Source organism: Trichomycterus rosablanca, chromosome 25 (assembly GCF_030014385.1).
Source record: "Trichomycterus rosablanca isolate fTriRos1 chromosome 25, fTriRos1.hap1, whole genome shotgun sequence".
NCBI classification, from domain to species: Eukaryota; Metazoa; Chordata; class Actinopteri; order Siluriformes; family Trichomycteridae; genus Trichomycterus; species Trichomycterus rosablanca.
Genome location: NC_086012.1, coordinates 16,857,391 through 16,918,934, shown reverse-complemented (window position 1 = coordinate 16,918,934; position 61,544 = coordinate 16,857,391). Strand labels below are relative to the sequence as shown.

The 61,544-nt window shown below is 42.1% G+C and overlaps 2 protein-coding genes across 3 annotated transcripts; both read left to right on the top strand.

Moving 5' to 3' along the window:
* The first annotated feature begins 905 nt into the window (after window positions 1–905).
* On the top strand, window positions 906–8,534 carry LOC134302855 (transferrin receptor protein 1-like). The gene is made up of 17 exons (XM_062988094.1): window positions 906–962; window positions 1,862–2,079; window positions 2,709–2,871; window positions 2,975–3,197; window positions 3,277–3,399; window positions 3,484–3,579; window positions 3,647–3,786; window positions 3,872–4,041; window positions 4,131–4,247; window positions 5,120–5,205; window positions 5,302–5,365; window positions 5,817–5,881; window positions 5,970–6,037; window positions 6,132–6,216; window positions 6,296–6,523; window positions 7,029–7,181; window positions 7,711–8,534. The coding sequence occupies exons 2-17, from the start codon at window positions 1,893–1,895 to the stop codon at window positions 7,954–7,956; spliced, it is 2,214 nt and encodes a 737-aa protein (XP_062844164.1). The 5' UTR covers window positions 906–962; window positions 1,862–1,892; the 3' UTR covers window positions 7,957–8,534.
* A 1,401-nt stretch (window positions 8,535–9,935) lies between these two features.
* On the top strand, window positions 9,936–57,693 carry tnk2b (tyrosine kinase, non-receptor, 2b). 2 transcript variants are annotated; one of them, XM_062988067.1, is made up of 16 exons: window positions 9,936–10,152; window positions 16,304–16,470; window positions 22,617–22,758; window positions 40,962–41,139; window positions 44,746–44,816; window positions 47,101–47,313; window positions 47,414–47,566; window positions 49,481–49,758; window positions 49,846–49,972; window positions 50,215–50,456; window positions 51,683–51,877; window positions 52,395–52,486; window positions 52,894–54,236; window positions 54,430–54,525; window positions 54,694–54,821; window positions 55,211–57,693. In XM_062988067.1, exons 3-16 carry the CDS (start codon window positions 22,744–22,746, stop codon window positions 55,215–55,217), a joined length of 3,138 nt encoding a protein of 1,045 aa, XP_062844137.1. In that variant the 5' UTR covers window positions 9,936–10,152; window positions 16,304–16,470; window positions 22,617–22,743; the 3' UTR covers window positions 55,218–57,693. The 2 variants fall into 2 exon arrangements, with proteins under 2 accessions (XP_062844137.1, XP_062844136.1); XM_062988066.1 differs by lacking the exons at window positions 9,936–10,152; window positions 16,304–16,470; window positions 22,617–22,758 and adding an exon at window positions 35,030–35,891.
* Window positions 57,694–61,544: the final 3,851 nt, after the last annotated feature.

Here is a 61,544-nt window from a genome sequence, read left to right as displayed (position 1 = left end):
GTTTGTGTTTAGTGCTGTTAAATGCCTAGTGTTGATTGCAATAAATATGTACAACAGATTGAGGTGTTTTGGCTTTAATTCTAAAACAAGTTTGTTTGCTTCTTTTTTAAATGTACATTTACACTGTTTATCTGCTGATCTTATCCAGATTACCTAGCAGAAGTGCTTCCTTCCTCCCTCTAGTACAAACAGACAGCCATCTAAAAACTCAAATCTGCTGAGATAGGCCGAACAGCCTGGCTGTCGAGAGGTGCACTTGTCGTTGCGCTCTTAGTGCAGGTCTCAAGTCCGAATAGTACTAGGAAAGTTGTGTCAGGAAGGGTGTCCAGCGTATTACATCAAAATCATCAGCTCCAGACTCAAATCAGCAATAAAAATAATTTCTTAGATAAGGTCTTAACTGTAATCTAAGTCAAGAAACACATATTTTATTTCGTGATTGAGATTGAAAGTCAAAAACTTTAAACACTTCAGAGCCAATTTCTGTGTTCTTTTTATTATTAAAAACAACTTTCTGCCAGGTTTATTACACATTTTCTTTTTGATATATTTAATATTACAGTAAATGTGCCCAAACTTATGGACAGGCTGCATATCAAAACTTTGCTTGTTTGATATATGTATCTACAGCAGTGTTAACAAATATGTCTTATTAAAATATCGATCTTGTTATTAATCATTTATATCATCATGTAAAATTTTGTGCTGGTTTTGATCAGTCAAGACAATAAAGTATTAAACTCTACTAAGTAATACACTCAATAAATAAAAATATTGGACTGTAATTACTTGAAATAAAACAGTCCTGTTATGTAAAAGAAGGAAGTGTCAGAAACTTACCAGCACTTGAATATTATTTATTATTTATTTATTTTTACTGGGACTTTTATGGCTTTTACTCTGAAGTTCATAAAGCAGGAAACGATCCCAAACTCACGTGACTGTAAACTTCTTTAAACTTGGTAAGAAAACATTAAATAATTCAGTCTTTATTAAACTGGAAATTAAAATTCAACCAGAATAAAATGCACAATTATGCATAAACATACGAAATATTTAGAATTTCTAAACTGACATCAGTTGCTTGAGATATTTGCATATATTTACTTTAGATGAAAGAAATGCATTATGGTAGAAAAAATAATTTTATATTAATGTTATGATTAATAATAATGGTACACACTGCTTTTTGCACGGGTATTACATATTAATTCTGATTGTCACCACATTTAATGCTATTTAATTAGAATAGAATATTGATGTAATATTGCTGTGTACCTGCTGTGCACAAAATAATAATAACACTAATAAAAAGAACCCCTTACTGACATGGTGAGAACATGCCAAATTCCTACTAGACAGGTAATAGAGGTGAGGGGACACACTTCCTGCTGAGCCTTTGTTAGGATGCCTAGTATGAATGCACTGAAACAATAAACTAATTCACCGTCCAAAATATTTCCTTAAAATACACTTACACTCCCAGATCTTTGTGTACTTGCTTTAAATAGTGTTAATATACAGAAATATCCTGTATTTTATATTCAGGTTACTGTCAGTTCAGGCCTTGACGGTGTCTAGAAGTTTATGAAAGTGCATAATGTTTGGTTCTCTGTGTTGTAAGGTAACATATTTGAGCATGTTTATACTGGATATTGAACTAATCATCAGTAAAGTGGAACTAAATGGAGCAAAATGAACATGTTTCTAAATCCTCAGTACTTTTAATTAGTATCTTGTTGTGAATGGCCACCAAGATTCAAACTCAGTACTCTAAAGCCAATATATTCATATAAGAGACCTGACCACACTTCTCTTTGAGAACTTCTAATAATGATCAATATTTCCTGTACATCAACAGTTTCTCAGGAAGCCACGTTCCTACCAACCTAATGCACACCATGGAGTTAAACAGCAGTCAGATGGACTTGATTTCGTCCAGTCTGGACGAGGAGGGTGAGGAGAACGGAGAGAGTGTGAACCATCACGCCCGTCTGTCCTTCATCAGCAGCTTAAACCAGTACACCATCAGAAACATCTGCTTCATGGTCATTATTGGTATATTCATCTTCGCTTTAGGTATGGGACTGTCATTTACAACCAGCTTACAAGCACTTAATAAAGAACGCCTGAACATCTGCTTATTCAGGTGATTATCCAGTCAGCCATGTAGCACAGAGCCTGAAATCATACAGATATGGGTCAAAGGAATTTTGAGGGAATAAACATGTTGTTTGTCTAATTTTGACTCAGCAGATTATCAGAAATGCACGATAAACGTAACCTAACAGGCTTAAACTCGCGAGTTCAAATCTCAGCAGAGCCAGAGTGTCCATGCAAACACAATCATCTGTGTTTAAAGGAGGGAAGGACGTACACGGTTCATTCTTGCTGCTGCTGCATGATGCCTTGTGGGTAAGAAAGGGTCACATGGAGCTCAGCATGGCTCTGTACGCGATACGGCTATTTGAGGGAACCCAACACTGGCAGAGTGGACACGTGTCAGAGGGGCGGTGTGATGATCCGGCTCTACTTAGATTAGATTGAGGGTTGTGCAAGCACTGGCAGGTTCACAATCGGGAATTGGAAATGACTAGATTGGGAGATAACAGAGGGAAAATCTAGACTATCTAACATTTCTAAATAATTTTGGGTAAATAAAAATGGATTGATTTTTGTGTATTTTCTTTTATTATTACGTTTGTTAGGATCCCTGACTGGCTACGTGGCTCATAAAAAATCACCCAGCGCCTCCACAGATGTCGATTCATCGAGTGAGATGGTTGAGACAGAAGCAGAGTTAGACTGGAACGATCTTACAGCCATGTTACAGAAGAACCTCACCACAAGCAGTATTGAAAGCACTCTGAGGTAAATACACTAAAATGACAATAGACAAGGATTCAATATTTGTCTGTACACTGATGTATAAGGTGCTTTTTGCTTCATAACGTCTGCTTGTTTCTCTCTGAAGTGAATTCTCCCTGGACAGTCATCAGGCCGGATCTTCAAATGAGGATGAACTCGGCAATAAAGTGTTTCAGAAATTCCAGGGTTGTGGCATGGACCCCTGGTCTGATACTCATTATGTCAGAGTCCAGGATCGTCCAGTGAGCGGCACCAACAGAGTGACGTTCCACAATAAAACGTTTGATGAGTCCGGCTTTTTGGCCTACAGCGCAAACGGCGCAGCACAGGTAAATATTCAGGTCATTTTTTTTTATAATATATAAAAGTATATATATATTGACCAGTGAAACATTTCTGATTGTACAGGGTGCAGTTTTGTACGCACATTTTGGACGAGCATCTGACTTCAGGCAACTGCAGGAATTAAACATCAGCACCAAAGGAAGGGTCGTCTTGGTTCGAGCTGGGAAAATAAGTTTTGCTGAAAAGGTTGGGACATGTTTGTAATGTAGTTTAATTCTAATTCTAACCAGACTTTTGAGTTAATTTAATTCTTTTTAACTACAATTATAGGTTGCTACCGCTGCCAGTGTGAATGCCAGTGCAGTGCTGATCTATCCAGATCCTGCTGACTACCCCATTGATAACGAAACTGCTTTGTTTGGCCATGTAAGTATCACTCACTCTTAAAAACACTTCGACAATGACGTGATGGATAACTGATCTGTTTGTGCAGGTTCATCTCGGCTCTGGAGATCCGTACACTCCAGGTTTTTCATCTTTCAACCACACAAAGTTTCCTCCAGCTAAATCGTCAGGTCTGCCCAGCATCCCGGCGCAGACCGTCAGAGCCAGCACGGCCGCCACCATCATGAGGTACGTCCGTCTCGTTATCGGGTCAAGCTTCCATCCACCCTTCAACATGTACAGCGTTGCTAATCCTTGAAATTGCTCTGTCCAGAGAGATGGGAGGTCAGAGTTCACCTGACGGATGGGCTGACGGGGGTCTCCGAACTGGAAATTACAGGCTAGGTGGTGATAATGACATTATTTCTTTGGAGGTGAACAACGTTCTCAATGAGACTGTGATCAATAATGTGTTCGGTGTCATCAAAGGATTAATAGATCCAGGTAACACATCAGTGTATACCATCACTGACATCAAATAGACCCACGTGCTTCCATCTCTAATCTTAATCCTGGTTTAATCTCTGGTTTAGATCGTTATGTGGTTATCGGAGCTCAGAGAGACGCCTGGGGGCCCGGATACGCTCAGTCCACCGTTGGTACTAGTCTGCTGGTTGAGTTAGCCAGAGTTATTAGTGGCATGCACAAAGGTGAGTTAAAGTCACCTGATCCACTGCTAATTCTAATGTTAATGATAAAAAATCAGCTAAATGTACCTGCATTGAGGAATTTTATATAAAAACGAGAGGGTCAAGCATTAGATTCATCACACTTTACACTGAAACTAGTGCTACTACACATCTAATTTAGAGTTGATCACTCAGACTTATCACGCAGTTATCCATGCTGTTAAAAATCTGACCGACTATCATCCCTACCCACCTCCCCAAATGTGTGAACGAACAATATTGCTAAAAATACTAAATAAATAAAGCAGATAAAGTGCGCTTGTGTAAGCTTAACACTCAGTGTCTTTAATTGCTGGAGCAGCATCAGTTTTGTCAAAATTAATTCAGTTTATTATTATTTGACATTTATTCTTTGTTCGTGAGTATTTAAGTGTAATTACAATCATGTCATTCAACCTGCTTAATTCATATATAATTTGTCACATGGATCAAAATATGGCTTAATAAAAATCTCAGCGGTGCTATTGGCCTGCTGGGCATCCACTCAGACATGATTGGGGGTCCTGTTTCCCAGTATAGCCGTAGCCGCCACAACAGTATACCAGTATAAAGCATTTAATGAAAATTATGATTGTTTGAAATTTATTCTAAGCTTTTATACCATAATATTTTAATACTAAAATATTTATAATGTGAATAAAATGTGAAGAAGAAAAGGAACTGGCTGACATGATTCATCTGTAGAGAGATGTTCTATATAGAATATGTCTATAAGTCTGTATTCTCCAGTATTACTGTTGTTATTATTATACTGTATATTTAAACACAGTTTATGTGTATTTTCTTAAAACAAATAGTATCACAGAAGTAAGTCTATAAAACTTTTTATTTAGATGGATTCAGACCCAGAAGGAGCATCGTGTTTGCAAGCTGGAGTGCTGGAGAATACGGATCTGTCGGTGCCACAGAGTGGCTGGAGGTCAAAAAAGCATTCTGTCTGTGTCATATATTCAAACTATATAATATATAATCATTAATACACTGTTGATTAAATTAGTTGTTTTTGCTGGTACAGGATTTTCTGCCTTCACTAAATTTGAAAGCTTTCTCCTACATCAGCCTGGATGGAGTCGTCACAGGTCTGTAAGCAACTGTTTTAATAAAGAAAATGTAAAACTACGGCCACACTGCCTAGGAAAGTCACACAGTAAAACTGAATCAATGCTGGGATGCTCTCATAGGAAGCCAATTCCAAAAAAAGTTGGTACAGTAAGGAAATAGGGTAAAATTAAAACAGACAGCAATAATTAGCACATCATTTGTACCTGTATTTAATTAAAACAGAATAAAGACAAACTGTTTTAGCTAATACATTGTTTTCGATGCAACAAGATGTTGCTCCCACCTAGTGGTGATTGGAGACAATAACACCCAAAGAGTTTTGGAGATGTAATTGCTCTTGTAGCGATCTCTAATTATTTATTCTTTCTGTGTGGCCCGGTGCTTGGGGACCACTGCTTCAGCATACATGTCTATTCCAAGTGTACGCAAACCTTTGACTTTAATTAGCTTTGTAATTTTTTTTTACAGGATCCTCGTTTAAAGCCAGTGCAAGTCCACTGATGCATGACTTAATAGAGAGCACATTACATGAGGTCAGCTTTTTTCTTTATAGCATTGATTTTATGATTTAAAAATTATTAATATTGTGGTGATCTGGCCTTTCTGTCTTTTCTCCTGTAGGTTTTCTCACCCAGTGACTCCAGTAAGAGTTTGTATTCGTTGTTTGGAAACAACTGGGAGAGCACCGTGTATGTGTTTCTCATAGTTTCAATATTTTAATTCAGTTTCTTAACTAGGTGTATAATATTTTAGAGTTGTCATCATGTACGTGTTTTTCAACAGCATGGAGCCACTGAGGTTGGGCGACTCTGCGTATCCGTTCCAGACTTTCTCCGGCGTCCCGTCCGTCTCTTTTCGTTTCACTGATGTAAGTAAAAGTTCTGGTGATGTTGTGACATGGAGCTTTGACATAGCTGTAGCTTGAGCTAACTGTGATGATTGTTTAGAGGAATAAACCCTACCCGTACTTCGGCACCAAGCTGGACACCAGGAAGAACCTGGGCGCTTTCGTTCCGAACGTGCTGGGCTTAGTAAAGGCGGCGGGCGAGTTTGCGGGTCAGATGGCTCTCCGGCTGGTTCATGACCACCTGCTCAGACTGCACACACAGAAATACCTCAACGTCCTGAGACAAAGTGTGTTTCAGATCAATAAGGAAGTGACCCGGCTGCAAAAGGTAAATTTTCCAAGCTCTTTTTTACTTTTATTTATGATAAAATACTGTACTGAACTTAAAGATCACATCGATTACAGGCTCCTAGAGGGTCATGGTGGTCTTGTTATTATTTGTACTAGCCATGGAGCTGTATTCACACATTTTACTTTCTGATCAGCCGATGGTTAACCAACTCAAGATGAAATAAGTACCTCTATTTTCTTATTTTTCCTTGACACAAGCTATAAAACAGCAAAATCATTCTTATATTAAAATGCTGACTTTATTTTAGTATATGTATATAATGTCACACATTGCTGTATGTTTAACCAGAAAAACAGTGGTACTAGGCCCCAGTAATGTTTTCTAGACCAGTTTTTTTTTAATCCACAAAGAAATATACTTATTTAATAAGTATATTTATTTTATTTAATTGAAAATGGCCATTTTTATCTATTTTGTGGCTCAGGTTTTTAAAAGAAAAACATTCTTGACATTAATGCACTGCGTCTTTGCTACTTTTCAGTCTATCCAGCTTTCAGAGCCCCTACAGGTCCACTGGCTGTCAGCAGCTATAAATTCATACAGTCGAGCCGCCAGTAAACTCATTCATGAGAGTGAGAACAGTGATCTTGAGGACCAGAAGCAGTGCCGCATCATCAATGACCGAATCATGGCGGTAAATCAGATTTTCTTTCGATTGCATCTGTATGATTTGCTGTTAGCTGCTTTGTGTTATTGTTCTATTTATTTATGCTGGTCGTCTGTGATCTGTGATTGATTTGACATTCTAAATAAATGTATTTCTACAGTATGTATTAAAATACACTTTATGGGCCAAAGATAGTTGGACACATGATGATGATTTTCCTCTAATCATGCTGTCACCTTAACCAGGTAGTTGGTGTGACTAAAGTAGCAGCAACAAAGTGATACCCCTGCCTTCACTCTCTTAGACACGGCCAGTTGTGTCAGTAGAGCACCTCCTTGAGACCTGAACCCAGGTCTCATTGTTGGTGGGTTTGTGTCAAACACTGCTGTGCCATCTAATCGCCAATATGGGCATTTGTTGGTGGCCGACAAGTTGATGGTGGTCTCTTGCCTGAACTGTGCCCCACACACCACAGCAGAGTTACTACTGCACATAAGACAGCTATAATATATGAGTTTACTTTGCTTATGTGGGCGTCTTGTGTTTGTTTGTACAGGTTGAGAGGAATCTGCTCTCTGCCTACGTTTCTCCTCTAGAGTTTCCGTTCAGACACATAGTGTTCGGTTCAGGTTCACACACTCTGGGAGCTTTACACACACACCTGTCTGCAATAAAGAACGGCTCAACCGGCGCTGACATCGACCTGCTGAGGAATCGGTTGACTCTGGCAGCCAGGACCATCCAGGGCTGTGCCGACGCGCTCGCCGGGAACGTGTGGGACACGGACAACCAAACTGACTAGAAATGACACGGTTGCACTGTTACTACTTGTGAAAGTGAGACATTTTTGCATACACATGTACAGTAGTTATAAAATGCACAAAATAACTACTGTGAACTAAATCTTTAATGGTTACTCTTATCCACTAATTCATCTCTTTAAACTGTTACACTGGACAGTATTTTAACCCAAAGCTACATTCTAGCTAGACATGATGTTTAATTTTTTTTTAAATAAGAGGAAGCTGCTGAGGAAGGCTGCGTTTTTTGCTTTCCAGAGATGAAGACGTTTATTTGGATGGCTGGATTATGACACCTCTGAAATTATGAAACATTTATTATAAAAAAATTGTGCATGTTTATGTTTTGTTTATGGTTGGATCATAAGTACTTTTCTATTTTTTTATATTGCATCAATGTACAATTGTGTATGTGTGTGTTCTGTCCCTATGAAGTTTTAGAAATCTGTACAATGCACTGTAATTTTGATGATTTACACTATATGGCCAAATGTATTTTTGTATATATGGCCCCTTGGGTCAAGCCACTGTGTGATTGTATGATATCCTGTTATGGATAAACGCCATGTCTATGTTTAAATGTTGGCTCCTGGCTCACCGCGACTCTTTTTAATAATCAGGTCTGTCTCACATTTGGCCGCTACGTGGCGCCAGAGAGCAGTGCAGAATCACAACAGTCTGGAATTCTAGCCAGTTATTTTCCGATACCAGTATTTTCAGATACTGTACTGAAAATCTTATTTTAACCCAATTTTAGTTTTTTTTTTTTTTTTTTATTATATTCAAACTATTTGAAAGTAAACGCAATAGAATTTAGGTTTTATTTAGGTCACATTTAGATTTGTTTACATTTACAACTCATTTAAAGAGATAATCGTAGTAGTGGAAACGGGACATAATTATAAAAAAAACAACATAATATATTTAAAACATAATTGATCCAAATTAACATAAATGTACAATTAAAAATAGGTAAAAATCATGTTTAAATACGTTTTTTTTTAAACAATATATAATGTGAGTCTAATTCAGGTGTGTCTCCTTTAAGAGTGGGTTTGGTCAAAATGCAACAAACTGGAACACGTTACTAAATCAAATAATACCATTATGTTGAGAAATTTTATTTTGGCTGCTTATAGCTTAATAACTCGTTATAGTTCTTACGATGTATGGTGCATTTGGAAAATTAACTACATTAATTTTTTTCATAAGCACTTTAAATTGCAATCTTGCAATATTGCACTGTAAGATAACACGTGGACAAGCTTTTTTTTTGCCATTTTAAACGTTTCAGAATACATGCATAGAGCAATTTAGATTGTCAATTATAATGCCATTGAACTTGTGGTGTGTCCTCTTACTATCCTGTTAGAATGTCTCAGCAGGTTGTGTTTAAAGATAGACCTGGACCTGTTTGTTGGTGGTCCTTGGATTAGTTGTGACCATTTTCTCTTAGTGTAAAGTAACATTTTAGGTTTTAGTCTCAACCTTGGCTGGATAAAGCTGTTCAGAAATGTGGGAATGTGTATTGTGGGAAGTGGTAAACCTTAACCTTCAGTTACTTGCATTGTGTTTGGTAGGAACTGCAAGTCATTTTGGATAACACGTTTGACAAATGAAATAAATGAATATTTAACCTAGTGTATGTTCAGAAAACCCACAATACTATGGAAAATTGCCTTAAATTTATAATTTGTTTGTGTTTGAAGTACTGTATGTCGCTACAATGAAAGAACAGTTCCAAGACTGTCATAAGATATACGTCCCTTAAAGTGTATGTAATTGTATTTAAAGAATTTTTATATGATTTGTAGTGTGAAAAACAAACAAACAAAGTGTGAAATTCGAGACAAAGGCTTAAATGAACCATTTTACTTGTGGTCCAAGACTTCTGTCTCTCACTGTTGGGATAGATTTTATACCAATCTGGCAACCCGGTCACCCATAAAGGCATCTGTTCACAAATCCAGTAGGACGGAGCTCTGAGGCTGCTGAAGTGATTTTGAAACATGGATAAAACTTCACATTATTAACAATCAGTTCTTTATAAAGACGTCACTGGTACACAGGTGTAACTTTATTCAAACTTAAATCAGATTAGAATCCAATGTGGAATGAAACGAAGTCGTGTTCAGAAGTTAGTAAAGTTCCTGTAAGAGACGCCGCCGCCGCCGCCGCCGCGTTGGATGAACTGACAGGTAGGAATCAGTGTGATCAGTGTGGATGTCTGACAGCAGTTTAAATCGAAATGTTTAAGATGAAACTGAATTAAAACATCGAGTTTATTGAGCTGAGTTTTAACTTGTTGATGTTTTGGTTGTGACAGAAATGCCTCAGGCCAACTGTCAAAACACAAACCGCCAACGTTCACGCGGTCGCTATGGCTACATTCCAATCTGCGTACTACTGTACTAACTAGTGCGTAAAAGTAGCACGCGTGTGCGCGCCTGACCTACTGTTTAGTATAGTAGTACGCGTGTGCGCGCCTGACCTACTGTTTAGTATAGTAGTACGCGTGTGCGCGCCTGTTGTACTGTTTAGTATAATAGTACTACTATACTAAACAGCACCACAGGCGCGCACACGTGTACTACTATACTAAACAGTATATATGACGTGTGCGCGCCTGTTGTGCTGTTTAGTGGGTAGTACACGTGTGCGCGCCTGACCTACTGTTTAGTATAGTAGTACACGCATTGGAACGTCGCCTGATTTCACCTGCAATTGAAATGGCGTATTCAATCACTGACTGTACAGTTAATGTCCAAAGATTACACAGAATTGTAAAAAAAAATAAAAACCCTCTATGTTTTTGCAATCCATGATTTAGTAACTCTTCCTTTTCTGTGACCAAATGAGGAAAATTTATTGCAATTTTCTGAATATGTGATGAAATCTTCCGGGTCAAAAATAAACGTATAAAGCGCCGAGATTCTGAACTCCTCGGTTCGGAACTCGAAGTTGCCACAGGTCAGCTGGGCGCCATCTAGCGGGCACGATTGGCAGTGCCTGGAGCAGACACGTATCTGCTAGGGCGGGATGACCGGACTATGTGGGTGGGGTCCTCAAATGCCGTGGAAGGTACTCTGATTAGCAGATAGAGGTCCAGAACAGTCCACATGTTCTGTGAATTCGCGCACCAAGGTCCTTACACAGCGTCGAAGACCCCACCCACATTCGTCTGGTCTTTTACCCTCCCGGCAGACTTTAAATGACCAATTTTGTCTGCTGCAGGCATTGCCAATTATGCCCGCTAGAGGGCGCCCAGCTGCCCGGTAGCAGAGCTGACGTTCGGGTTAAGGCTATATTTTCAGATCAAGTTCTCTTCTATTGTAACCGATCTACCCCATGGTTGGATGTGTGCATTTTTTTCACCAGTGGCTATTAAAGTTACTAGCCTTCCTATTAGACCTAAACCAGTAAAACTTCTCAGCTGGTCGGACCGTTTTCCTCTGACCTCTCTTATTAACAAATCAGTCCTTATTACCTGAATAAGCAGGTTCCGATGTGTTCCTAATAAAATAACCACAGTATACATGTGCATACATAAGGATCCAGGATTTATCAAGGCTTTTAAATTCTCTGCAACTACTTAAATGTGAAGTAAATGTCTGAAAGCGTTTGGTTTAGTGTTTCTGTAATGTCTGTCTGTTGCGTGTGATGAGAAATTGCCTGTAGTTGTGTACTATTATTACTATACATGAATGCTTTGCCCCCAGCTATTAATGGCAAAAGGTTTTTTAATCACAGCAGTAAATTAATCAAAGGAGTAAATTAGTTGCTTAATACTTGGCATAAAACGTGTCCACACTGCCAGTCCCTGCCTGCGTGCTGTACGCCTGTACCGCATACAACTCGTTATTGGTGTGCAGGTAAGGCTGTGTGATAATGCACGTGCGCCTGAAATGAAATATACCCGAAATCGAAAGGGACGGTGGAACTGACATTTCGGACGAGTCTACGGCAGGTCAGAATAAAACCGCGCCTCTCGATCCCGTGTATGTAAGAAGAGACGCGGTTGTTTAGTAACCGATGCCTCGAGGCTTTTGTATCTCGGTTTGAGGTGCGATAAGCGGCCCTGCATGTAAAGGCACGCAACGCGATGAAGCCGAACTACAAACTTGATTCCAAAAAATGTTGGGACAGTGAGAAAAATGCAAATGAAAGCACAAGGAAGATATATCAGATGCTTTGCTTTAGCAGGTTTAATGTCAGTTCCAGATTTGATGCCTTTAATCCAGAATAAAATGGAACGGGGGGGTCGTAAGACTACAAACCAAACGGTTGATACTTTAAATCAAGAGCTAAAAGTGCAGATATTTAAAATCAGTGTCAGTAAAGGAGAAAATAAAAGTTGTGCTAAAATTTGTATTGGCACACGGTCATTTGTGCCTGTATAGTGCTTGACCAGGCCGAGGGAACCGTCTTATGTAAACTCTTTTTATAAAATCTCAAAGTTTTAAAGCACTTGAGCACGAAAGCCGGTGCAGAGCCTTAAAAAGAATTGTGTTGCAGTGACTTCATTCATTGGTCGTGATGCCATTGCATAATGATTTGGCAAGCCTGTTATGTTTACCAATGGTGGAGTTGTACAAAGTTAATGGCTTATGGGGAGGAAAAACATGTATTTTTTCCAGTATGACTAAGTAAGTGTGATTTAGAAAAAAAATACAGAACAGAGTTTGACTGTGTGTATGTGTATGTGTATATACACCAATGAGGCATAACATTATGACCACCTTCCTAATATTGTGTTGGTCCCCCTTTTGCTGCCAAAACAGCCCTGCAACTGTGATGCTCTGTGTATTCTGACACCTTTCTATCAGAACCAGCATGAACTAGCTACAGTCGCTCCCCACGTGCATCAATGAGCCTTGGTCGCCCATGACCCTGTCGCCGGTTTACCACTGTTCCTTCCTCGGACCGTTTTTGATAGATACTGACCACTGCAGACCAGTTTTGGAGATGCTCTGACTCGCTCAAATCCTCACGCTTGATCTGTATCCCCCCCACTAACAGGTGCCGTGATGAAGAGATACTCAGTGTTATTCACTTCACCTGTCAGTGCTCATAATGTTACTACTTCTGATTCTAATTAGTTAGCTATATATGATATTTTTGATGTTATAGGCTAGATTTAATGGTAAAGCTGTGTGGTAAAGTTACCATTACCCGTGCTGAACTCACACACGCCGATGAAAGACATTATCGTACACAAACCCCCGTATGAGTCAGTGGCCATTATTCATGTCAGGTGTGTAATGTTTGGATACTAAGCCCTTAAAATATGTTTTTTTCCTCCGATACGCCACTCTGCCCTGTTAAAATGGCTAGCAACACACGCGATCGATTCCCTTTTATTCTCAGTAAGGCAAAAGATAGCTGCTTTCACGTCGTGTTTACTGAAGGGATGTGGATTAATGACAGACGCTTGTTTGTTCAGGGATAATAGCGCTCAGTCACCTCCCAACACCTTACTAGGCACCAGCCGTACGGTTTCATAAGAATTCCTTTGTGAAATCATCGATCTGCATGCATGACTAATGAAGCTCTGAGCGCTGAATAAATCACGTCATTAAAAGCAAGACACTGATCTGATTCTCTGATGAAGGTAGAGTATGAAGGTTTCGACCACATCACAGAGTAGATCAGGTACTTGGTGTTCTTAGTTTAAAGGCAAACATTATGTGGCTGTTTCTTGTTCACTTGAGCATTAAGTATTTAGACACCTTAACTTTTTGTGCACTGTGTATTGTGGATTGGATTTTAAATAGATATAAGTGTCATTTTATCCATCAGTCTAGACTGAATCACCCTTAATGACAAAAGTGTTTTGGAGTTTTGGAAACTGATTTTTGCTTTGATTTGGCACTCAAATGTGTGATCAGGTGTGACCTGTTTATTTAATTTTATTGAGACGTGTCTAGAACTCTGGTTCTATAAGTTGGAGTCCACCTGACACAGTTCTATTGTTCCACCCTGTCCTTTAGTGCTCTGGGGATAGTTTACATGCTTTTGTCATTTTCAGTTTCAGCTTTTGTGTCTCGATGTTCTTGGGTGGCAGCTAGTTTAAAATACAGCCGAATGTCACTGGAATGAGAATACAAAATTAATACAGAAAATACTACTAATTAATAATAAAAAAATGTGGCGCGTTTTATTCAGAGAATGCCCTTAACGCCACGCGCCATTCAAAGTTTGTATGCCTAGTTTTACAATTTAAACATAAAACGTGGCTGCTTTAGGTGGCGCAGCGGTAAACTACGCTAGCACACCAGAGCTGGGATTTGGAATACATCATGTCGAATCTCAGCCCTGCCACATGAACAACGTTTGGCCGTTGTTCATCCAGGAAGGGGGCCGGACATCGTAACTCATAACCGATGCAATTACGACCTCTGCTGGCTGATTGATGGTGTCTGCACAGAGGTGGCGTGGCTCTCCGCGCACGAGGCTCACCGGCGTATGAACTCGCCTCGCGCAGGTGAAAAGATGCAGTCGGCTACTGCGCACGTGTCGGAGGGGCCGTGTGTCAGTTCGCTCTCCTCAATCGGGGCGTGGGTCAGTACCAGTAGAGAGCGCTAAAAATCGAAATGGGAGAAAAATGCATGGAAAAAAAAACAAAGGTACAAGGGAAATAACTTAGCCAGTGAGAAATACATTTTACACCTTACATGAGTATTGTTACACCTTCCTAATGATTACTTGCTGTGGTAACTGTGGGTTTACTGTATATATAAGTGTTACCTGATACCTGATGATACCATACTCCAGTCACATTTATCTCATAATGCAAAACTTACTATCATGTAATTTGATTGTTTATTGTGCTTTCTGTCTATGTATGTTATTATATAAATACTTATTATTAATTCAGTCTCTACATATATACTGGTGCTGGTTTCATTAGTTGTCAGTTATAATCATCAACATTAAAAGAAATAAACATTTGAAATATATCAGTCTGTGTGTAATGAATGAATATAATATATCAAGTTCCACTTTTTGAATGGAATTACTGAAATAAATCAACTTTTTCATGATATTCTATTTTATGACCAGCACCAGTATGTATGTATACTGTATATATATATAGTATACATTGAACAACATTGGAAACAAATAAACAATGCATTATTATTATTATTATTATTATTATTATTTGCTCATGCATGGTTGTTGTACAGAAAGGTAAGTCTGTAAGTAAGGCCTTGTCGAGCACCACATGCGCACTTCAGTAATAACCTGTAAACTATAAAGAAGGTAAAGTAGCTGCTCCAGTAAATACTCTCTTGTTCCTGATGGGAGACGGAGGAGGTTTTATGAACAACAGGGAAACTGTTTGATGGTGAAACACTGCTCAGCATTATATTTCCAGTCACAGATCTGTGAGGAGTGGGTGACGCAGGCTGGGTACACACGGTGTAGTCATACATCTGACATCATTAGAAAAGCAAATAGACTGGGTGTTTCTCATTGGGTAAACACATGCTTAATGACTGTCCGTCCGAAACATGTCCGGTAAACCACTGACCATTGGGGGAAAAATGAGACATCTATGTTTTTCTCTGAACATTTATATTTTCTTATTTTGAGAAGCCTTGCTACGGTGGTAGGATGTCGGTTTACGGCGACATCTGTAATAAGCACACACAGAATGTCTAAAGTGTCAAGAGCATGTGAAATAACTTGTTCGGACGACCAACCAGGTCAGTAGCGTCGCCCAGGAACTCGGTGGTGGCTAACGCATTAGACTGATGCGCTATCCCAAGCGCACATATAATATTTTACTCATGATGAAGATTGGGTAAACATGAACCTTAAGGTCCTTAGAATATATAGAATAAATCAGGGCCGCTCAGGTGGCGCAGCGCTGGAACCAGTGCTGGGATCTCGAATACATCGTATCGAATCTCAGCTCTGTCTGCCGGCCAGGCTGAGCGGCCACATGAACAACGATCGGCCTGTTGTTCGGATATGGGCGAGATTAATGCAATTACGAGCTCTGCTGGCTGATTGATGGCACCCGCACGGAGATGAGAAAAGAGCGCTCTCAGGGTGCGTCTCTCCGTTCACAGCGCCGAGCTGCACCGCACTCGTCAAAGTGGAGGTGATAAGATGCATACGGCTGGTGCCCACGTGTCGGAGGGGGCGTGGGTTAGCTTCGTTCTCCTCAATCAGAGCGGGGATCGGCATTTGTGGAGAGGAAGCGTGACGTAAACGGGCAGTTGGACGCGCTAAAAGGGAGAAAATGCATAAACAAAATATATATATGTATATATATTAAAGAATATATAGGATAAATCCTCAATACATTTAAAAAATGATTATGTGCATATATATTTGTAGATGTCGATGTAATGGCGAGGCTCTGATGAAGCTTACTTGATGTGTACTGCTTATAAACTATGGACCGGACCCATGTGTGAATTCTTCGCTGGGTCACACACACGTGCACCAGGACTTCCAGTCGTGCCCACTGACCGAAGTGACCAGGAGCTACGGAGCAGCAGCTGGTAAGGATTTACTTCTATATTCCGTACTGAAGCCGATTTATTAGACTCTACATACGTGTGCATGTTCACATTTGTAAGTTCAGGTATCCATGACATGCACACGCCACGCTCCCCTTCTTCGCATTGTCGGTCATTAGTCCGGCGGTTTTGCCGAGGCAGGAATGTGGTATGAAGGTTCTGCGTGCCCCGTTCCCGTTGTGCCTGGCGTGCCGTTATCCGAGCCCGCACCTCGTTACCGTCTGCATCTCCGTCCGTTCACTCAGCTCCTCTTTTCTCATTTCGCGTCCGCTGGAGTCCTCCGTGATGAAAACGCCGCTATTATCCGGTACGCGTCGGACGTTGCCATAGACACTGGCACACTAGGTAGCAGGTGTGTGGTGGCACAAACACGCCCCCTCTGTGGCTGCATTTCCCTTCAGAAACGGGACACATACGCGTGTGAGAGACTTGTGTTAAAATGCTGCACCGGACGTGCACGGTGATCTGTGGTAACACCAGGGTAAGTAGGCATGTTGTCTGAAAGTGTGTGGTTGGCTGCGGAAAAGGAAGTTGTGTAGACGAAAGCAAACAGGTGTGTGTGTGTGTGTGTGTGTGTGTGAGTGCTTGTGTAAGCGTGTAAGTGTCAGTATTTGAAACAGAAATGACCCAGTTTGTTTATCTAACTTTTGCATTCTGGTTAACCGCTCTATAATGATCACACAGCCTTTAATATCCTGATTACCGGCTCACCGATAATAGGCTGTTGCTGCTGGCCCATAACGAACGATCAGTAATGCAAATGACATCTGTGGACGTCTATGGTCCCAATTTCTTTATCTGATTACATTTGTACTGGCAGTGAGAGTCGTTTATGAGAAAATCAGCATCGGTTCAGAACTAACACATAATCTGCCCTCATGATGAGTACACCGAGGTTATTCGGCATCGAGAGCGATCTCAGTGTGAGAATGCTGCTCATAACAGAGAGTGCAGCTTACAGAAGAAGGGGTGCAGTGCCAGGGGGAAGTGCAGCTATTTTTACCTGTGTGTGTGTGTGTGTGTGTGTGTGTGTGTGTGTGTGTGTAACTCAGAAATAGCACCCAGTGGCACAGCGAAGGCCGAGACCGACCACTTTGTCGTCTGTATAAGTCGTCTCTCTCTTTCTCTCTCTCACCGCCTACACCTTTTCTCCCTTTATCTGTAGATCACTTTCCATCCATCTGTTTCTTTTTCTTCCTAACAGACCCGAAACATACATCACAGTGAATTAAATGTATTTACTTGTTTATTTAGGGTTTGCCTAATATAGGTTTAGTCTTAAATAGAAGCAAAACTGGGTTGGAGGTCTCAGAATCTGATCCCATACAGGACATCCCTACATGTAAACGAATATTCTCCGTGTCTGTGTGTTTCTCTTTTTCTCTCGGTCCTCTCACCACCTCTCACTTCACACCAGGATCGATTTACTCTGTACCGTGGAGGCTGGGTGTCGGTAATGGAATTGCCACTGAGTCTTCATGACCTGTTGTTATTTTTTTTCAGTTCAGGGTTGTTTAGAGCGAGAGATTTGTCTTTCACTAGCTCACGTAGGTCAGCCTTCATCACTGCTGTCAGAGAGCCAGGGCAAAGCCGTCACGTTAGAAAAGAGATGCTTTATGTGAGGTGGACGGTTCTGTAATCTTCCAATGAGGATTTTCAGCAAAAGAAGCATCATGTTTTATCTGTTTGGTTTATACGTTGTAGTCTAGTTTTATGTCATTATGATTCACTATGGTATTTGTTAATGTTTCTGCTCTTGCTTGTTATCACACTGTATAAATTTGATGCCATAATAGTGTATAGTTCTGTCACACTAATAAAACAGTCCCTGCCGTGCCCCCTTAACAGTTAAACACTTACTGACCGAATGTATGAGATACTACAAAGTAGGGCTGGGCGGTATGATGGTATATTCGGTATACCGTCTTCGATTCCTCATACCGTATGGATTTTTAAATGCTGCCATACCATAGTACAGTTAATACAACAGCTGTAAGCATCAGTAGGCAGCAAAGCAATAAAAAAAATAATATTCCTCTATAGACATTTAGGAAAAAAGCTTTCAGAGCAATAGTTAAAATACTGAGCGAAAATACTTCAGGTATGTTACTAAACCAACGTTATAAGCAACGTTTAAAGCGACAGATTCGAAAACCCTGATCCAGATCACAGGGCAGAATAAGAACCAGATTAGTGTTCTGGAATAGAGTGATGCAGACTCATCGGTACCGCTTCCTGCCATCGGAATGACCCATGGATTACCATGCCATTAAAAAAAAAAACATCCAGCCAGCCATCCATCATTCACTGGAGGATGTAACTTGCTTAAAGTGTTCATGATTCATTAGAAACGAATCATAGTGGGACAAAAACAAACAAATTCAACATCAGGCTGCGTCATTAATGTCATTGGTGTATAATTTTGAACTCTGCATGTATAGCAAGAAGGTCCTGGGTTCTATTCCCAGGTGGAGTTTGCATGTTCTTCCCGGTCTGTGTGGGTTTCCTCCGGGAGCTCCGGTTTCCTCCCACAGTCCAAAGACGTGCAAGTGAGGTGAACTGGAGACACTAAATTGGCCATGACTGTGTTTAATATTTAAAAAAACAGTAACTACCTGTCCTGTCATGAATGTAACCAAAGTGTGTAAAACATGACGTTAAAATCGATCTAAACGTATTTGTGTCCTTTCACACAATTCAGCCTGATAATTATATTATATTATATAAAATATATAAAGAAAAAGTTCAGGTGTGAACGCATCTTATCGATATATATTTATCGCTGTAGGCGGAAAGAGGAAGTGTGTTAAAGATTGACGAGGCCGTCACCTCGGCACAATGGGTGATGCAATAGCCAACAGAGAGCTCTGTTCATTCAAGTACACACCCACGCACGCACTTATTAACTCGTGTGTATTGTAGTGCGTATGGGATATCTGCCTACACAGTCAGAAATCTGTACCGACTCACTTCTGACCAACTGCTGATGCAAAAAAAACTGCCGGAAGTGCCTTTATGATCAGATCATTCAAGTCTAAACCCGTGGTGGATTGTTAAACCATTCAAATGGGTTTTTTCTTTATAAAGAAGGATAATAGACAAACTGGGAATGAAGTATTTCTTTGTATGGGTATAAAATCTCAAAAGTCTCTCAGGTATCACATTAACATTCGCAAAGAGGCAACAGTCTAAGAGCAAATTAATAATTTCAATACTTAATAAAGCGATGAGTCTTTAGTCATTTTTTTAAAAACTGCAAGAGACTCAGCTGTTCAAACAGTTTAGAATACACCGATGAGGCATAACATTATGACCACCTTCCTATTATTGTATTGGTCCCCCATAACCAACAAACTGTGCTGCTCTGTGTATCCTGACACCTTTCTATCAGAACCAGCATGAACTTCTTCAGCAATCTGAGCTACAGGAGCCCGTCTGTTGGATCGGACCACACGGGCCAGCCGTCGCTCCAGACGTGCATCAATGAGCCTTGGCCGCCCATGACCCCGTCCCCGGTTTACCACTTTTGATAGATACTGACCACTGCAGACCGGGACACACCCCACAAGAGCTGCAGTTTCGGAGATGCTCTGACCCAGTCGTGTCAAACTGGCTCGGATCCTCACGCTCGCCCATTTTTTCTGCTTCTAACATCAACTTTGAGGATAAAATGTTCACTCGCTGCCTAATATACCCCCCCCCCCACTAACAGGTGCCGTGATGAAGAGATAATCAGTGTTATTCACTTCACCTGTCAGTGGTCATAATGTTATGCCTCGTCGGTGTACATGTTACAAAGTAGAAACGAGTAGCCCAGCACGTAAGTGGCTTATTATTACCACTGTACGATTAGAGAATGGTTTCTTATTTTAACATTTCTAATGCCATGGTAGTACTGACTTCAACCGTCTCAGTGTTTGTACTTTAAGGCTTTAGGTCTGAGTTTATTGAAATAATCACTGTATTTAAATGCACATAATATCCACACTCTTAATCTGTAGTAGATTATATCTGTTGTGTGTGAAAGATTTGTAGTTCTGTGTTTAATTCAGAAACATTATTATACAGCCCTAAGTGTTGCGATCTTCCCACCACTCGAATTTAATCGCAGTTGTGTCTCCGAGACCAATATGGGTTACGTATAAATAAACAGACATTTTGAAGCTCCACGAAACGTGACGTGCGTCCAGGCCGGTCACAACCTCATGCACATTGTGTTTGACGTAACGCTGGACGGATGACCAGCAGATTTGTACAGCTGAGCTCACACAGTGCATCTACTCACCAGCTCGAATGTACAGTCACGCTCAGTTGTGTTGGTGTCCGTAGGAGCAAAACAAGCCATCATTCATTCTTTATTCTCTTCCTGAAACAAAACTGCATTCAGACTCTGTTCTGGCCTCAAAAAGAGGCAGTCTTGTGACTGGTTATAGAGTAAAAGTCTTCGGTATTAAAGATTTTGTTTAGGGAGTTTGTAAAAGCTGTTGCTTTTTATTTACTTGTATAGAATTTGTGTCAGAAATGGAGAAATCGGTTTCATAGGCACCAGGGATAAGCGTGTTTTGTGTCTGGGCTGTCGGTTTTTGTTGGTGTGGAATAAAAATGTCCAAATCAAGGTTCCTTGAGCTTAAAGATTTGCAGCTGTAATTGCTGCCAAAGTATAAACGATCCTACTTCATTTTTAAAAAGGTGATTAAGTGTAGACTGATGGGGAAATTGTGATTATATCCATTCAAAATTAAATCCACAACTTAAGAATTAGGTTTCTTAATTCAGCACTATGATTACTTTTGGAATCCACTTGGGATGCTTATCCTGTTCCAGACATGTAGTTCCTCCATTGCCATATAATGCATTCTTGGAATATTCAGAATATACGTATATACATTCACTAATAATAAATGACTGTTCCAAGGACCTTGTTTCTTTGTATGTATTGACTCCCAGGTTTATAATTCTTAAGCCAGAGTCAAATCTAAACCCCAAAATAAAACTGGAATCAAAAAAGGTCCTAGACTTCTGACATTCCTGCTGACATCCAGGACCCTCATGCATTCTCTACCCCTGTACTGCCCCTAGTGGTCGTCCTGTTCACAGCACCAACCTGAATCCTGCGCGTGCATCTCACTTGCAGCTGCGCCGCGTTGAAACACGACGTGAAAGCTGAAGGGGGAGGTAACGCCGGCCACAGCCGTGCATGTCCGTGAAGGTCGGCCATGTGTGACGGAGCGCGCACACGCGTGCCACTTATCAGTCCGCTTCCGAAAAGATACGAGGCGGAAAGAACACGCACCTTAGACCTGTGCACCGGTTCCTCCTGTGCCGCCGTGCACACAAACAAAGCCCGTAGGAAGTGTGAGAGAGCAGAATCCTGCCTGTGGGGTTTAGGATAGAAACTATTGATGCCAGTCGATGTTTTCTGCCACATTTGATTTCACCCACATATTTGGCGCATTGGAATTAATATGCATTGTTAATTGTTTACCCACAAAGCAGTGGGACATTCTGTTGTCTGGGAAAGGAACACGTTCAAGCCACCTTAAGTAGGAATGCTGTTATGCTGTGTGTCTTTATTAGGCTGACTTTATGTCAAGTGCACCAGTGTATTATTAACGTATAGAATTACATGATTCTTATGATACACCTCATACACCGATCAGGCATAACATTATGACCATTTTCCTAATATTGTGTTGATCCCCTTTTGCTGCCAAAACAACCCTGGAGTCTGACACCTTTCTATCAGAACCAGCATGAACTTCTTCAGCAGTTTGAGCTGCAGTAGCTCGTCTGTTGGATCGGACCACACGGCCCAGCCTTCGCTCCCCACGTGCATCAGCGAGCCTTGGCCGCCCATGACCCCGTCGCCGGTTTACCACTTTTGATAGATACTGACCACTGCAGACCGGGAGCTGCAGTTCTGGAGATGCTCTGACCCAGTCGTCTAGCCATCACAATCTGGCCCTCGTCAAACCGGCTCGGATCCTCACGCTCGTCCATTTTTCTGCTTCTAACATCAACTTTGAGGATAAAATGTTCACTCGCTGCCTAATAATAATATTTCTGTAAGGATCTGAAGTCATGCTTAAGTTACCTTATCACCTCTCCCCTTTGTTCCCCTTTCATAGATCCATAATCCTGTTGCCATCCCCCATCCTGATGCACCTGTTCACACACCCACACACACACACACACACACACAATGATCTCCAGCACCAACATAGCTAACCTGGCTGCCTCAGGATACCTGTAAAGATGACACAGAAGTGTGTAAGTGTGTGTGTGTGTGTGTGTGTGTGTAAGTGTAGGTGTGTATTTTTGATTTAAGCTCTGCTGGTATTCGTAGATCTTTCGGGGAAGTACAGATCATAGAGCGTGATCCTGTAGGAGGATTCTTCTCTTGTTTAATCTCTTATGATGATCATGACGATGATGATGATGATGATGATGAAAGAACAGATCAGTACAGTAAAGCTAGATTAGTCTGACTCTTAACCTAGCCTGTATTTAGAAGCTGAAATCGGTGCACCATTGCTTTTTCAAAACACCCTGTTGATATGTAAGCACCTCAAATACAGAAAATGACTTAATATAGAAAGGTTTATAAGAATAAGTCTACGTTTAAGCAATAGAACACGAGAGGTCGTGTGTTATCGCGAATAACATCACGGCTGTGATGATCTACTCGCCTTCGGCTCACAGCCGTGATGTTATTCGCGATAACACACGACCTCGAGTGTTCTATTGCTTTTATACGACAGTTTTTACAAAATAAAGAAAGAAAAAAGCCCTGAATTTCATATTAAATTTGCTTTAATATTGACAATACCGTCCGCCAAAAAGTAGTTCCACAACGAATATAAAGTTTAACACTACAAAGTAGACATCCCAAGTTGCAAAAACTCATTTTAGGGAGGTAAGAAGAACAAGAAGAAGAAAGCAAGAACTTCCGAAGGGGAAAAAAAGAAATAAAACCCAAAGGATTATGGGTGATAACAGAACTTCTAGGAGCTGCTAACTGGGCTATTAAGCTAACTGTTCGCGTTACAAACACATTAATGTTCCCTACATAGTGCACTAGATTGTGTATCATATATGTTCCCTACATAGTGCACTAGATTGTGTATCAGATCACTATGTTCCCTACATAGTGCACTAGATTGTGTATCAGATCACTATGTTCCCTACATAGTGCACTAGATTGTGTATCAGATATGTTCCCTACATAGTGCACTAGATTGTGTATCAGATATGTTCCCTACATAGTGCACTAGATTGTGTATCAGATCACTATGTTCCCTACATAGTGCACTAGATTGTGTATCATATATGTTCCCTACATAGTGCACTAGATTGTGTATCAGATCACTATGTTCCCTACATAGTGCACTAGATTGTGTATCAGATATGTTCCCTACATAGTGCACTAGATTGTGTATCAGATATGTTCCCTACATAGTGCACTAGATTGTGTATCAGATCACTATGTTCCCTACATAGTGCACTAGATTGTGTATCATATATGTTCCCTACATAGTGCACTAGATTGTGTATCAGATCACTATGTTCCCTACATAGTGCACTAGATTGTGTATCAGATCACTATGTTCCCTACATAGTGCACTAGATTGTGTATCATATATGTTCCCTACATAGTGCACTAGATTGTGTATCAGATCACTATGTTCCCTACATAGTGCACTAGATTGTGTATCAGATCACTATGTTCCCTACATAGTGCACTAGATTGTGTATCAGATCACTGTTCCCTACATAGTGCACTAGATTGTATATCAGATCACTGTTCCCTACATAGTGCACTAGATTGTATATCAGATCACTATGTTCCCTACATAGTGCACTAGATTGTATATCAGATCACTGTTCCCTACATAGTGCACTAGATTGTGTATCAGATCACTGTTCCCTACATAGTGCACTAGATTGTATATCAGATCACTATGTTCCCTACATAGTGCACTAGATTGTGTATCATATATGTTCCCTACATAGTGCACTAGATTGTGTATCAGATCACTATGTTCCCTACATAGTGCACTAGATTGTGTATCAGATCACTATGTTCCCTACATAGTGCACTAGATAGTGAATTAGACAATTGATTTATGTTCCCCACACAGTGCGCTAGCTTGTGTATCAGATAACGGATTTAAAACGAGATCGGGAATAAAGTGTGTGTTATAAATCGGGAATAAAGTGGCTGCGTGCGCGTTTGTGTTTGTCGTTAATGGCAACGCGTCAGCGGAGTAATACAGTTGTGGTGTGAAAACACCGTGCTAAACGCTTCTCAACCAATCAGATTGTAAGGTCGGAACTAACTGTTGTATAATGATACATACAATTCAAACAGGTGGTCCAAGTTTCGGTGATTGCTTCACTTTTAAACAGTATTGTAGTTACCGAATGTGCACATCATCGTCCTCTCAGACTTAAGTTGAAGGAGAACGGAACGTAGGAACGATGCCAAACGTCCACTCACGGCCTCCTCCAAATCTGAGCGGTCGATCGTCCTGGGAGCTCCCCACCGCGTGTGTGTGTGGGTGCGTTAGCGTGGATAGCCTTTGTGCACGGACGCCTATAGTTCAGAGACCATGGAAAATGTATTTCATGTTAGAAATAAAAGCTGCATATTTCTTTAAGTACGCAGCCCAAGCTACAGGATCTAGATGCGTTTACCAAACCTGCGACCTGCTGGAGTGTGTGCAGGGTTGTATGGGATGTTCTATAGTTCCATATAAACGTAGTGTAGCTTCGACTGCTCATCACAGACTTCTCACAAGCAGCTTGACGTATTTGAATTGCCTGAATGTAAACTGTGGAATGACCATAAAAGTGTGGTTAAAATATAAATGACCTTTTGTTTGAAGCATCTATTTTTTTATGCATTTTCTCCTCATTTTCCTCCCGATTTATTGCACTCATCTTGTCTTCCGCTGCTGAGAGATACCCGATTGCATCCGAGGAGAGCACGTCGCTGTACACGCCTCTTCTCGCCCCTGCATTCTGCACAGGCGTCTACGTAGACCCACCCACACATAGTCCGGTCCCCACCCTGCAGATACGGTGGCCAATTAGTATCTGCTGCAGGCACTGCCAATCATGCCCACCAGATGGCGCCCAACTGACCGGTGGCAACACCGAGTTTCAAACCGAGGAGTTCAGAATCTCAGCGCTGGTGTGCTAGCGGAATATCTGTTTTAATCGCATACGTCTAAAAAGCTCACTGAATCGATAGGATGCCACTGTTTAAACTAGATATTCCATGATCAACTGTAAGTGCTACTATTGAAAAGTGGAAGGTTTTAGGAACAACAGCAGCTCATGTGAAGTTACAGACCCGGGTTGTTGAATGCTGACGCACATAGTGCATAAAAGTTTAGTTTAGCAACTGACCTTGGCATGAAACTACTGTTCCACATACATGTTATTTAGTGTGCTGTGAAAATATGTTTTATATGGCCACAGAGAAGTTCTCCGCTCGTAATCACTAACAAGAAATTAGGAGGCCAAAGTTTTATTCCACTTGATCTAGTGGATTTTCACTGACCTTGGCATGAAACTACTGTTCCACGTACATCTTAATTAGTGTGGCGTGAAAGCATGTTTTTATATGACCACAGAGAAGTCAGCTGTAGTCAGTCATAATCACTACAAGAAAAGGAAGCCACCTAATCTAGCTGATTTTTACTGACCTTGGCATGAAACTACTGTTCCACATAATTTTTTTTTGTGTGCCGTAAAAAGATGTTTTTATATGACCACAGAGAAGTCAATCATAATTACTTACAAGAAATTAGGAGGCCGAAGTTTTATTACACTTGATTTCGCAGATTTTCACTGACCTTGTCATGAAACTACTGTTCCACATGCATTTTATTTAGTGTGCTGTAAAAATATGTTTTATATGGGTACAGAGAAGCTGTCCGCTGTAGTCGATCGTAATCACTAACAAGAAAAAGAGACCAAAGTCTTACACCACTTGATCTAGCTGATTTTTACTGACCTTGGCATGAAACTACTGTTCCACGTACATCTTATTTAGTGTGGCGTGAAAGGATGCTTTTATATGACCACAGAGAAGTCAGCTGTAGTCAGTCATAATCACTACAAGAAAAGGAAGCAAATGTCTTACACCACCTAATCTAGCTGATTTTTACTGACCTTGGCATGAAACTACTGTTCCACATACATCTTATTTAGTGTGCTGTGAAAATGTTGTATATGGCCACAGAGAAGTTTTGAGCTGTAGTCAATCATAAACACTAACAAGGAATTAGGAGGCCAAAGTTTTATTACACTTGATTTTGCATATTTTTACTGACCTTGGCATGAAACTACTGTTCCACATACATCTTAATTAGTGTGGCGTGAAAATATGTTTTATACGGGCACAGAGAAGCTGTCCGCTGTAGTCAGTCATAATCACTACAAGAAAAGGAAGCCAATGTCTTACACCACCTAATCTAGCTGATTTTTACTGACCTTGGCATGAAGCTACTGTTCCACATGCATTTTATTTAGTGTGCTGTGAAAATATGTTTTATACGGGCACAGAGAAGCTGTCCGCTGTAGTCAGTCATAATCACTAACAAGAAAAGGAAGCCAATGTCCACCTGATCAAGCAGATTTTCAGAAAACCCTTAATGCACTTAAAAAGTTTAAAGTTTCTATTTTTAAATAGTGTTGGGGAAGACAAAGACGTTTTAGGTACAAAATCACAAATCAGAAATGAGGATGAGACAAACAGCCTCCCAACACCTCTCACCCCCCCTATATTCACCCATCTATCCAGATGTCTCCTCCCAGATGGACCAGAGCATCCCTCAATCCAACTCTCTCCTGCTCGCCGGATTAAATCCGCTCATTAACGAGAGCCTCTTGTACGATTCCCCTCCCTTCTCGCTCCTGATTGGTCCGTGGCTCCGTGCCCTCTGCTCACTGGCGAGTGCCGCAGCCGTGTTGTTGGGGGGGGGGAACCGCTCACCACGAGCAGCTCAGCCTGGAATAAAGGAAAACAGGGTGAAAGAGGAATACAAGGGAGAGTGAGGAACAAAACAATAACAAGAGATTGAGGTCGGGATTTAGCTGGGAAATAAATACAGAACGAACCGGCCAGCAAACACACAGCTGGTCAGGACCGGACGAGTGGATCAGCCGGAGGATGTGAAGTGGATATAGCGCATATCAGCATCCGACTCATCATCAGGACACAGCGAATGGAGGTCTGGAGGAAGAGAGTCCACAATAGACGTTTTTAATGAATGGCTAAAGGTGCAGCCTGGGAGCATCAAGCTATGCACCAGGACTGGCACACACACACGTATGGACACACCAAGGGCTGAATGGGTAGAGCAGTTTACTGTGTATTTAGTGAAGTCTGATCACACCCGTTTAAGCGCGACCGAAGGGCTCAGAGAATCTTGTTTAACCTCAGCATGGCAGAAACGGCGGAGTACCAACGGCTGGCCAGCGAACGCGTCGAGGACGAGGTACTCTATCCTCCAAGCGCTCTAGTTTGTGCTGAACTGTCGTATTAAAACGGGTGGTAATACAGTGTATAGTTAAACTTCTGTGTTATCTGTTCATGGAGAAGATTAGAAACTATTTATTATAGGTAGTAATGAATATACTTGGTTACTCAGTGTGTTGTTTATTAATGTATATAATAATGCGACCTTTGCAGTGCTCATAGCACAAATAGCTGCAATATGCTAATAAGCCGTTTTATTGTGTGCTATAAGCATTCTTATTTATTTTATCATTTTGCGTTCTTCACCAAATTTGTCGTATCCAATTACCCGAACACATTTCGCTTCCAACACACGCCCCCTCCGACACGGTACGCTGCAGCCGATCGCTTCGTTTTCTTTGGCCAGCTTACATAGAGATCCGTATCATGCACGGAGAGTCACGCACCGATATCCGTTATCCCCCGTCTCTGTGCGGGTCGTACTTGCAGCAGTTATAAGGAATCCCGTCCAGCAATCACAACTGAATGAGTTAATCATTGTCCGTATCCGTGAGATCGTCAGCTCTGGTGTGCTAGTGTGTTTTAGCACTTCACCACCTGGGTGCCCATGCTAGAAGCATTAAATTATAAAATTATATTGATATTTATGTTCAGAAAACTGAATTTGAGGCACCCAGGTGTGCGCGCAGCGTGATATTCCGCTAGCACACCAGCGCCGAGATTCTGAACTCCTCGGTTCGAAACACGGCATTGCCACCGGTCGACTGGGCACCACTTAAGCGGGCATAAGAGATGACCGGTCTGTGTAAGGACCCTGATTAGCAGATAGAGGCGTCTGTGCAGAGTGCATGGGTGGAAAGGGTTCCGTTAAGGGCTGCGTGCCGGTCGGAGGAGGCGTGAGCAGCAATGTACCCACCTCGGCTGCAAAAAACCAGGGATCCCCAGCAGCGGAAGACAGATCGACTACGATAAATTGGGAGAAAATGGGAGAAAAACATATGGGCATAAAATATATTATAAAAAAAAAAAAGAAAGCTGAATTTGTGATACTATAAATGTGTTATTTTACTCTTTGGTGTGACCGTGACTGTTCTCACAAGCTGCTGGTCATGTTGTTCTATGCCTGGTATCAGGGGTAAATTGCTGTCCATATATGGTAAGCAGACAGTCGAAGAGAATTCCAAACCACTTTTCTCTGCTGGACCAGAAATCAGTTTTCGGGACTTTTCACAATCCGTCAAACGCGCTTCATTTTTAGTCCAAACTGGATCGACTCGACTGGGAAGCAGAAATGCAAACAAAATGCCCTGAATTGTGGAGGCTTATAACTGCAGAGCTTCTCAAGTCCATGTCAGGTCCTGAAGAGGTTATGGAGTGTGAACAAAAAGTGAAATTAATACAGGAAGGGTAGCAAAAGGTGTTAAATGTGCTGTGGCCCAAAATGTCAGTGCTCTAAAAAGTTCACTTGAGTTTTTTTTACCCACTAATAACTTGGTTCCTGGTTTGAAACTTGTAGAGACATTCAAGAAGACCTGCAGCTCTGATTCCTGCCAAAAGGGGTCTGATTACTTTTGTGAAAAAGAGATTTCCATTTTTTTCCCTTAGTTTTAATAAATATTTTATCAATTTAAAAGAGTTCTAAATACTTTCTGAATGCACTGTGGATACGTCAAGCTTGCATTTTATTTTATTTGGCCATTACAGTGTCTTACAGCCTGCAGTTGTAAAATTAAAGGGGATCACGTTCACACATGCCACAGTCCGCACCCAGGGTTACTTGAAGCAAAGCCCAGACCCATTTCCTGAGAGACCAGAATGCAGCGTCCACGTCTGCGGTCAGGCTTAAACTGCCTAAACATAGCAGACCTGAGGTCAAGGTGGATTCGAGTCTGGAACAAAAGTGCAAGTCAGACACGGCCACAATCTAAATCCTGCCTGGCAAACAAAGTTCCAGCATCATGTGGGTAAACATTCTGAAAAACAACTGTGTGCATCAAACACCTCCTTGTTTCTACACTCACTGTCCATTATATCAGCACCACTTACCATATAGAAGCACTTTGTAGTTCTACAATTACTGCGTACTGTTTTAACCTGCTTTCACCCTGTTCTTGAATGGTCAGGACCCCCACAGGACCACCACAGAGCAGGTATTATTTAGGTGATGGATCATTCTCAGCACTGCAGTGACACTGCCATGGTGGTGGTGTGTTAGTGTGTGTTGTGCTGGTATGAGTGGATAAGACACAGCAGCGCTGCTGGAGTTTTTAAACACCGTGCCCACTCACCGTCCACTCTATTAAACACTCCTACCTAGTCGGTCCACCTTGTAGATGTAAAGTCAGAGACGATCGCTCATCTATTGCTGCTGTTCGAGTCGGTCATCTTCTAGACCTTCATCAGTGGACACAGGACGCTGTTGGCTGGATGTTTTTGTTTGGTGGACTATTCTCAGTCCAGCAGTGACAGTGAGGTGCTTAAAAACTCCAGGAGCGCTGCTGTGTCTGATCCACTCATACCAGCACAACACACACCAACACACCACCACCATGGCAGTGTCACTGCAGTGCTGAGAATCATCCACCACCTAAATAATACCTGCTCTGTGGTGGTCCTGTGGGGGTCCTGACCATTGAAGAACAGCATGAATGGGGGCTAACAAAGCATGCAGAGAAACAGATGGACTACAGTCAGTAATTGTAGAACTACAAAGTGCTTCTATATGGTAAGTGGAGCTGATAACATGGACAGTGAGTGTAGAAACAAGGAGGTGGTTTTAATGTTATGGCTGATGGGTGTGTGTGCAGTGTTCTCTGTTCTCTGTTTTCTCACAGTAAGCATTATTAGCTCGTGTCCTCCAGGGAGACCTGCAGGAGTCTGATGTTACAGTTCCGCAAAACCCACCCTGATCTGATTCTTCTTACATTCTCTCTCTCTCTCTCTCTCTCTCTCTCTCTCTCTCTCTCTCTCTCTCTCTCTCTCTCTCTCTCTCACAGAGAGAGAACACATATTATACTGACTCTGGCATTACCTTCCATTCATCATGCTGCAGGCTGTTGGATGTTCTGTCCTGTCTTGGGTCATCAGAAAAGCTTGTAGCTCTACTTATGCACGTGTGTGTTAAGCTGGCGCCCCCTGCTGATCAATTGATAAACTACATGGGCAAAAGTATTTGGACACCTGACCGCACATTAAAAAAAAAAAAAAAAAGACCTCTGTGTGATTTCAGCTATAACAGCCACTATTCTGAGAAGGCTGCTCACAAGACTGTCTGTATGAAGTATGTCTGTGGGAAATTGTGGTGTGTGTGTGTGTGTGTGTGTGTGTGTGTGTGTGTGTGTGTGTGTGTAAAATTGGGTTTAATGAGTTTGGTGAACCTCTTTTGAGAGCTCTGAACCTCAGTGAAGGGTCTATAGTCTAATACACAAACCATGGACACTGATTAATGTGTTTATATAGAGAGGAATATATCATCAATAATCAAATCAACAGCCTTGTGTAGTGTAAGTCGTAATCAGAGGCAGATCCGTCATGATTATAGAATGGTAGCTAACAACTGATATACGTACATATAATCACAACCAACAACATAATTGTCCCTCCTGTTGATGTCACCATGTTACTGTGGTACCCGTTTATTTAACACAGTATTTAATGATTCTACAGTACATTGGTGGTTGACACTAAAATGTTACAGAATTCAAATCTTTATTTGGACATTTAGTTTTAAAGAATGTATTATGTGGGCACTAAGTTTGATTAGCCCTTAGTTTAGTTTAGTTAGGTTTGATTAGCCCTTAGTTTAGTTTAGTTAGGTTTGATTAGTCCTTAGTTTAGTTAAGTTAGGTTTGATTACCGCTTAGTTTAGTTTAGTTAATCTTTGATTAGCCCTTAGTGTAGTTTAGTTATTTTTTTATTAGCCCTTAGTTTAGTTTAGTGTAGTTTAGTTAGGTTTGATTAGTCCTTAGTTTAGTTAAGTTAGGTTGGATTACCCCTTAGTTTAGTTTAGTTAGGTTCCTTTAGCCCTTAGTTTAGTTTAGTTATTTTTTTATTAGCCCTTAGTTTAGGTTAGTGTAGTTTAGTTAATCTTTGATTAGCCCTTAGTTTAGTTTAGTTATTTTTTTTATTAGCCCTTAGTTTAGTTTAGTTTAGTTTAGTTAGGTTTGATTAGTCCTTAGTTTAGTTTAGTTTAGTTTAGTTAGGTTTGATTAGTCCTTAGTTTAGTTAAGTTAGGTTTGATTACCCCTTAGTTTAGTTTAGTTTAGTTTAGTTAGGTTTGATTAGTCCTTAGTTTAGTTAAGTTAGGTTTGATTACCCCTTAGTTTAGTTTAGTTAGGTCTGATTAGCCCTTAGTTTAGCTTAGTTATTTTTTTATTAGCCCTTAGTTTAGTTTAGTTAATCTTTGATTAGCCCTTAGTTTAGTTGTTATTTGTTTTATACCCGTCGAATGTATTATGTGGGCGCTTGGGTGGCTCAGAGGGCTATTACATTAGCCCATCACTATCAGCCGGCCAGGCGCCCACACAGACATGATTGGCTATGTCTGGGGGGGATGACCGAAACTCTGTCCACCACGACTAAAGTTGGTGTCACAGTTATTGGTTGTTGAATTTTCCTTTGCCAACTAAACAGCATCAAGTCTTCTCCTATAATGCTTAATAAAATGTTATGAATGTGGAATAGGTTGTATGATGTATCAGGTTGCTTGTGTAAATGGTTCAACCCATAAAATTGTCATGTTGATCTGATATGTAAATAAAATAAAGCCGTGTCAGTGTGGCTAAAGGTAACCAAGCCTCTACACGGATTTGAAATCATTCCAGTAATACTAAATACTGTAAATACTAAAATTGGGAATTCAAATCAGTCTTATTTACCTTTATAACCCTTATTTAGCTCATTATAACTTCAGGTTATCTTCATTTACATTGTTGATAAACTTATATGGCTGTTTTTTCTTTTGCAAACAGGCCTGAACTGAAAACTGTCTGGCACTGACCTCAGCGTAACCCGCTTCAGATTGCACAAAGCTCCTATATTATTTCACGGCATTCAGTATCAACAAGAGCGCCAGCAGACGTTTAGTAGAGAACATGTCTGAACAGGAAGCAGATACCCCGTGATATGACACGTATTCGAGACTGGTGCTCGAACCCTGGCCGCCTCTGAGCCTATATGCCAACCTCTCACCATACCTCTATATGTAGCACCTTCACATCTTAATACCACACTGCCATGCCATGGACGGTCTGCTGTCTGATTAACCCCGGTGTGTAGTGGCTCTGTCTGCCAGTGGAGGACAGCAAACACACACTGTACAGTCTACACACACCACCGTAGTATCAGCACACACACACTGTACAGTCTACACACACCACCGTAGTATCAGCACACACACACTGTACAGTCTACACACACCACCGTAGTATCAGCACACACACACTGTACAGTCTACACACACCACCGTAGTATCAGCACACACACACTGTACAGTCTACACACACCACTGTAGTATCAGCACACACACACTGTACAGTCTACACACACCACCGTAGTATCAGCAAACACACACTGTACAGTCTACACACACCACTGTAGTATCAGCACACACACACTGTACAGTCTACACACACCACCGTAGTATCAGCACACACACACTGTACAGTCTACACACACCACCGTAGTATCAGCACACACACACTGTACAGTCTACACACACCACCGTAGTATCAGTGTCCATGGTGTACAGTGGACTGGCGACCTGTCCGGGGTGTTTCCTGCCTTTTGCTGAATGAATCCCACCGCAACCCTGACCAGGATAAAGCAGAGTAACTGTTCTCCGGACGAGCTGTAATATATTTAAATAATATGAATTTTTATTTATCTAACCTTAGTTTAGTTGTTTTTGATTAACCCTTAGTTTAGTTTAGTTTAGTAGTTTAGTTAGGTTTGATTAGCCCTTAGTTTAGTTTAGTTAGGTTTGATTAACCCTTACTTTAGTTAAGTTTAGTTTTTTATTAGTCCTTAGTTTAGTTTAGTTAGGTTTGACTATCCCTAAGTGTAGTTTAGTTAGGTTTGATTAGCCCTTAGTTTAGTTTAGTTTAGTTAATCTTTGATTAGCTCTTAGTTTAGTTATTTTTTGATTAGCCCTTAGTTTAGTTTAGTTTAGTTTAGTTAATCTTTGATTAGCCCTTAGTTTAGTTGGTTTTATGTAGCCCTTACTTTAGTTAAGTTTAGTTAGGTTTGAATAGCCCTTAGTTTAGTTTAGTTGAGTTTAGTTAGGTTTAATTAGCCCTTAGTGTAGTTTAGTTTAGTTTTTTATTAGTGTTTAGTTTAGTTAGGTTTGACTATCCCTAAGTGTAGTTTAGTTAGGTTTGATTAGCCCTTAGTTTAGTTAATTCTTGATTAGTCCTTAGTTTAGTTTAGTGCTTTTTTGCCCTTAGTTAGGTTTATTTAGCCCGTAGTTTAGTTTAGTTTAGTTTAGTTAGCCCTTGTAATGAATTGTATACAATTATTTCGTAACGCTCAGAAAAGCCGCGTTTGCGTAGAAGAATTTGAAGCCTGTCTTTGCTTAAGCATCTGGAACATTCTTCTCATGTTATCTATTAATCTGCACTGGAAATCCTTTGTGTCAGGACGGTAATTGGAGGCAGACTATTTGACGCACACGGTCCTGCTTTACTGCCGTTATTTTCTTTTTCCGACTCAGTTTTCCCTCTGGCCCCAAATTAACTGCCACAACTCGTACATTTTGTTTATTCCTTAAAATACATCTGGTTTAGTCTCGTCTGAACGGATCGCCCAAAAAGGAAGGAGCTCAGCATGGGCCGCAAATAAAGTCACGCCGACCCTCTTTATTACGCAAGTTATGACTGAGACAAAATGTCCAGAGAAAAGCTGGAACGGGTTTGTTTACATGCGGTAGAGGACGTCTTCGGAGCGAACGAGAAGTTGGACTGAATAAAGATTCATGAGAGCGTAGAGAGAACGAGGGGGAGACGAAAGGGAACAGCTAGGTCAGAAAGAGGCGGGGATATGGCGGTGGTCTCCGGAGAAAAGCTTGTTAAGAACCAAGCAGACAGGAGGCAAAGGAGGGGACAGGCCTGCAGGAAATGAGCCATTCATCCTGCAGTTAAATCTGACCTTCTGGCTCACGATCAAATGCTCCTCCATCCGAATACCATAGCGTCTCTGTCCTGGGCACGGGCCGAGGGAGGGACAGAGGGAAAACTGGGAGGGAAGAGTGGGCAACTTCCCCAGCGTCTGTCTGCGTTTTAAAGATATACAGGGGCAGAGAGAGAGTCCCAGAAACCACCTCCTGCTCCAGACGGAGTAGAACCCGTCCCATTTTAGACTCAGACGTCCACAATTGCATGTACTCATGTTAACTGCACTGGAAAGACTTCGATTTCCTTGCTTCTCTTGCCTAAGTGAGGGCATTGGGGTAAAGAACGCACGCTATTAATAGCCGGATGTCGGATCAAGTCGATGGACAAAGCAGCAGCAAGCAGAGCTAAAGTGAAACCCGGCTGGCTTGGTATTATTGGACCTAAAGCTAGACTCGTAGACATCTGCTCCCGCTGACAGGACAACCTCAAGTTCCTTTTTTTCTCACTTATTGCTGTTGCATACCGAGAGCAAGTTCTAGGAACTTATTGGATGGTCCTGCGATGGAATGGAGCGTGTGGGCTGCTGCAGCTGTGGAGACCTCCCTTCACCAGGGTGTTGAGTTCTGGAGCGCTTACATTTCCTCAGCTTCACTCACAGACCTGCACCTACTGTGCGACAGGATCAGACTTTGAGACTCGATTCGGCCTCTAGATCGGAAATCTTGATCGCAGATGCCAGGATGCGGCGCTTTGACAAGCTCAAGAAATCCTTTCCCTTTCTCGCTCACTTTTATTTCTACAGAGTAAGTATGGTATATTTTCCTGTTTTTAGGAATGCATTGATCTGGTCCTGTTGATTTTATTTAATAAGTATATCAGGGATCTAATAATCTGCAATTTAATCAGTGTAACTAAACCGACCGTCTGCGGACACTCCTGCAGTGCACATCATAGGTGTAATGTGTCCTGTAGCTATGTGTAAGGTTACGGCATCACACAGGATCAGCGCATGGCTCAACAAATGTCTGTTATGCCAAGTTCACACTGCACGACTTTCCAAGTTGTCAGGTCGCTGTACAGTTCACACTACACGACTGGATCTCTTGTAATCGGGAGTCTTTCTAGTCTTTCTGTTTGGGTTAGAAGTGTGACCCTCTTCACGTTTGTACCCAGAAGTGCATGTGCACCGAGGGTGTGTGAGTGTGAGTGAGGATTGTGCAGAGGTATCTGAGAAACGTACCAGGGTTGGAAAGCGTTGGCTTAAAAGGTGCAACTTTGGCCGCTCAGGTGGCGCAGCGGTAAAAGACGCGCTGCAACCAGGGCTGGATCTCGAAGGTGCGTTGTTTCTAATCCGGCTCTGCCTTCACCGGTCGAGGCTGGGCGGCTATATGAACAACGATTGGCATGTTGTTCAGGCGGGGGGGCGGTATTTGAGACCGGAGGGGATACTCTCTCTGGTACGGGGAGGTTGCGCCCTCTGCTGGCTGGTCGGTGGCGCCCGCATGGAGACGGGAGGGGGTGCGGCGGAGTGTGTGATCCTCCGTGCACGGTGCTCTGCCGCCCTGCACTCGTCAAGTGTGGGTGATAAGACGGTCGATTGGCTGTGCACGTGTCGGAGCAACTTTAAATGTTCATGATTCACTTAAGTCTGGTGTTCTTGACGCACACGTTTGCCCGAACGTTTATGCCAGATGTTTTAGTGACGCAGCCGTGAGACTAAATCAGGCCCTGAAGGTTGCACATACTGTCGGCTTAAGCGAGACCCTGGGGAGCGCCTGGTGATTTCAGTCTGAAACTATGTCCTAGTGAGGACATTAAACTCCACACTGTTTATTTTTTTCTTCCTCTCTCTGTCTCGCACTCGATGGTTTATTCCCAGTATGCATTCCTCACTGGCCTGCGACAAGTGACACCCAGCCACCCCTGCGCACTTCCATGTACAGTCCTACGTTGCACAACGTCAATATTTTCCTTTACGTCTTCGAGCTGTTGTAAAAGAGGCCTCGTTTTTACTCATACACGTTCTGTCACTCACATTTACTCCAGGGAGATCAGGTCTGTACATGCTGAGCTCTGAGGAGTGTTAGAGTATCCGGCTAGACAGGAGGAAGGAAACAGAGAAGTGTATTAGGATGAAACTTTGGAGGTGTGAGAGTTTCCTGGGGGTGAAAATGTCAAAGCAGATTCGGAAATCCTGCATATTTTACAAAGCATTTTCAATTCAGTATGACCATCATTAAATATCCACAGCCAAATCTGTCTTATTAAAAGCTCATCAACTGCCTCATCTTGTTCAGGGTTGCAGTGGGTTTGGTTTGGTTCCATCCAGAATCATTGGGTGCAAGGTATGAACACACCCTAGACGGGGTGGCATTTCCTCGCAGGGATCTGGCCCTTAGACGTCTCCAATCATGTCTGTGTAGACTGCCAGCCGACAGGGTTTGAATCTCAGCAGCGGTGGGCCGAGCGCTTTGCTTCTCTTCATGAACGCAGTTATATATTATTACAGCTATACACCGACCGATATTAGGCAGCAAGTGAACATCTTATCCTCATAGTTGATGTTAGAAGCAGAAATATGGGCGAGCGTGAGCATCTGAGCGGGTTTGACGAGGGCCAAATTGAGTTGGCCCTTGAGACGACTGGGTCAGAGCATCTCCAGAACTGCAGCTCTTGTGGGGCGTGTCCCGGTCTGCAGTGGTCAGTATCTATCAAAAGTGGTCCAAGGAAGGAACAGTGGTAAACCGGCGACTGGGTCATGGGCGGCCAAGGCTCGCTGATGCACGTGGGGAGCGAAGGCTGGGCCGTGTGGTCCGATCCAACAGACGAGCTGCTGTAGCTCAAACTGCTGAAGACGTTCATGCTGGTTCTGACAGAAAGGTGTCAGAATACACAGAGCATCACCAGTCAGTTAGGAAGGTGGTCATAATCTGTGTATTATAAGCCTTGAATGTAATAACAACGGCAGCTATGAGCAACATATAGGGTTATGAGTTATAGGGCAGTGGTAGCTCAGTGGTTTGCCAGTTTAAAGCCCCCTACTACCAAGTTGCCACTGATGGGTCCCTGAGCAAGGCTCTTATCTTATCCCTCAGTCGATATCAGCATCTGATTAATGCTGCACACGAGTGAATGAATGAATGCAGCATTGCCCTGTTTTATCCTTTTGCACTTATAACAGCCTCAACTCTTCTGGGAAGTCCAGACGGAAGTCTGGAATTTGTGCCCATTCGGTAAAAACAGCATTCGTCAGGTTGATCAGCGTTCAAATTCAGTCACACCCATATTGTCAAATCATGTCTCACAAAGAGTTTGGGCAATTGTAGCCTAGAGGTTAAGATTCTGGACTAGTAATCAAATGGTCGCTGGTTCAGACCCCATCACTGCCAGGTTGCCACTATTGGGCTCTTGAGCAAGGCTCTTAACCATCAATGGCTTAGACAGTATACTGTCACTGTACTGTAAGTCGCTTTGGATAAAAGCGAGTGCTAACTGATTGATTACACCTGTTTGCAACTGTTGTGGCTGAAACACATGAATTCAATAATAAGAAGGGGTGTCCCAATACTTTTGTCCATATAGTGTACAACAGGACACTTTCAGCTTTCTTGTGTATAGCTTTTTGTGTAAAGCATTTTAGGCAGCTGGTCCAAATGTATTTTTTATTTTTGGCTAAACTTCAAGTCCCATGATCCAGATTAGTGCTTGAACTTGGATTTAGGTGTCTGATGGGACGATTTCATGTAGACCGCGTTCTTTCCGAGATGTCATGCTCTTGTGTGACACTAATTTAGTGCAGATCTTTCTCACGTCAGTGGAATGATTGACTGAAGGAAGTGCCGTACTCGGATCTTAATGGGTGAACTGGACAGGATGAGGCTGTGAACTTCATGTGTCCATACAGGAAGCTCGGATTGCACAAAGGCGTGATTCTGCTCTGCTAACCCGGCCTGACTTTCAGCAAACCTGCACATGTCCACTCCCTCTCACTTTCTTTCCTCTGAGCAGCTGCCCGCTTGTGAAGATCTGACCCCCAACGAACTCTACAAATTAGGCTGTTATTGTGTTGTGTGTCTTAACGTATGACAGAAACGCTTTTGTCTAACATATAAGACTTTTCTTAACACTTTGCTGTATGTTGTAGCCAGAATTACACCGATCAGGCATTACATTATGACCACCTTCCTAATACAACCCTGCAATTGTGATGCTCTGTGTATTCTGACACCTTTCAATCAGAACCAGCATGAACGTCTTCAGCAGTTTGAGCTACAGTAGCTCGTCTGTTGGATCGGACCACACGGGCCAGCCTTCGCTCCCCACGTGCATCGATGAGCCTTGGCCGCCCATGACCCCGTCGCCGGTTTACCACTCTTCCTTCCTTGGACCACTTTTAATAGATACTGACCCCTGCAGACCGGGACACACCCCACAAGAACTGCAGTTCTGGAGATGCTCTGACCCAGTGGTCTAGAATGCTAGTTAACCATTTGAGCAGAAACCCTATTCTGTGGGGGAAACATCAATAAAAAGTTTGAGGGACATTGTAGCCCAGTGGTTAAGGTACTGGACTAGTCATCAGAAGGTCACTGGTTCTAGCCCCATCACAGCCAGGTTGCTGCTGTTGGGCTCTTGAGGAAGGATTTTTTTTTTTTTTTTTACACCTAAACCAGCTAAAAACGTGTGTCCCAGTACTTTTGTCCTGTTAGTGCATCTGTGTGGGTTAAGAATGTGTTCAGTAGTAGCAGATCTGAGACCCGTGTTTATATCGGTCCTGTTCATGTGTGTACCGTCTGGTCTAAGCGAGACCGGCTGCAGTGTGTATGGTCCCGGCCAAGGCCAATGCCATTTGTGTTTTATGGACTTCGGGAGGTGGTGTGGACGTGTTGAGCAGATATGAGTGATGGGTTCTGTGCTGAACAGTCAGAGCTAATACATAGTTGTCAGTGTTTATATTGGCAGAGGGGTGCGTATGCGCTGACGTAAATAAACGTTTTCTGAATGTTAGGACCATGGCCAAGCTTTTCATTCTTTTGAATGGGGTCGGCTGACACGGAACATTCCTCATGCCATGTTAGAGCTTTACACACTGAGGAGGGTTTGGTGGACGGTTTTGCTTAGGTTGTTTCATTAGCAGGAGCATTCCACTTACTATATAGACACACTTTGTAGTTCTACTGTACAATTACTGACTGTAGTCCATCTGTTTCTCTACATGCTTTGTTACCCCCTTTCATGCTGTTCTTTAATGGACCACCACAGAGCAGGTATTATTTAGGTGGTGGATCGTTCTCAGCACTGCAGTGACACTGACATGGTGGTGGTGTGTTAGTGTGTGTTGTGCTGGTATGAGTGGATCAGACACAGCAGCGCTCCTGGAGTTTTTAAACACCGTGCCCACTCACCGTCCACTCTATTAGACACTCCTACCTAGTCGGTCCACCTTGTAGATGTAAAGTCGGAGACGATCGCTCATCTATCGCTGCTGTTTGAGTCGCTCATCTTCTAGACCTTCATCGGTGGTCACAGGACGCTGCCCACGTGGCGCTGTTGGCTGGATATATTTTTGGTTGGTGGACTATTCTCAGTCCAGCAGTGACAGTGAGGTGTTTAAAAACTCCACTCATACCAGCACAACACACACTAACACACCAGCACCATGTCAGTGTCACTGCAGTGCTGAGAATGATCCACCAGCTAAATAATACCTGCTCTGTGGGGGTCCTGACCATTGAAGAACAGCATGAAAGGGGGTAACAAAGCATGCAGAGAAACAAATGGACTACAGTCAGTAATTGTAGAACTACAAAGTGCTTCTATATGGTAAGTGGAGCTGATAACATGGACAGTTTTGTCTCTGTGTGTGTGTGTAGAAGCTGGGCAGCAGTATGCAGTGTGAAGAGGGCACCGAGTGGCTCCTGGAGCTGCTGACGGAGGTTCAGCTGCAGCAGTACTTCCTGCGCATCCGTGACGACCTCAACGTCACGCGCCTCTCCCACTTCGATTACGTGAAGAACGAGGACCTGGAGAAGATCGGCATGGGTCGGCCTGGTAGGTTATCATGTTCCTCAGCCGAACCTGCAGATATTTATAGCCTGTCCGGTAACTTTAGGTTTGATTCTGTCTAAGGTCCAAGAAATTCAACAGTTTGGGGAAAGAAATTGTGTGAATCTTTGCAGGCTTTGCCAGACACAACAACACAAGCAGAAAGACAGTGGCAGTCACGTCTGTGTAGATGCCCAGGCAGCCAATAGCACCACTAAGATACAAATATGGTTAATAAACCGCTGCACCATCCAAGCCCCATAAAAAGCAAATGTCAACATAGTCACTCTCACTCACATTTGTAGGACGTATGGTCACCCTAACCTGTACATACACATACTGTCACACACTTATATGTACATACAGTGAAGGACATACATAATGTGCAATACCTTAACACTAGCAGCTCTTATATGTATACGTTCATTGTTTAGCTCCAGTCATTTTTAAGCGCCTCTGGTACATGCTAATATTCTCCTGCCAGTCTCAGTGCCGTTCTGGCTGTGTGCCGCTCTCCGATCAACCACCGGCCCGTGTGTGTTCGTGTATGCAAGGCCTGCCATGGAAATGAGCCTGATGGGCTTTACTTTAATCCGGCGTGCTGGCCGTCTGCTCGTCTTAAAGCTCAGCGAGCAGCACACGCCGTTTCCTTATGCTATCGTGAGACAGAGCCGTGTTTCCTCGGGCTGCCGGCGCTTCTCTGCCAAAGTGCAATTATCAGCTATATGATGCTGCCCGTGATTCTGGGTTTGCCGTGTCCAGTGTGTCACTTTTTTTATTTCTACTATGTTTAAATGCCAGATAGTTGTACAATTCTTTGTGCTTTTACTCCCTACTTTACTCCCCTTTACAGTAGACCCTTGACTTACGAATTTAATTGGTTCTGAAGGGCTGTTCTTAAGTCAAAATCTTCGTTAGTTAAACCTATTTTTCTCATAAGAAATAATGTAAACAGAATTAATCCGTGCCAGACCTCCCAAACCCCCCCTTACCCCTAACCTCTCTAATGTCTTAAATGCTCTTTTTTGTTATAAATACAAGTATATTTTCCCTTAAATATTAGATTATAGAACAAATAATACTGTAATTAACAATAATAAACATCAATACACGGTAGTACTGTACATAAAAACACACACATCACATTTCAGTACAGTACGTGTGCTGTACCATACACCATAATACATTTCCTTCTTTTTTTATAAAATGTATCTACCAGAAACAACAATAACTCTCATATTTCTCTATTATTTCCTTCTTTATTTCAGTAGTGTTGTATTTTGTAGGTGTAATTGCACGAAAGAAAGAATACTTTACTCAGCCGAGTTCCTTCTTCTCTCTCTCTCTCACTGTCCCCTCTGTCTGATACACAGTGACCCCTACTAGGAGTAATTATACAACAACAAATAGTGAATTTTTAATTTTCTCATCACTACGCTTCCTCTGCACATTCTTTGGGGACATTTTAATATTAAATTTTACAAAATATAAAGAAAACGCCAGAAAAACACTGTCCGCTGTGCGAATGTTTGCTTACTGTATATATATATATATATATATATATATATATATATATATATATATATATATACAGTGTATCACAAAAGTGAGTACACCTCTCACATTTCTGCAGATATTTAAGTATATCTTTTCATGGGACAACACTGACAAAATGACACTTTGACACAATGAAAAGTAGTCTGTGTGCAGCTTATATAACAGTGTAAATTTATTCCTCCCTCAAAATAACTCAATATACAGCCATTAATGTCTAAACCACCGGCAACAAAAGTGAGTACACCCCTTAGTGAAAGTTCCTGAAGTGTCAATATTTTGTGTGGCCACCATTATTTCCCAGAACTGCCTTAACTCTCCTGGGCATGGAGTTTACCAGAGCTTCACAGGTTGCCACTGGAATGCTTTTCCACTCCTCCATGACGACATCACGGAGCTGGCGGATATTCGAGACTTTGCGCTCCTCCACCTTCCACTTGAGGATGCCCCAAAGATGTTCTATTGGGTTTAGGTCTGGAGACATGCTTGGCCAGTCCATCACCTTTACCCTCAGCCTCTTCAATAAAGCAGTGGTCGTCTTAGAGGTGTGTTTGGGGTCATTATCATGCTGGAACACTGCCCTGCGGCCCAGTTTCCGGAGGGAGGGGATCATGCTCTGCTTCAGTATTTCACAGTACATATTGGAGTTCATGTGTCCCTCAATGAAATGTAACTCCCCAACACCTGCTGCACTCATGCAGCCCCAGACCATGGCATTCCCACCACCATGCTTGACTGTAGGCATGACACACTTATCTTTGTACTCCTCACCTGATTGCCGCCACACATGCTTGAGACCATCTGAACCAAACAAATTAATCTTGGTCTCATCAGACCATAGGACATGGTTCCAGTAATCCATGTCCTTTGTTGACATGTCTTCAGCAAACTGTTTGCGGGCTTTTTTGTGTAGAGACTTCAGAAGAGGCTTCCTTCTGGGGTGACAGCCATGCAGACCAATTTGATGTAGTGTGCGGCGTATGGTCTGAGCACTGACAGGCTGACCCCCCACCTTTTCAATCTCTGCAGCAATGCTGACAGCACTCCTGCGCCTATCTTTCAAAGACAGCAGTTGGATGTGACGCTGAGCACGTGCACTCAGCTTCTTTGGACGACCAACGCGAGGTCTGTTCTGAGTGGACCCTGCTCTTTTAAAACGCTGGATGATCTTGGCCACTGTGCTGCAGCTCAGTTTCAGGGTGTTGGCAATCTTCTTGTAGCCTTGGCCATCTTCATGTAGTGCAACAATTCGTCTTTTAAGATCCTCAGAGAGTTCTTTGCCATGAGGTGCCATGTTGGAACTTTCAGTGACCAGTATGAGAGAGTGTGAGAGCTGTACTACTAAATTGAACACACCTGCTCCCTATGCACACCTGAGACCTAGTAACACTAACAAATCACATGATATTTTGGAGGGAAAATGACAAGCAGTGCTCAATTTGGACATTTAGGGGTGTAGTCTCTTAGGGGTGTACTCACTTTTATTGCCGGTGGTTTAGACATTAATGGCTGTATTTTGAGTTATTTTGAGGGAAGAATAAATTTACACTGTTATATAAGCTGCACACAGACTACTTTTCATTGTGTCAAATTTTCATTTTGTAAGTGTTGTCCCATGAACAGATATACTTAAATATCTGCAGAAATGTGAGGGGTGTACTCACTTTTGTGATACACTGTATATATATATATATAGCGAGAGAGACGGTTGGAGTGAACTTGTTCGTGACTTCACGTGTTTCGCGAATTTTTGTTCGTAATCCGAAATTTGTTCGTACGTTAAGTTGAAAAAGATCGCTCGTTACGCGAAATGTTTGTATGGTAAACCGTTCATTACTCAAGGGTCGACTGTATCTCTCTTCTCTATCCTTTTTCCTTTTATTTAAATCTTTATTTTAATTCCTCCACTTCTGCCATAAATAGTTCTTTCTTTATTTCCCTCCCTTAATTTTCTACCACTTTATCTTTTACACTTTTGTACTGTTCTAATTTCACTCTTGCATTTACTTTCTTGTCCTTTTACTCCCTCTTTCACTTTTCATTTTCTTCGTCTTCCAGGCCAGAGGAGGTTGTGGGAGGCGGTGAAAAGGAGGAAAGCGATGTGCAAGCGCAAGTCCTGGATGAGTAAGGTATGTGAGAAGGTTTTGGACCAGGTCCCCCTCTGAACACAACGACCCAGTTCTGCATGTTCGTCACGTCTCTAAATGCCGGATGCATCTTGCAAACTGGCTTGTTTAGTCTTTAATTTAGATCATTTTAATAAGATTATGCCTTGATAATGTGACCCTGTCGATTAATCATTATCACAGGATGCATCTAATCAGCTCCTCAGGAGATCCCTAACCAGGTTAACCTCTTTAACCCTTGATCATGAACTTGTTAGCATAATAGGGGTCATTCTCATGAGTGTGTGTGTGGCCAGTCGCAGAATGCACAGGAAATTCAATTAGCTGCCCCATGAGCCGAATCAGCACGGACACGGAACATTCCAGAGCTCATAAAAATTCAGTGCTGCATGTTCACTGATGCCCTGCATTGCACTATGGAGAAACAACAAAACCAGACCATGGTATCTAGATGCTGACCCATCGTCCCGTTGGTGAATGGAACAGCGCATTTACACTGACCAGCCATAACATTATGACCACTGATAGGTGAAGTGAATAACACTGATTGGATCTGAGAGAGTTTGATTAGGGCCAAATTGTGCTGGCTAGACGACTTGGTCAGAGCATCTCCAAAACTGCAGCTCTTGTGGGGTGTGTCCCGGTCTGCAGTGGTCAGTATCTATCAAAAGTGGTCCAAGGAAGGAACGGTGGTAAACCGGCGACAGGGTCATGGGCGGCCAAGGCTCATTGATGCACGTGGGGAGCGAAGGCTGGCCCGTGTGGTCCGAAGTTAATGCCGGTGTCAGAAAGGTGTCAGAATACACAGTGCATCTCAGTTTGTTGCGTATGGGGCAGCAAAAGGGGGACCAACACAATATTAGTAAGGTGGTCATAATGTTATGCCTGATCCGTGTATATCTGTATGCTTGTGTGAGCGGTAGTGAGTGACCGTGTATCGTAAGCTACAATCTGAGCGTTCAGTCCGACCGCAGCTTCATTTTTAGCTGTGTGTGTGTGTGTGTGTGTGTGTGTGTGTGTTTTAGAAGGTCTGGCTTACCGACATGCTCAGTTTAACCCCCCCACCCCCCCCCCCCACCCCATGTACAATCCAGCAGCAAGAGCGAGATGCAGATAGGTCACGTCTCATTTATTTAATCGTGTGTGTGTGTGTGTTTAAGTGAGTGGTGTGTGGACCTGGTATCGGGGAGATGTTTACTCTGAACGTTTAAAGAGCAGAGTGTGAGCATTCCTCTCTCCGTGGGATGTTGGGACATCCTGACCCATCACAGCACAATCCACACATCCGCATCCACAGGAGGAATCCAAAGAGCCTACACACACTGCAGTAAACATGAAAAATCATACACACACACACACATTATAGCAATCATCGTGGCTTATCTCACATTAGTATCAGCACTAGTATCATAACTAATACTAATACAGAACTACTACCACAACTAGTTCTATTTTAGAGATTCAATAGGAATAAAAAAGATCACTCTAAAATGAATCTAAAAATACTTATAGGATGTAATAAGATCTGTGTTATTAATAAAGCACATCAAAACTGCTGCAGGAAGTTTGGGCTGAGTACACTGACACATACTTAACAGAAGGGACCAGACCTCTTGGAATAATCCTACACACATTTTCAGTGGCGGTGCAGTTACACCCCCCTCACACACACACACACACACACACACACACACCTATAACTCGTGTGGAAAGTGGAAAGGCTATTAAGTGGCGTATTGGCAAAGGCTTACAGGAAGTGTCTGGAGAGGATGGTAGCCCGGTAGTGTTCTAAAATTACATGGTTGTTTCAGGGTCCTGGCACCGACTGTAGACTGTGCAATATACTTTTCTAACAGTGTGTGTGTGTGTGTGTCCCTGCTGAGTTTGAAGCATCAATCATTTGTGGGCTGTATGTTCACTATGTGCTTATCAGGCCTCCGTGTGTAGTTCAAGGCTCTGTCTGGCCATCTCTGCCATCTTCTGCATTCTCACAGGATCCTGTTCTGTTCTGGCCTTCTATTTCTGATCAGAGTGTCAAACCAAGTTTCTCTCCCAAGGCCTCGTGTGTTACACTTGGAGAAGTCAGGCTGGTGTTTATCTCCTGCATATATGTGTTTATATTAAGAATTTTAATCAAAGTGTTTTAGATCACGTTCAACCCTTTATGGTCGTTAATATAATTAAGAGCAAATCTGACTGTAAATATACCACATTAGAGCCATGAAGAGGTGATAGCATCCACCTCCAGGTCCAGTTTACTCACAGACCCGCTTACTCACACTGTTAGGTGTTCAGCGCAAAGAGGCCGGACGGAGATTTTCAGCCACAAGCAACCAGCACGTTCAGGAAGCTCTCGTCCACTCCCCCGCCCGCCGATGCCCAGCAGCAGGCCCTCACCTGCCTGATCAGTGAGAAGGAGCTGGTGCTGTGTGAAAAGCTTGGAGATGGTTCCTTCGGCGTGGTGAAGCGTGGAGAGTGGGTCACACCCGGCGGAAAAGTGGTGAGAGCACCGATCACAGATCAACATTCTGCCTTACGGAGTTTTCTCTCAGTAAAACTGAGGTTAGGTGTTTAATGAAGGTTCGTATCCTCGACTTCAGGTGAACGTCGCCGTTAAGTGTCTGAAGACGGACATGCTGAGCCAGCCGGATGCGCTAGATGACTTTATTCGTGAGGTCAACGCCATGCACTCGCTCGACCACCAGAACCTCATCCGCCTCTACGGAGTCGTCCTTACTCACCCCATGAAGATGGTACATTCATTAATGCTCGAGTGCTTGTGTGTGTGTGTGTGTGTGTGTGTGTGTGTGATGATTAATTATTCGGAATGAAAAAGCCGGCAGTAAAAAGGAAATGAGTGGGTTGTAATAATAGCAGGAACCTGATAACCTTGTTCTGCTTTTATTTGGAGATGATTCATGTATGTTGATTAATGCGATACAACAGAAACTTCAAAGCAGCAGGAAATGCGATACCTGCTTTTATTTAACTTTCATTTTATTCTAACTAAGATTACCAGATGTAAGTTGAGGAAAATTTGCTCATGAGTCGTCATCTGTTATTTGTTTGTTTATTGTTTGTTTATTAGGATTTTAACGTCATGTTTTACACTTTTGGTCACATTCATGACAGGAACGGTCATTACTCATTACACGACATTCATCAGTTCACAAAGTTATATCGAACACACTCATGGACAATTTATTATCTCCAATTCACCTCACTTGCATGTCTTTGGACTGTGGGAGGAAACCGGAGCACCCGGAGTAAACCCACGCAGACAACGGTTAACTCCAACTGTCATTTCAAACTTTGTCATAACAAAGCACAAACACCCGGCAACCATGGCTGGATTACTGACCGGGCCAGTGGGGCCAGCGCCCAGGGGCCCTCGAGGTCAGGGGGCCCCGGGAAGGGGGGGGGGGGGGGGGGGCCCTGGCCCAAAACATTTTGCGATGCCTATCAACATTTATGATACAATATATTTCTATTTCCTAGGGCCCTCAACCTTAAGGAACCACTGACAATCAGGGACATTGACCCCAGGGCCTCTTGGGGGCCCTAGCCATGCCTCAGGGGCCCCTAGACTTTCAAAGAAGTCGTTCACCATGGGCCCTAGATTTTCTAGGGGTCCAGAAATCGCTAAGTGAGGTACTGCATGGGCTAACTATGCGCAACCGACCGTTGGTTCATCAAGGGGAGGGGGGCGTGGCATGAAGAGGGACGCAGAGCGGAAGCACCTATCAATACATTGCAGACTGGAGCAATTCAAGATTTTGAACACCTTTAAAGGGTACCGTGGCCGAACAAAGGTTGAGAAACACTGGTTTAATGTATTAATTTATTTATGTTTTTGGAGGGGGGGGCCTGGGCAACTCTTTGCCCAGGGGCCCAGACTATCCTTAATCCGTCCTTGCCGGCAACCCTACATAAAACCACAAGTTATGTATACATACAAAAACATTAATTTAAACATAACTTTTCTGCATGGCGGTGGCAACCATTGTAGCCAAGGTTTCTATGCCTTTGCATTTAATCAAGGTGTGTCATGCCTGACTTTAAGATTATTCTCTTAATATTATCGTCCTAACCACAAACACACAATAAATAAATAAATGCACTTTGTTTTAATAGTATGTCAAAGTCTGTTAGATTACAATGTATACATACAGCAACATAATGTTATTAATAATTTGTTGGTGTGAAAAGGTTTATAGTGTCATTTCACTTTGTAAAATGGCCAGATTCCTGTTAATAATTCTAAAATATAATAATTGTAAAATAGCTGTTGATTTTTTGTTTCCATATAAATGAACCTAAACGTGTATTTATGATGCTCACTGTACTTCTTGATGTATAAATGCATTGTCCGACTGTACCAAAACTGATTTCTTCAGCATAGTTTATTACACCTTATGGCACTCATTTTGCAATGTGATTTCTCATTTTTTGTTTATTAATTAAGTTAATTCATTATTTAGTCATATTTCACTAAGTATTGATGTGTTAATTTTTGCTTTCTGCTTTATTTTAAGCATATAACGTAACTGATTAATGTTTAGTTATGGCATCTTTTTTTTTGTTTGTTTTTTTACTTTTAAATCATCCAGTAAATTGAGTTTTTAAATTCCACTTCTGTCTGTCTCTTCCTCCTCCTCCCTCTCCAGGTGACGGAGTTGGCTCCTTTCGGCTCGTTGCTGGACCGCCTGAGGAAGAACCAGGGTCATTTCCTTATCTCCACACTGTGCCAGTACGCCATTCAGATCGCCAGCGGCATGGCGTATTTAGAGACCAGACGCTTCATTCATCGAGACCTGGCTGCCCGTAACATCCTGCTGGCCTCCAGTGACCTGGTAAAGATCGGGGACTTCGGCCTGATGAGGGCGCTGCCCCACAACGACGATCATTACGTCATGCAGGAGCACCGCAAGGTTCCTTTCGCCTGGTAGGACAGCAGGATACTTGTCAATCTGTTCTGTTCATAATATCATTCTGATCCAGCAAACAATTGTCGTATGTGTGTCTGGATCAGGTGTGCCCCGGAGAGCCTGAAGACACGGACGTTCTCCCATGCAACAGATACGTGGATGTTTGGGGTGACTCTGTGGGAGATGTGCACCTACGGACAGGAACCGTGGCTCGGCCTCAACGGCAGTCAGGTGCCTACAGATTCACCATCTCTAGATAAATAATTTCAGGGTTTTTCAAACCATTAGGGTCGTGAGAGAAAAATAATAATAATTAAATAAACTTGTACGTCAACGCCCCCTTGTGGAGGCTTTATATTACATCTTGCGAACCACAGAGAGAGTAAGATGCATTGGTAGTGTGGGTTCCTGGATTAGTGGGTCATCTATGCTGTTCTTTTGAAGCCTCATTAACGATACCTGTGTACGCTCAGATCCTACATAAGATCGACAAGGAGAGTGAGCGCCTGCCCAAACCAGAGGACTGTCCTCAGGACATCTACAACGTCATGATGCAGTGCTGGGCTCAGAAACCCGACGACCGGCCGACGTTCGTGGCTCTCCGAGAGTTTTTGGTGGAGACGATGCCGACAGACATGAGAGCGCTGCAGGACTTCGACGAGCCCGACAAACTGCACATCCAGAGCAACGATGTCATCACCATCATCGAGGGCAGGTACAACGTTTAAGTTACATTTCAGCTAGTCAGATAAATGTGAACAGTTAAAAATATATTATTTAGTTTTTAGTGATTCCACTCTAGAAACTGGTCAGCATTAGTCCTGAAAGCTGTAATTAATAGTGGAACAGGAGTCCAAACACTCTTCAGCCCCTAGAGGTTGCCCCTAGAGGTTCTCAGGTGGCGCAGCACTCCTATTATACTAGCCCACTATCAACCAACCGGGTGTCTACACAGACATAACTGATTATGTCCAAGGAAGGGCCAGTGTTTATGTAACTTATGCCCAGTGTCCCATGTCCAAAATGTGAAAATGTGTATATATAACTCTCCCACGCACCTCAGCTGTGGATTTCTAAGGGGTCTTAAATGATCGAATTAGAGCTTTTGTCTGAAAATGCAAAAGTGCAAGTGGAAATTTGAAAGATTCTTTTTGAACTGGGTTATTTGTGATGAATACTTTCAGACAAGCTGACAAGTAGGGTGTTGTAATTCCTGAAAACAACACATTTTAATGCTTTAAAAGCCTTTAAAGTCTGTCAAATGATTTGTAGAATGAATACTGTAGTGTAGCTGAAAGGACTAGACTTGAATAATCAATCCTCATACTACAAGGGTTCTTCAAAAAGCTTCTTTTGAGCGTCCGAAAAGGTGGAAATCAGATGGCGCTAAATCCGGACTATAAGCGTCTCCAAGTTTCTCAGACATGACGGGGGGCGGCACGGTGGCTAAGTGGGTAGCACTGTCACCTCACAACAAGAAGGTCCTGGGTTACATTCCCAGGTGGAGGTCCAGGTCCTTTCTGTGTGAAGTTTGCATGTTCTCCCCGTGTCTGGGTGGATTTCCTTCGGGAGCTCCGGTTTCCTCCCACAGTCATGAATGGAACCAAAGTGTGTAAAATATGATGTTAAAATCTCAATAAATAAATAAAGTCTGTCAAATAAATTCTAGTGCTTCCGTATGAGTACTGTAGTGTAGCTGAAAGGACTAGACATGAATAATTAATCCTCATGAGAAACGTTTTACTTTGGTGGCCAAGTCGCCACTGTTGGGCCCCTGAGCAAAGCTCTTACCCCTTAATAATCTGAATTGTATTCAGGCATAATTTTAAGCGCACTAGATATTAGCGTCTGATATATACCACATATGTAGCTGTACTTGTACAGAGCAGGGTTTCTGATGAGGTTCCTCTTACTCAACGTCTGTTTTGTGATTCCCTACAGGGCGGAGAACTACTGGTGGCGAGGGCAGAATAAACGCACCCTGAAGGTGGGTCAGTTCCCCAGAAATGCCGTCACCTCTGTAGCCGGACTCTCGGCGCACGATATCAGCCGTCCTCTAAAAAACAGCTTCATTCACACGGGCCACGGAGACACGAACCCTCAGCGCTGCTGGGGCCAGCCGGACAAGATCGACGAGTGAGCCCCTTATTTACGATTCTGTTCCTATTCTATTTGCACCAGGGGTTACGGTGAGGCCAGTTTAGCATGTGGCGAGTGTTGAAGTATATTTTCCATCGCAGGGCCTCATCTATCAACCCCCTGACCCCGACCCGACCCCAACATAGCCAGTCATGACTGTATGTACACGCCCGACTTGCTAATAACACCACTGGGGATTTGTACCCCTGATCCCAATGGTTGTGGGCTAGCTTAATTTAGCACTACGCCACCTGAGTGTTTGCATGAACAAATTTTAATCATCCCATGCCTGGTACCAATTTCTGGGGTTGAGTGGGGTAAGGTAATGCATATTTCAATTAATTTATTTATGTATTTAGCTTAGTGTGAACATCTCAATTCAACACACATTCTCCACAAGAGGGCAGCACACACACACACACACAGCTACAACATTTGTCCTCTCACTCACCTGCACTGCACATTGCATCTGGCCCCTCTTGAAGCTTCTCTTGCTCTTCTTTTCTCTCCACAGTTTGTATCTGGGGAACCCCATGGACCCTCCCGATGTGCTCGGCGTAGATCCGAATGCTCAGCGGCCCACGCCGCTTCCTGGACGAGCCAAAAGTGAGTTACTCCTCTCAGGATCCTCTGCCTGGTCCTTCTTTTCATTCTGGCCGATGCTTTCGCTTCTTTTGCTCACCTTGCTCACCTTGCTCTTTCTTCTCTGTTTCCTTGGTTGCATTCTGCATGCACTTAATTCTGCGTCGCAGAGGAGCCGCCTCCTCGGCCCCCTCAGCCGGCCGGGCTCATGAAGAGTAAGTGCAGCCCCTCGCTACAGCTTAAGCGAGTCTAAACGTCTCCTCTCAGTCTCTACTAACATATCTGCAAGCTTGTAATGGTGTTTATATGCACGTTGTACATTCGCTACACCCTACTTATTTGTATTAGTTATTTTTCTTATGCTTGTTTATCTATCTTTTTATATACAGTGACAAATAATAATAAAATGATTTGTTCCATCTTTTCTTTAGAACCAACCTATGACCCGGTGCTTGATGATGAAGAGCTTACATCCTCTGCCCTGAAGCGACTCTCTTTAAAAAAGGCGAGCATGAAGGGCCTGAAACTAAAGCCGTCTGCCTGGGTCTCGGCCACGAAGCTGGGAGATCGCTCGATTTACGGTGCCCGAACTCCAGGGGGCAGCACTCCCACCGAGGTCTCCCTCATAGACTTCGGAGAGGACATGCCCCCATCTACACCCTCCCCTGAGATGGAGATTCAAATCCCTAGCCTTGCCAGATTGGCTCTGGATGCCGAGAATATTCTGGACAGAACGCCACCCCATAGCCCCTCCCGCTTTTTACCCCGGCCCCTACACCCCACCCCGGTGGTAGACTGGGACTCGAGGCCTCTTCCACCTCCTCCTGCGTACGATGACGTAGCACAAGATGAAGACGACATCGAGGTCAGCTCGATCAACAGCGCTGAGATGAGAACTCGTGATGAACCGAGCTTGCCAGACGGAAGCCGCTCTCCTGGATTGGAGGATACATGTCGCGTCGAGGACAACCTTTTTCTCCCGAGCATGCAGAGACGCTCCCGGACCTTCTCCCAATCCGCCGAGATCTTCCAGGAGCTCCAGCAGGAGTGTATGAGGCGCCTTAACGTCCCCGTAGGCTCCCCGAGTCCCGATCCTCACCGCCAGATTTTCCTGTCCACCTGCGAGGACAAGCCCCAGGTCCCGCCACGCGTCCCCATTCCACCCCGGCCACCTAAAAGCGCTGGGGGCGAGTGCATTCGCTGGTCACGTGACCTCTCGCCGGTGTCGGGAGGCGAGGAGGAAAAAGAGCGTCCGCCTCAGATTCCTCCCAGGGATCCGCTTTCTCAGCCGTGCTCACGTACACCAAGCCCAATGAACCGATACCTCTCTACCTCGCCGGGCAAGTTCATGCCCACCACACAGAGCTTCGCCTCTGACCCTAAATATGCTGCGCCAAAGGTCATTCAAGCTCAAGGCAGGGATAGGGACACAGCCAAAGTGCCCTGCATACTTCCTATAGTCAGAGACGGCAAAAAAGTGAGCAGCACGCACTACTACCTGCTGCCAGAAAGGCCCACGTACCTGGACCGCTATGACAAGTTTTTTAGAGAGGCCGAAGAAGAAGAACGGAGGCCTATTAACATGGCCACAGTACGACCCATGGTGAAGCAGCAAGCCGAGACAAAGTCCAACTTCTCCTGCAATAATAACAGCAGCCTGGTTGGCTTAGCAGCCAGAACGGGCATTAGGAACTCTCAGAGCCTGAACAGAATCAGCATGGACGGGACGGGCATCAGGACTGACGGAGCTTATAATGCAGACAGAGTTAAACTGGTGAGGAAATGGAAATATATAACCCTAACCTCAGACTTTATATACTGTAAATCATTTATGCATTTATGTAGGGGGCAGCAAAGAGCAGAATGATTCGCTCAACCACTTTTATTTTAACTTCCCTAATCTGTTGCTCCTTTGAATCATCACTGTAAGATGTGTCACTGTATACAGTATGTGTTTAAATTTCCAGGTGCAGGAAGCGGTGCATGGTGTGACCATCGAGGAGTGTCAGACCGCACTGCAGAACCACAGCTGGATCGTGCAGAATGCCGTTCACTATCTGAAGGTAGTGCTTCATTTCCATCACTAATTTAGCATTGCAGTGAAATTCAGTGAAACTCTAACCCCTGATTGCGCTTAGCATTTTTTCCAGCTTCTATAATTGATCTGGAACTAATGTTTGGTGTATTATTTTACATTATCTGTTAATTTCTGTCTCACTTTTTCCCCTCAGGTAGAGCAACTGTTCTGTCTGGGTCTAAAGTCCAGACCAGAGTGTCATAAGATTTTGGAGATGTGTGACTGGAACCTGGAGCTGGCCAGCACGCAACTTTTAGACTTTTTTGGCTCAAGCAAACAGAGGTAAGTAGGTATTATGAGTAAGAACCAGCTCTAGTAGTAGTAGAACATCAATACAACATCAAATAAACGCCTTTATTTGTCATATATATGTATACAGACATACAGTACAACAAAATGACTTCTTTGGATATCCCAGCTTGTTTGGAACTTGGGTCAGTCATTGTACGGCGCCCCTGGAGCAGAGAGGGTTAAGGGCCTTGCTCAAGGGCCCAACAGTGGCTGCATGGCAGAAGTGGGATTAGAACTCTTAACCTTTTAGTTGATAGCCCAAAGCTCTACCCACTTGGCTACCTCCATCCCTCCATCAGTGCCTGACCTCATAAATGCGCTGGTTATGTTTATTCTGTGCACTTATGTGGTGACACTGGAACGATTTTCTGTCTTCACAGGCGATGAGAGAGTCAGTGCGTGAGCATCATCGTCCTCCCTTCATCACAGACTGAATGGGGTGTGAAATCCAGACGGGACGCTCAACCTTCCTGACTACAAGACGAAAAGTGCTCAGTGTGAGGTGCGTCCCGTTCTGACTGAGCATCTTCCTCCTGAAGCTTTTCTAGAGGTGCACTACTGAGCTCAGAGGTCAAACGTCCATTAATCCTGTTTTCCCTCCGCTGAAAACACAGTGCTGCTGGTCTGGTTAAATAGACTGCTCTTATTTTATTATATTTTATTTTATAAAGAGTTTTATTTCATGAATGAAAACGATTATCAGATGAGAGATCTGATATTGTGTATCAGTGAATATGTTCAGGTTGTAGATGTAGAGTTTATATGTTTGTGTCAGATGTTTGGTGTTTTTCAGACATTTCTTTCATTTCCTCTTGGTTTACTTCAAGATCTTTAAACACAAATAGATTTTAAGTCTTTTTTCTTCCGTTACTGTCCAGAACGCTTCTGTTAGAAACTGTTCTTCTTACCATGCATACCATGTATGCAAAATGTCATGCGATATATATACATTATTTAAAAAACTTGTTAAACATACACTTTGCTTCTGTAACTTTGACCTATAAAGTACACGTCGTCCTCCAAAATAGTATTGTAAATTTGAGTTGCATTTATAGAGCTGGTTAAACCATAAGACACCCAGTAGCAGACTATTTTCAGCTATAACCTACTTGTGTGAATCTTACCGAACTTTTGTTTACATAAGGTAGCAAGATTCTATTCTGGACACATTCTAAGTGACATGCGAAATTAACTTATCTTCTATTGATGCAAATGAATATGTACAAAGCAATCTGGCACAATTAAGTTTTCCCCATAATATCAGTTATACTTCAGACATCTGTGACTGAGAGTCCAAGAGATCATAATTATTGCTTTTCTTAGGGTTTAAAGATTATCCTGCTCTCTCCTCTGTTCGATATACATAATTATGATAACATACAATAACAGCCTTTTTTATGTTTGAAGAACAGACAAACTCATTGTTTACAGCTCTAAAACTGTCAGTTCTTGGTAACATCTGATTTGTAGTCCTTTGAGCACAACTGAGATCTTTAATCTCAGGGTAACTGGGAAGAACTGAAAGCACAATTGCATTTCTCCAGAGGACAGCCAGCTAATATGAAAGTACCTTTAAACGATTATTTTCGTCAGATCTTCAGTCAGATGTAATTAAGCCAGATTTAATTGGTGGTCAAAATTTTTTCCAGGTAAATTATTTAAAAATATGAAAAGTGCCCAGCGGAACAAAATCCCTCAAGTTGTGCTGTTACATTAAACAATTTAAAGACCTGTGTGTATCTAAAAGAGGTTAAGAGTCACATTACTACTAATAATCATTTAAAAGTGTTGATCAGATACAGATGTACACATTAAACATTTGACTCTCCTGTAATAAATGAAGGAACCAATAATTAAAAAAGTAAATAATTCAAATATATCATTTTACAAGTAAACAGCCGATATGCAAATCAGATGTTCTGTTAATGCTTATTGTAGTACAACTGAGATTTCTGTAGGTGACTCAACCGGTGTGCTGTGTTGTAGGACCAGAATATTCTATTGCACCATAATTTCCCAAAGCTTCTGGCTCTGGGTCAGTAATCTGGACACATGGATAACCATCATATCTGGATCTAGCCATTTTAACACATAACGCTGTAGTTTTATAACTGAAATTATTATTTTGATGTATTGTTTTATATTGCAGCCCTAAAATTACATATTGGACACCTAGAGAAGCACTACTAACACCACCATGGCATCCGCAAACAATCCCTAGTATGATGTTTTCCTGCATAACCTTTTTTCTGTCTACATTTAGATTTGTGGCATTTATCCAAAGCGACTTACAGTTATGACTGAATACAGTTTGACAGATTGAGGGTTAAGAGCCTTGCTCAGGGGCTCTTTCTGATGCAGACGGGTCACCTTTATTTACTCACCACAAAGATACTAGTAACACAGCTATTATTTGCATGGCAATAAAATATAATGAAATAGTTTAAAGTCATGTATAAGTTATTCAGACAACAAATGCTTACATAGGTTTGCCTCAACCGCATACTACAGACACCTTGGCTGCTAATTGTAATTTATATAACTCCAACAAACAATGATAATGGTATTTTCTGTTTACAGCACTTGTATAATAGCAGTGTGATAATGTCTACACACTGAACCTTACAGTAAACATGTGGATTCATCCTACGTGCAAAACAAGATTCTGTTTTGGTCTCAAATATGTTTTCATTTTGGTTTCTGTTCTGGTACCTGTACCTTCTTTATCTGATCCAACCTGTTTGTGTATTCTTGTGTTTATATGTTAATTTTATTTTGTCCTAAATGGCTGTTTGTTCAAGTTGTGCACATTTGTTTTGTTCCAAATACAGAAGTTATACAGTATAAATATTATGTATTTTTTAATAAAGTTAACTATTTTTATCTTTTCTATAATCTTGTGTTGGTTCGTTAATTCATTTCATCTTTTGACAGTGATGTGTCGAACAGCCCAGCGGCTTCTTTCTCTCCCCTCGTTATAATTAGCACTTTGAGTGAATATTTTAGTAAATATAGAAAGAAGAATCACTTTGATTTTCAGGCGAATGTCAAAACTCAATTAAGATGAGATTATCTCTCCACTCCCTGAGGCAGAATTCACGTAAAGATAAAATCTTATTGCATTCAGAATTAATAAGGTTTTTTAATTAAGCACCTCAGGGATTTGTCAGCATTCAGGCCAGTTGTCCCAAATTGCACTTTGCTCATTATTATGTAAGACATAAACAACGTATCAAAACTAAAATAGTGTCTTCTGTACAACATGCACTTTATTTTCTTTCCATTAGGATGGTCGTTTAACTATTAGGGTGGTGGCAATTTTGTAAACTTCAGCTTTCAGAACAAACCTGATCTTTCAGATTGGAAATGTAATTGGTTACAAGTGTGTACACAGCTATTATAGAATAGCATAGAATAGTCACTTTATTTTTCATTGTACATAGTACAACCAAATTCTGTATGATACTTGAATCATAACATTATAAAATGTTTTTTGAATTATTAGGGCCAGGGGTGGGTATTATTCTATCTAATGGATTATTATTTAATGGATTGGAGCCTGTTCTGTCATGAATGTAACCAAAAGTGTAAAACATGACGTTAAAATCCTAATAAATATGAATAAATGTAAAGAACTATCAACCTCGCTCACCAACCAACAGTTGGAATGGTCTCTGTTTTGACTGAGGTGTTTATAATAGATGTGTTCTATTCTGATTGAGTTATAAATCGGATTATTAGTTATAATTGTTGGGCTGCAAACCATGTAAACATGGTTTATGAGATAAAACATGCTCGTTTTGAATAAAACTACCCACAAAACACAAGAAGAACCACAAAAATAAAACTGTCAAACTCATCAAGCCCAAGCAAAATAATGATTCAAGCAACACTTCATTTAGAGTAGCCTGGAACCTGGAAAACACAAGAAACTTTCTCTGAAATGCTGAAATAATAATAATAATAATAATACAAGTGTGTGAGTGAGGTGATTGATAACATGTTTGATGAAAAACAAAAAGTCGAAATGACAGTGAAGTTAAATCAAATTCTGTGTTCGGATTCTGGAGCAAAACGAACTGAATTAACAACTTGCTGGGGATTAATAAAGCAACTTATTTTAAATATAAAAAGACTAAATCCATATTTCTAGCTGTGAATGAATAAACAGATAAACCAGACGATTTCATGATAAAATTGAGAGTTTGGTTGATGTTTTAGGGCTGATTGACCTCCACACAGGACGGGAGGACGTTCATCTTTGTGAAGATTTGGTAAGTGGATGTTTATGATACATATTTGAGTACCTCTGTTCTAAACTTATACTAAAAGATAAAGAGCTTTTATTATTAAATAACTAGTTCTTATAACCGAAGAGTCACCACTACCTAAACTACCTTGGCTAACAGGTGCTAATTCTGTATGCTAGCTTATTATTTTAATGTAAGATAGTTTTACCCCATATTATACACTGCAGTTTGTTCTGTATTTTTTCTGAAGTAAAATATTAGTAAAATTGTTGAATATTTGTGTAATGGAGAGAAAAAATACAACAACAAAATCATACAGTTTTAATAGTTTTAATTATAGAACTTAAACTGATTCAGTTACAGTATTGATGCGTTTGTTTGAATCTGAATCTTTGGAGTCGACTCACAGTGGTCTCAGCAGTAGGACTAAAAGAATCGATTCTTTATGGAATCGACTTTATTATAATGTAGAAAGAAAACTGTTTTTTTTAAATACAAAACGAACGCTTTTTAATTTTAATGTAATACCTTATTGCGTTCATTAAAAATAATTAATTCATTCATTTTTAATAACCCATTTATCCTGGTACAGGTCGCGGTGTGGTGCGCCCAGGCGTCTATTCAACTCAGAATAATAATAATAATAATAACGCACTTACACATTCACTTACAGTATTTCATTCACTCACAACCTTGACTAGTTTTTAAACAGCCATACTACCTTAATTTAATTATACATCTCTACTAAATGCTCTATCCTGGTCAGGGTCGCGGAGGGGACGCTGGACCTCTTCAGGAAGTATGTAAATTTAACAATGAAGTGAAGTACTAGGTCTACAACCATTCTACCCTTTATATGTTGAGCTTCATTCTGTACATTTGCGGACAGAAATGCCCACAGAAATGCCAGTTCACCTACAGAAGATGGCAGCAAATCTCTGTTTTACTCTGTTTTCAGAGTAGAAATGGGCCAGTCAAAAACAAAATACTGTATAAATAATACACCATGTACAGGGTGCCAATTCATCAGGACTTGATTACCTATACACTCATGTACATATGGAGGTATTTAGAGTAGCCAATCAATCAACTTGCATATTTTTGGAAGGTACTGATAGTGACAATTAAACCCAAGACCTCAGGTACCCTGGAGCTCTTTGGGAGCCACACTAACTTCTGTGCCACCATGAACAAACTCTAGCTACATACTCTACAGCTGGACTTTAGGTGTTTATTTATTTATAATATTATTTTAGATAGAAAGGGTCATCTTGGATGGATTGCTGTTTGTCTAGAGCCTTTCCCTAGTCCCAAAACCTCACAGCATATTTTTTCTTGGGGTGACACGGGGGTGCAGTGGGTAGCGTTGTCGCCTCACAGCAAGAAGGGCCTGCGTTTAATTCCCAGGCTGGATGACCATGGTCCTTTGTGTGCATGTTCTCCCTGTGTTTGCGTGGGTTTCTTCACACAAGCCAAAACATGCTGGTCAGGCTAAATGGAGCTAATAAAAGTGTGTGTGTGTGTGTGTGTGTGTGTGTGTGTTTGCTCAGTGTTTCCTGCCTTTCGCTAATAAACAATTACACAGAATGTTCGCCTAGTCATTGATTATATCATGATTACATTTATTTGCATAGAACTGCATCTAAAATCTGTAAACAATACCATCTGCACCGCTGGCAACTTCATGTGGGGTCCTTACACCAAGACTAGGAACCGCTGGCTTAAGGTTTAGTCATGTTTAGTACAGAAGGACTGCAGCCATTGTACAAGGACAAGCTCGGCCATGCTTGGATCATGCATTCCACAAATGCACACAAGATATCAGCCTGAACTATCTCGCCAACACCGGTCCATCTCGGCTTTTCTCAGGTTTCTTTTTACTGCACATCTGCCAGATAGGATCTGAAATATGTACTGTACATTCAGCCCAGTCTGCTATTAAAAGCATGAGGTTCCCTGTCCCACATTCATCAAACAGTGTTAAAAAGGCAACACACAGCAGAAGGTCATTAACAGCCAGAAAACATAAATAATTAAATAAATCTACTAAACATGAAACACTCAAAAGGTACATATTCCTATTTTAATTCAGTCAGAGCAAGTACTTACAATCAGCACTAATATCAAATAGATTACATTTACCTGACACTTTTATCCAAAGCGACTTACAGTACTGTGACATTATATTGTCTAAGCAACTGAGGATTAAGGGTCTTGCTCAAGGGCCCAACAGTGGTAACCTGGCAGTGGCAGGGTTTGAACCAGCAACCTTTTGCTTATTAGTCCAATACCTTAACCGCTAGGCTACACCTGCCCTAGATAGATATGAAATAGATGGAACAGTGACCCAGACACTCTTCTGAAAAGGTATGGCTGTGGGAATTTGTTCCCATGCAGTCAAAAGATGACAGCATGTGTAAGTCTCAGTTGATGTTCCATTTCATTCCAGAGCTGTTCAGTGAGG

Bases quoted from the DNA above. Each gene is read 5' to 3' on its own strand.
- LOC134302855 (XM_062988094.1), top strand. From the start codon at position 1,893: ATGCACACCATGGAGTTAAACAGCAGTCAGATGGACTTGATTTCGTCC. The intron at 2,872-2,974 runs GTAAATACACTA...TTCTCTCTGAAG, and splicing joins AGTATTGAAAGCACTCTGAG to TGAATTCTCCCTGGACAGTC. The intron at 6,038-6,131 runs GTATGTGTTTCT...GTTTTTCAACAG, and splicing joins AACAACTGGGAGAGCACCGT to CATGGAGCCACTGAGGTTGG.
- tnk2b (XM_062988066.1), top strand. From the start codon at position 35,829: ATGCGGCGCTTTGACAAGCTCAAGAAATCCTTTCCCTTTCTCGCTCAC. The intron at 47,567-49,480 runs GTACATTCATTA...CTCCCTCTCCAG, and splicing joins TTACTCACCCCATGAAGATG to GTGACGGAGTTGGCTCCTTT. The intron at 49,759-49,845 runs GTAGGACAGCAG...TGTCTGGATCAG, and splicing joins CGCAAGGTTCCTTTCGCCTG to GTGTGCCCCGGAGAGCCTGA.